At 36.6% G+C, this 64,495-nt stretch overlaps 6 protein-coding genes across 7 annotated transcripts; 1 reads left to right on the top strand and 5 right to left on the bottom strand.

Annotated features, from left to right (window-relative positions):
• Positions 1–8,045: 8,045 nt before the first annotated feature.
• Positions 8,046–11,905, bottom strand: LOC120112849 (RNA demethylase ALKBH9B-like). Its single transcript, XM_039132767.1, has 6 exons — positions 11,699–11,905; positions 11,088–11,546; positions 9,272–9,357; positions 8,869–9,179; positions 8,642–8,713; positions 8,046–8,529 (listed from the first exon to the last, which is right to left on the bottom strand). Exons 1-6 carry the CDS (start codon positions 11,739–11,741, stop codon positions 8,157–8,159), a joined length of 1,344 nt encoding a protein of 447 aa, XP_038988695.1. The 5' UTR covers positions 11,742–11,905; the 3' UTR covers positions 8,046–8,156.
• A 3,222-nt stretch (positions 11,906–15,127) lies between these two features.
• LOC120104926 (magnesium transporter MRS2-F-like) lies at positions 15,128–16,819 on the bottom strand. The gene is made up of 2 exons (XM_039116856.1): positions 16,610–16,819; positions 15,128–15,461 (listed from the first exon to the last, which is right to left on the bottom strand). The coding sequence occupies exons 1-2, from the start codon at positions 16,664–16,666 to the stop codon at positions 15,180–15,182; spliced, it is 339 nt and encodes a 112-aa protein (XP_038972784.1). The 5' UTR covers positions 16,667–16,819; the 3' UTR covers positions 15,128–15,179.
• A 6,629-nt stretch (positions 16,820–23,448) lies between these two features.
• LOC120112848 (RNA demethylase ALKBH9B-like) lies at positions 23,449–42,742 on the bottom strand. 2 transcript variants are annotated; one of them, XM_039132763.1, is made up of 6 exons: positions 42,531–42,742; positions 26,502–26,960; positions 24,686–24,771; positions 24,283–24,593; positions 24,056–24,127; positions 23,449–23,943 (listed from the first exon to the last, which is right to left on the bottom strand). In XM_039132763.1, exons 2-6 carry the CDS (start codon positions 26,671–26,673, stop codon positions 23,571–23,573), a joined length of 1,014 nt encoding a protein of 337 aa, XP_038988691.1. In that variant the 5' UTR covers positions 26,674–26,960; positions 42,531–42,742; the 3' UTR covers positions 23,449–23,570. The 2 variants fall into 2 exon arrangements, with proteins under 2 accessions (XP_038988691.1, XP_038988689.1); XM_039132761.1 differs by lacking the exon at positions 42,531–42,742 and adding an exon at positions 27,111–27,276.
• Positions 30,652–37,358, top strand: LOC120112354. The gene is made up of 5 exons (XM_039131466.1): positions 30,652–30,789; positions 30,875–30,950; positions 36,147–36,206; positions 36,300–36,391; positions 37,037–37,358. The coding sequence occupies exons 1-5, from the start codon at positions 30,652–30,654 to the stop codon at positions 37,121–37,123; spliced, it is 453 nt and encodes a 150-aa protein (XP_038987394.1). The 3' UTR covers positions 37,124–37,358.
• Positions 38,836–42,573, bottom strand: LOC120112346 (RNA demethylase ALKBH9B-like). The gene is made up of 6 exons (XM_039131424.1): positions 42,531–42,573; positions 41,921–42,355; positions 40,105–40,190; positions 39,702–40,012; positions 39,475–39,546; positions 38,836–39,362 (listed from the first exon to the last, which is right to left on the bottom strand). The coding sequence occupies exons 1-6, from the start codon at positions 42,571–42,573 to the stop codon at positions 38,990–38,992; spliced, it is 1,320 nt and encodes a 439-aa protein (XP_038987352.1). The 3' UTR covers positions 38,836–38,989.
• Positions 42,743–56,796: 14,054 nt separating the features above from the next.
• LOC120112847 (RNA demethylase ALKBH9B-like) lies at positions 56,797–60,016 on the bottom strand. The gene is made up of 5 exons (XM_039132756.1): positions 59,547–60,016; positions 57,723–57,808; positions 57,320–57,630; positions 57,092–57,164; positions 56,797–56,980 (listed from the first exon to the last, which is right to left on the bottom strand). The coding sequence occupies exons 1-4, from the start codon at positions 59,944–59,946 to the stop codon at positions 57,095–57,097; spliced, it is 867 nt and encodes a 288-aa protein (XP_038988684.1). The 5' UTR covers positions 59,947–60,016; the 3' UTR covers positions 56,797–56,980; positions 57,092–57,094.
• Positions 60,017–64,495: the final 4,479 nt, after the last annotated feature.

Here is a 64,495-nt window from a genome sequence, read left to right as displayed (position 1 = left end):
TAGCATGATGTTGATGTAATCTTCTGTATCGTCCACATACTCTTTCAACTATGTGCAGATAGGAGAGACATTAGAGTCAGAAACCCAAAAGAAAGCTATAAAAATTACTGGTAAAACCAACGTCTGCTGTGCTGGTACCGAGCCCCGGACCAGTTGCCCAGCGGCATGGGTCGGTACGGCCGTGCGCCGCCGTGCCGGCCTTGTACCGACGCAGTAAGAGGCGGGAGAGAGGGAGAACGGGAGAGAGGAAAAGAGAGAAAAAAGAGGGAGGCCAGCAGAGAGCCAACAAAGGGCCGAGGAGCCGCCGCGCGAAGGAGGTAGAGGCCGAGGAGGAGGGGCTCCGCCTCCTCCGTGCGGCAGCTCCTCGGCCTCCGCCGGCCGGCCTTTCTCTTCTTTCCACTCCCTCTCCCTCCCCCTTCGTTCTCCATCTCGGTCCACCGTCGGTACGGCTCGGGACACCCCAAACCGGATGGTTCGGGACGGTTTCGACAATCATGGGTAAAACTGTTAATTTAGTAATGGAGAATGTGATTTATTAACAAAACTACAAGAAGTTACAGTGTTACTACAATCTGGAGCATCAATGGTGTTCATAGTTGTTGTGGTCTACATGAAGAAAAACCTCAGCAGCATATCAAACTCGATGTATTAGAAGGACAAAAACATGAATCTATGAAATCTACTTGATTTTTGAGCTCAGCAAAAAATCTTCCAACTAATAATTATTTTCAGAATGAGAAATATTTTTTTAAAAGAAACTATTAAGCTGGAATGAATAGAGGCAGACAAATTATGTGCAGGATATAGCCTCTTTTACTTAGTAGATCAATGCATGGCCACGTGCAATGCACATGAGAGTATGCATAGAACATCTGATGAATGTCTGGAGTTTTGACTATATATTAGTCTAGATATAGATAACAATATTAGTTCTGTAACAACTATTCTAGCACTAGTACTTTTTCAGGGGCAAATTGGCCTTTACAGTGTCTATTTGGAACATAAAAATTTCAGGTATTTAAAATTTCAGTTATTTAGCCTAAGGTAGAATACCAATAATAGTTCTTGCAAGTTGCCTTCTATATTTCCTCTTAAAGCTCGGCAATAGTGATACTAGTTGTATCAACCACTCATAAAAGAATAAAAGTAGATCAAGGTACTGAAAGATTGCAAGAGAAAAAACAGGCTACATACATGGGATAATTTGTTTAGAGTGCCATCAATCTGCACAAAGTAAGCCTCTAGAAGCATCTCCAACTCCTGAATGTTAGGCTTAAAAGCAGCTAAGCTTCCATGGCTGCTGTCTGTCTCATCTTTAAAAACTTCATCCCTGAATACACAGATAATTTGATGCAAGAAACTTCCTTAACATGGTGAAAGGCATATATTAAGACATTAAATACAAGAACTATCATAAATAGTTAAAGAAGTCTTTATAAGAATTGGTTAAATCCATAGCCAACAATTCCAATAAAATCACACAGATCAGACTGAATTCAGGCAAAGTAGTTGTTACTATGGCTACAATTACTTGTTCTAATGATCTACTGTAGAAATGTTTGCTCACAATGAATTCGGTCAAAAGAGAAGCAAAGCTGCTATCCTTGTAGAGGAACAAAAATATCAATATGGAAAATGCAATATTCAACCGTCAGGTCATCAATATTTGTCCTATCTGCAATTCAAGTGGTCTTGTCCAGGCTTAGAGTCCTCTGGCTTGCTCCAGCAGCCAAAAAGGTGGACCCAAACGTACAGCTAGCCATATCAGGCATTACTTCCTGTTCTTTGCCAATTTTTGTCCACCCTTGTTTCATGGTTCGCCTAACAAGTTCAAAATTGTGTCGAAATGGCAAAATTGACCTAACCAATATATGTAATTATAGTAGATAAATAATAGTCACTCTTCTATGACCTACTTAGTGTGAACAGGCTCGGACAGGCTGGTGTCATCTAGGTCCTTAAAAAGCTATCATCTTTCCAAAGAGAAATGGTGTGCCAGCATATCCAGACTAATCAGATACATTAAATCCATACCCATTATGGACCCAACTCACCAACCATGTCCGCATTCTACTTTGCTCTGGCACATATAAAATAAAGCTTGAGACTTCTCTACTTAAATTTATGCTTCATAGCTTATCCAATGTGGACAAGAAGAGGCTAGGATAATGATGATGAATGGTTCGGATATTCGTTGATGTTTGTTATGCCAGTTTTACCTGTCTTGGTTCACTGTGCTTAGTTAGATTGTTACTTTGATCAGAGAAGGTGACTACATACTGAGTGAACCAAGGCTTTGGTGAAATAGAAATGGTACCCTAGTATATAGGGGGAAAAGGTGCCCGGATAATCCTCTCTGGGCGCTCTCTAAGTTCAAGTTACTGTGGCTCTAACAATGTTTGAGTTCAAGTTGTTGTCAGTGGGATTCTATTGGACAGATTTGTCCCATGAAGCACATTGCATGGAGGCACATGGAGTTCGATTTATGTTTCGATCGAGTGCTAGGGTCTGTAGGCCCAAGATAAGTTATACTAGTATGCCGACATCCACAACGCCCATTACATATAAAAAGAATAGATAAGTATTAAATGAAGAAGAGAAAATTAAAAACTAATATAGAATATGAACATCAATATAGAAGACTATATCAAGAAATTTCTTGTTAAAAGCCTTATTAGTTTTCCCCTTCTTAATATAATTTTAAATAGAAATATAAGAACACAACCAAGATATCATCAACTAAACTTTCTTAATATAGAATCAGACATGAGGTGGGAGAAGCCCATCTCAAGCATTAATTTTGGTCCTTTAAGACATTATTTCAACTTTTTTCTGTAACTTTGAGAGTAGGAAACTATTTTTGCACTTATACATGCCCTATTTATAAGTTCATTCTCTTAATTCATAATTTATTTTCTTATTTCATTTATTTTAAGAAGAAAATAGTTCTAGTACTGGTTTCATGTTTTCTTTGTCAGCTTTTATTAAAAGGAGTCAATAGAAGAGATCAAGAAATCTTGAATTTTGTTCCTTTTTCCTTCTTAATTCTTAGCATTGTTTCCATATGAACATTAAATTCTGTTATAATTTTCCATAAAAAAGGGCTAATCTGAGAGCTTTGGAAATAGTAATTTCATTCAACATTGTTTTTCTTCTAACTACTCATTACTTATTCCACCATCTTTAAGTTATTTGTAAAAAATAAGATTGGCTATGATTGTGATGATGACATGGGGTGTAAAGGAAGAAAATAAACTACATCCTAAAGCATTATCTTTCAATATTTTCTTGTTTTCTCATTAATTTGATCTTGAATTTATTTCTCGTTAGTGATTCTCCCTCCACAAATTACTGCACAAGAATAAAAACTAGTTACCGATTGACATATCGTTCAGTGTTATTCCTTTTCTTTTGACATGCATTTTGCATGCGCATATGCTAGTATCAGTGAAAGAGGATAAGTCATACAATGAACTAAAGGCAGTCGACTAAAAGCAATCCACAACTTAAACAGATAATCAGAGACAAAAGCACTACTGTTATTTGGTAAAATCAATCAACTGAAATAAGTAGATGCTAGCCAATTCATGCTACCATTTTACTTTGGATTTCTATGAATTATTAGAAAGTAACAAAAATATGGGCAGGTCCATATAACATATTCACAAGGTTGATGTGCAATTAACCTTGATGACATCACAATGGATAATGAACAAACCTTGTTTACATATGTATACATTAGAACCGTTATTTCATGACATTCTATCAACATTTATTCACATCAATATGGTCCAGATATTAGACTTCATTCAAAGAAACAATTCAAACCGTTTTGTTCATAGCAATAATTGACATTTTCTCAGTGGTGCCATGTGGGACAAGCTTATGACTTGCAGCATGTAATAGTTATTTTCAGGTTTGTTTTGATTGACTTAGCCATTGAAAAAGCATCTCAAATAATCACTTTGATTGTTGTTCATTGCTTTATCACTTTGTCTTGAACACTCCCAGCAAATGAAATGCTCATGCGACCTTTCATTGTCTGTCTATTATGCCAAATATTTTAACCACCAAATATGCAGTAGTCTGCATTTATCAGGAGGTAAGAAAAGTGGCGACATCAAAAGCATTACAAGGCATAAAGTCAAAGCATCTGATACAACGCTTGTCATTTTCTACTAAATGACTCTGCCAATGCAGTCGAATCCCCTCATTGATGAGGCACTTGAACCTCTTTTATTGCGATGTGGATTATTAGATTAACTATATTTGGAGTGTGTGCAACATTATTCTCTGGCCAACTGTGTCTGGATCTGCTGGTTGGCACCCCTCTCCTCAGCACACGCAGTGGGGAGAGGTCCCAGTTTCAAATCTGAATGGTGGCATTCTCACTGTATTTCTCCCAAAAGAAAAAAAAATCTGAAAGCTTCCATTGAACACTTTTGGAAGTTCTATGCAAACTTCAATATTCTCGTTAGCAAATGAACAACTATTACGATGTTGTCCTTTTCAAAGTTTTGTCTCTTGCAAAAGAGTAGAAAGTGTTCCATGGAAAAAGTGTTCTATAAACCCAAGGAGAAGCTTTTGGCAGAGAACGATTGGCTTTTGCTGTCTCCTTTGTTTTCATTATCAGAATTTTGCTTTTGATCCTGTAGCTTCCCTGACCTTCATTTGGAGGCACTGTTGTCTCTCTTTCAGTAAAATGGTGGCCTCTGCCCTCCTTTCCCTCAACAAAAAAAAAAAAAAGAAAAAGAAAAAATAATGGGAACACCTATAGTTCTAAATCCATTAGACTATAAAATTGCCTATTAACTTTGAAGATAAAATTCTTTTAAAGTTAAAACCTTATAGCTTAATAAACGTACCTTTTGTAAGCCCCAGAGCTCTCCGAGGACATATTTGTCTGTCCCATAATAGGACACATATCGCTCTCATCTATGTTCATCTTCTACAATTTCTTTAATCTGTTTTTTGAATTTTCATGCATCTTTGGTGATCCATGCAGTCCTCAAGTATTGAATCAAAATGACATCAGTAAAATGATATGCTTGCCTTCAAAATGAGTTGGTATTTGTCTCCCGGTCCTCTTTTCTGTAGGAGGCAGTACCTTTCTTGACAGAAATCTAGCAACAAAGTTAAGGATATTATATTGTGGTGCCTGGAATTATTATTATTATCATTATTATTTTAGCAATGCATTATCTACCATCTGATGTGTTGGTTAAGATTTCTCTCTCTCCCTGATCATTCAATAAAACTCAAGTTACATACCTTTCTTTCTATTTCAAAGTCTTATTAGTTTGGTGTATTCTGCAGAATTATTTTCCAAATATGAAGATGAAAAGGATAAACTATATGCCCGTTACGAACAAAAGCGTGAGTAACAGTGTTTGTTTCCAGTTACTTGGAATCCATCCATCCTACTTTCAGCAGATGTTCAATGTTTTATATTTCTGCTCGAGTTTTCAGGGAAGAAGGAAAAAGCTAATCTGTCGGAACTTGAGAAGGCTTGTGCTCTGAAGATTGCCAGAGCAGAAGAATCTCTAAAAAAGAAGAAGCAGGTATATGAATGAGGGATGTTTAAGTTAGCAGACTGTCATTTATGATTTTCTACTGTTCTCTAATTGTTTTATCTGCTTTTATTTGCAAAATTATCTTGATGTATTATAATTTTCATCCTAAGAGTGAGCCATGGTGCAATAGTAAGGTTGTTTTATTATGATCTGGAGTTCGTAACATAGCCTTTCTACATGTAGGAGTAAGGCTGCATACATTTGACCCTTCCAGACCCTGCAATGGCCGGAGTCTCGTGCATTGCGCCGCTGTTTTTATCATAACTTTCGCCCCAAGACCTGCATTGTTATACCACTTTTTTTATACATTATGCCTGGGTGTTTAACAATCACTTGTGCATGCTATACAAGATATATGAATGTGGTTTCTATATAAAGCTTGTGTATAAAGATATATCAATTTGAAAGAGAAAAAAAATGCGAAAAGATTTAACTGTACATTTTTAATCTAATATATTATTTTCAGAAAGAATCTGCCCAATATATTTGATTTTCTATTTTGGAAATATAGACGAATTGAAATGATTTCATATTCTTTTCCCTAGTGATGTAATTTCAAAGTTTATGCATGTATTCCACTTTCCCACGATCTACTTTCCAATGATGCTACTTTATGTCAATGTGATCCAGGATGACAAATCTTTCAGTATATTGCGCAAGTCTCTTGGCTCATTTCTGGAAGGCGCATCTGATGATGATTTTGGGCCTGATGAATGAGCCTTGATTACCGGCAACTGCTCTTGGATATGGGGAAGCATAAAATTCTGTATATAAACCTTATTCCCTTTGACATCATCTATCTTCTTTAACTGAAGATTTTGCCCAATTATTGGACAGTGAATTGGGATTAAAATTTGTCAATGGTTCCTAGGCCCTAGAATCTGTTTTGTTATAAGAAATGGGGTATCTACAGTAATCATCACATTGCCTGTTTCTAGTTTTCCAGGACCTGGACTACTGAAACACTGTTGGTAAAGCAGATGATGTTAAATCTTTTGACAAGGAGATACCGGGAATTGCACCAACCATTGACTTGTGTGAACCACAAGACATTGCACTTATCCTCAATATCTTACATGAATGATTTCATCATCTCAAGCAAAATTATTCCTGTTACCAGAAGATTATACATGTTCTCAAAGAGGTTTTCTATCATCAGTTGGCGATACATTATGGACTACTCCATTGGCTAGAACAAAGGTAATTGAATGTCAATGACTGGATAATATCTCTCATAGTTTTAAGATTTAGAGGATATGGTTTTCTCAGAACAAGGTTTTAGATTTTTAAGGAAGATTTAAGTACCAGATTAGTACTCTTTTCACTACAACTTTAATATTTTCTTTACAGAACGTGATCTTATGGTACTGTTTCTCTCTGACCAAAACATTCAAACTATGCTTCTCTTGCATTTGGCTTCTGTAATGGCAAGATTGTTTTCTTGAAAGTTATGCAGTGTACCTTTCTGTTGCTCACCACTGTGTTGGGCTGCATTAAACAGAGTTCACATGGTATCGTAGTTTCAGAATTATCTAAATTTTTATTTATGATTTGAGTAAATAAAGCAAGACACTATCAGCTTTTCAAATCAACTGAACTTCAAAGAGCTCACTGAAAGAAAAATCACTGGATTTAATCAAGCTTGAGAGGCCTAATGATCTGTAATAAGATACCGAGAGCTCAGATCCTATTGTGAATTGGGGCTGGGGCTGCCTAAGTAGTCACACCTGTCAATTTAGCTTAGAGGTTCGGGCTTCAAGTCTTGGGTGGTGCATCAGCATCTTCAAGTATTTGAACTTGGATGATCGTAATGTGTGCAGCTTTTCTTCCTTTCTCTTATAAGAAGGGCAAATTCTAATTTATCTGTCATCAGTCAGGTGAATAGTGATGCTCATAAATGACATAAATACAAATATTTGAAAAAGAAACTTTACATTCTTCCGGGATGGAGCGTCATCTAGATCGTTAGCAGTCTGAACTCCAAACCACACAGCATGGTGCACTTACATCTAAATCTAACGTGCACAACAAAATTTCAACATAATGATTTGGCTGGCTAAGAGCCCCCTAAATGACCCATTATTGATCGAGGGCTTATCAATCTGCACCATCTTTCATGCCTCACATTGCCCACATGGGAGAGGCTCAGGTTTGAAAGCTCATCGGACGAGCAGCTGGTCCGATACAGAAGGGACAGTTGGATCACCATCGTGATCCATGATCGGCGAGCTTTGAGATTGCTGATATCAGGGAGCCCCAGATACAGCTTCAAAGCGCATGCCAGTTACGTATCACGATGGTAATCCAATGGTCGATAAAAGTGCTGCATCGGACCCCCAACAGACCTAAACCACTCCCATTAATCTAAAAGCATTCCACTGACTCGCTTGTATTAGGACCATCCAGTTGCATGACATCTCAAATTTTACCAGCATGCTCCACAGAGAAACATGCACCAGTAAAACTTCATCATAAGAAACAGTAAGTGTACCTGCATTGACGATAGATTACAACCTGATCATGGCATGCAACATATTACGGAAATAACAAAACGAATGCCTGACATATAACTACAAAAATATCTTAAAGTTTCTGTTGCTCAAGTTCCTGCCGCAATGGACGGCTTGGCTTGTTTGATCGGCCATTTGCTGAACTCGAACCCAGTGGAGGAAAATCATCTGAACCCAATTTAAAGGGGCTGCTAGAAGCCAGCCCAGCAATTTCTACTTGCTCCTGGGCCTTCGAATTATGGCTCCAGTGGCAGTGCATATGTTTACCCAGAACTTGAGCTTCTGGAGTAATTTGCTGCTGATTTGGAGAAAGTGTGTTAGCTACTTGTTGCACTGGGGATTTTATTGGTGGATATGCAAGAGGATGAAGATTCTGCAGAGCCGGGTCAGGTGAGAACTTGTAAGGAAGCTTACTGTCATCCATCTTTCTGAACGTAATAGAAATCCTGTGCAATAGGTAATGTGATAGAAGCGGTTAGAAATGGCAGTAAGTTGCAGATATAATAACTCAATCACATGAATAAACTGCATGGAAGAAACTTCAAGTATAGACACTACCTTTCAGTGGGGACAGCTGGCACACAATGCTTTGCCACATCAGCACCATTGCCATTTAAGACAAGCACAGAACTGCGAAGTGAAAAAAGATATGAAAAAAAAGCAAAATCCTATTTTAAACTGTTTAGAACCTATTATAGTTAAGCTTGTCCAGAGGTATGTGTACTACCAATAGCAGTTAACATAAGTAGCATCATAGTGATAAACAAAGGAGATAATAAGCATACCCAACAGGTAGAGGTATTGCGGTAGATCCTGAGAATTCTCCTGGTCCCATTATTTTAAGTTCTCTGCCAAATAAAATATTACACTTCGATAGCAAGGAGACAGTGCAAAAAGGCCGGAGGAAGTCATGATGATCTATGTGAGGAGGAATGCAGTCATCTTTATCATATATGTTGATGATGCAACTATCAGGGACACAAGTGGGAGGAAGGACATGCCATGCAACCATTCTCTTGATCATTGTTTTTAATAAGGGCGGCATAGGATCTACTTCCTCATCCTGTATTATGCCTGGAGGATTCCCATAATTGTCCTGCAAAGTACACAACTTGTGGTAAGAATCACATCGGCCAACATAGCTATAAAGGTGGAAATGCTGCGAGTTATGGCAAGCAATACACATACCACTGCATAGTTGTAGCAGCATCCAAATTGTATCGTTACACGCCCCTTCCCACGCATCCATTTTCGTGGTTCCGAATATGTGCGTCCTAGGGCCAAAAAATCAAAGTTTAAATAAGAGAATCAAAAGTTAATTACCCATGCAATTTTACATTAAAAATATGAAAAAAATATAAGATATAGTTCGATGCATAACTTTCCATATTTTAATACTGAAACACAAGTGACAGAACAACAAATTCCATAAAATTTAGTACATAAAATCAAGTATTGAGATTCAAATAGCAGTAGCTTGTATATTTGTTACTTATGTGTAACACAGTAACCATTCATTGCAATGTAAGTCCTGAACAAAACTTATGGTAATTGCTAATGTTCTTAACAAGTTGATCTAACAGTCTGTTAACTCTTATTTTAGATAAGTCAAAATGAAATTAATGAATAAGTTTTTCATGGAGTGTGGAAGTTATCTGATGCATGTGCATCAACAGGGCACCCTGACATAGTTTCTCCACACTCAACTGACATGCAAGTAAAAAATTTGCTGCAACTCTTCTCCCTCCTGTTACCCAACATTACACAAGAGAATAAAGATTGCACAAAACAGTGAGCGTTTTGATGGATATAACATTTCCTTCTTCCATGCACCATATGTTCTGCAAGTCCGGGCAGAAGGATAGCATACTGATGATAGCATCCTTAAAAATGAAAATGAATTTCAGAAAAAGAGCTTTGATTACATTCTATATCAGTCAGAATATTTGCAAGGAATAAAGATAGCTAACACTAGAAACTGTCAATGGCAGCTCTAAAGCTACTTAAATACCAGAACCAGTCAATGTCAGTGAAGTGTTTTTTCAAGAAAGTATTGAACTCGTGATTGATAAATGAACATCAGGTGTATGTCCGTCATCCTTCATGCAGTAAATGAGCAAAGCGGGGAGAGAATATTATACTGTTTGCCATGGGATGTTAATTCCCCTCAATGATGCAGTCTAGTTAATAAACGGGGCCCCAATTTTAATCAAGGTGATCAAAAGAGTCTGACTATAAATATAGAAGGACAGGAGATCTCCCCAGACCACGAAGGATTTCTTTTACAGGCTTCAAAAAAAAAAATGTTTCATCAAATAAACCATATATCAAATCTTCAGAGAAGGTTGTATAAAAGCTTTTGGATGATCTCTTCAGAGACATCTGATAGAGAACAAAATAAAAAGGAAGACTTTGAATAAATCTCTTGTTGAATTTCTTTTTTCATCACTCCAAGTTTTATCCTATAACTAAAAAGCTTATAACATTAATATATTGAACATATTTTCTAACTGGTAGTTCACATGCAAGATAAAGGCCTTGATTACATCTCATGCTACTGTTCTCTTCGTGCCAGCAAGAAGCTTATATATTGAGAGCTCTTAACATTAAAGTTAACAAAATTCCCAAGTGGCAGTCTGCATACAGGATATTTATTTATCAAAGAGTTTATGATTGTTCTACACCATGCCATGATTTTTTCCTATAATAGCAAAATTGTGCCTCAATCTACACTTTCATGTAATTAATAAATTTTTCTATACTACAATAGCAAATTTTTGCATTGATCTATGCATATCAGAATCGTAACTAGATTTGCACGTAGCACAAAATCAAGATTATATTTTATAACGATAAAGCAAATAATATTTTCATGGCGATTCTAGTATGACACAATGCAGTGCAAGACCATAAAAAACTCTTGGCAATTGGCATAGCAGTAACCAGCGCCTGTATGTTCTTATCACCACAAATAAAAGTGCAAGAAGGGTAACCAAGATCATACTTCTGAGTTGCCGATTCCTCCCCTTCTCCTGAACATCGTAGACGCAAGCCACAATCCTCTTCTGCTCCGCTGCACTAAAAACTCCAGTATGAAGCTCGAGCCCCTCGAGCACATTGATCCACCGGCCATCGACCCTCTCCATGTGCTTGAAGTCCTTCTTCCTCCCTACCATCGAGAACCTTATCGCCTCCCTCTGATCCCTCGACAACGGAGTCCCTCCACTGGCCCTAGCCTTCTCCGCCGCCCCCGCCAAATCATCTCCATCATCTCCTTCCTCCAGCGACCTCGAACTCGAATTGTTGAATTGCCGGTTGTGCTGCCCAGGCGTCCGGGCCCAATCGGAAGCCGGCGAGCTCCCGGTCGACCTCGCCGACGAAGAGTTGGATCGATACCCGCCATTAATCGAAGCAGGGGATCTTCCTTTTCCGCCACGCCTGATCGAAACCTTATCAAGTTTTCCTGAAAGATAAAGGCAAGATTTGTGATCTTGGATCCAATAAAGAAAAAAAAAAAAAGAATCGCAAGAGGTGGAAGATTTCGCAACTGGATCAAAATAGAGATGAAAATTAGAAATTAATCCCTAACATAGGAGAGAATTTGGAACAACTAACCGTCAAGGTTGTCGACGGCGGGAGGGGATGCGCCTTCAGCCATGGCGCCGCTCGGGAAGAAGAGTAGAATCGGTTCAACAGAGAGATTGGGTTATGGAGTTTGTGAGGCTTCGGAATTAGGGTTTTGTAATTTATGCAGGAAAGGGGAGAGCGAGAGAGAGAGAGTTTCTGAGTTTCGGAATAAGGGTTTTGCACTTAATAGAAGAAAGGAGAGAGAGAGAGAGAGGGTAGATGAGCTGTTGGAATTGGACGCGGATTGGGATTAGCAGCGCTTTATGCGCTTTCCGGTTGTCCGACGTGGCAAAGGCCGCCAAAGCGGTAGCGACGGATCTCGCCTCGGGAGATGGGCTGGTGGGGGCCCACTAGATTGGTCAAGAGGAGAGCTTTTAACATGTTGGATTTATTTATTTATTAAGAACATGGAGGGAAAACCCAGTAGGATTCATGATCTTGCGGCCTTATTAAGTCTGCGTTGTTGTTGTTGTCTCATAGCTCCCTGTTTTCAGGCCAACCAATACTCCACATCAAGAGCCATGGAAAACTAGGATTCTTATATGGTGATTAACTTCACATTAGACCCCCACTCCAGGGAACTCTTTAAGATAAATCTTGGTAACAATATTAGAAAATGATTGATGTGGACGAGAAAAAAGAATCTTTACTACAAATGTTTCTATAGTCAAATTTATTGCTACATGGGATGGGCTAGTATGTGCGGTTAATTACTCATCTTTATGCAAGATATGTATGGTTCAAAGGCGATTCTGGATAGATAAACTACTTTTACCTCGATGTTTATTGAATGTGTCGCTAGTTGATTCATTTTTATGCATCTCATATTTTTGAAGAGGGGGATGGCATTGCCGACCGGTAGCACCTCATATGGCTCATAATACAATTAGCTTTTCATGGACTTTTACTGTTAATTATTATTTAGAACTTAGATTGTTTTTGGATATTGCTGGATTTATTTATATTCGATGCATTTGAGTTGTATCTCAATTTGCTATGCCAAAGAAGGTTGGAATTGAGTTAGATCTATGTTGCATATGCATCCACCAAATCCACTTGCATAGTGGAATAATAATTATCTTTAAACTGTCAGGGAACTTCACATAACCAAAAAAAAACTGTAAAAATAGAAACAAATAATTAGGTTATAATACTAGTAGTTGGAATTTAATGATCTTCAAATTTTCTTTGTTCCCTGTATTCTTCAAGGAAATAAGTCCTTTCAGTTCATGTTACAATATTGGATTCCACACTACGTCAAGTTATTTGTTGCAATTTCATGTTGTTGTTGGCTATTAAAAGGATCCAGAAGCTGAAATGGACTCTGATACTGAATCCTTTACTGCAATTCAGATGTTCTCATTATATATTTCTTACCAAGTTTACCAAATTTTTTGGTTTAGTGATACCTTTTTTTGCCCCCAACTCACACGTCAATTTTCTAAACTTAGGCTGAAATTTATGCAGGAGAAGGACTGGAGTTTTCAGTACAAGGAGATATGGAACTTCAGCCATTTTACCGGCAATGCAACAAAAACTATGTCAAGGAATTTTCCGCTTCTCCTGTCACCGCACTAAGTATATGCTACTTTGTAGTAGATAAAATCAAAGCTTAACCTTTTGTGTCAAGTTTTCAGATGCAGCTGGAAATGAAACTTGCTGCAGGATTTTCTCCAAAGAATATAACGGTAGAAGCAGCACAGACAACAACACCCGTTCCATTGAATTAGATAGGTAATTGTATTACTTATGATGTCCGAGAAAATGGTTTCGAATTGCTTATGAAATATTCATTCTCTTACAAAAGATAGAACATGAATGAATCCTCTCAAGGGAAACCTTAACCAATTCAACTCTATCTAAGATGTGCTTGATGGGCAATTCTTTTAATAACACAGTAGGAGGCCAGATCCTTATGTAGACTTGGAAATCCTAACCCACACAAATTCCTAATAGGGTTAAGTTAATGGCGGCATGCATCAAATCATATGGAGAGAAATTTAAACTTATTTTCTTATGAAAAAAAAATCATCACATCACAAAGATCTCGACGAAATATTAAAGCATTCAAGGAGAAGTTTTTAATATACTTGCTAAAAGCTCAGTCCTCATTGATCATAGTTTAGCAGTCAGTTGAAAGACAAGGAGTTGATACAAGCACAAATAGGCTGCAACAATGAAAGGAAATAAGGTTGCCACCATACTGCCGTCAGTAGCTATTGGAAAAGGAGACCTGGTTAAAAAGCACTGGCATTTATGCAGCAAGCCCAGTAGTTCAGTGTGAGAACAAAGAATATGATGATAGAGAAGCTCTCAAGGAAGCAGTGTTGCTCTTGCCGACATCACCAAATGTTTGCTCGTTCCCACTTTCATGTAGACCTGGTTTTCCTCAAAACGTTTTCCATGAAATCTAGCAGGGAATTCATCAAGGAACAGCAGTGTGAAAACCAGAGGGATTTTTTGCCACCGAAACAATCTTCTTCCTGACATGATCAGAGGGATTTTTAATAATTTCCACCACCATTTGTACAACAATGCATGTCAAGATCTCTAGGATTTTTTTATACCCAGACAACCTTGATCTTTGGATTTGCAGACCATATCTTAGTTAGGTAGGAAGAATCCTCCTTTCACCAACTGAGACCCTTTCCAAAAGAATACCCGTTCTAATCTGATCTGTTGTCTTAATCATCCAATCAGGTGGCAAAAAAAAAGTAATAGATGGGTAGATTAGATAATACTGCCTCCAAACAAAAATGTTTTTGAAGCCCAAACTAGCTAACTTTTTCTCCATTTTATCAAGTGGAGATATCGAATCACTTCTCTTAAGTATCCCCTACCGGAGGAAGACATTTTTTTCAAAGTATTTATGAAGTTTGCCTTCAAGGATAGCAGCTAGAGACTTGCTCCTCCCAATATAAACCCAAACTAGATCATATCTAAAAAAAAGGTAGCCTACCTGCCATTATAGGATCTGGAGAGGGTGGCCAAATATATGCAGCCTTGCAACTATGTTCAAAGAGGCTATTTTTGTATTTCGAATCTATAATTCTTCATGTCACAATGGAGCAACCTTATCATTGCACCAAGGCTCACCCTCTCCAAACTAGATCATAGTTTTGATTAGAATAATCAAACTTTTCAATCCACAAGCTAACTTAAAGAGGTATAAAGTTCATTTGAAAATGCACACAAGTTGTATCTTAGCATCCAAAAATAATAGAGTATCATTAGCAAATCATAAAAAGATGATCATAATTTCATTAATTTTTTAAAATTGAACCCTCAGTCATAAAGCTGAGATAAAGAGCACCATCAAAATAGGATTCAAAAAATACAGCAGAAAACATCATTATCCCGCCATGTTTTTTCACCTTAACATACTACCACAATGTCAAAAGTGGTCCAAGTTTGCAAGTGTAAAGCACCTTCCATGTCAGCTCTATATGCTTATAACTCAGAATTGTGATCATTGCAGCAGTCCACTTCTCATGCCCAATCCAATGGCTAAAACATATAGGACGATACAGCCGCCTATGGTGCCAAAAGTGGTCTCCCAGAATTGGGAAAAAGTTGGAACATCAAATAGCGAAATACCTATATTCATACCAAATATGCTCACAACCACAATGCCAGCAGTGACTACAACAGTTGCGGTGGTGAGCATGACTCCCGTCTGTAGCAGCTGATTCTCTTTCTCATCTAGCATGATGTTGATGTAATCTTCTGTATCGTCCACATACTCTTTCAACTATGTGCAGATAGGAGAGACATTAGAGTCAGAAACCCAAAAGAAAGCTATAAAAATTACTGGTAAAACCAACGTCTGCTGTGCTGGTACCGAGCCCCGGACCAGTTGCCCAGCGGCATGGGTCGGTACGGCCGTGCGCCGCGCCGTGCCGGCCTTGTACCGACGCAGTAAGAGGCGGGAGAGAGGGAGAACGGGAGAGAGGAAAAGAGAGAAAAAAGAGGGAGGCCAGCAGAGAGCCAACAAAGGGCCGAGGAGCCGCCGCGCGAAGGAGGTAGAGGCCGAGGAGGAGGGGCTCCGCCTCCTCCGTGCGGCAGCTCCTCGGCCTCCGCCGGCCGGCCTTTCTCTTCTTTCCACTCCCTCTCCCTCCCCCTTCGTTCTCCATCTCGGTCCACCGTCGGTACGGCTCGGGACACCCCAAACCGGATGGTTCGGGACGGTTTCGACAATCATGGGTAAAACTGTTAATTTAGTAATGGAGAATGTGATTTATTAACAAAACTACAAGAAGTTACAGTGTTACTACAATCTGGAGCATCAATGGTGTTCATAGTTGTTGTGGTCTACATGAAGAAAAACCTCAGCAGCATATCAAACTCGATGTATTAGAAGGGCAAAAACATGAATCTATGAAATCTACTTGATTTTTGAGCTCAGCAAAAAATCTTCCAACTAATAATTATTTTCAGAATGAGAAATATTTTTTTAAAAGAAACTATTAAGCTGGAATGAATAGAGGCAGACAAATTATGTGCAGGATATAGCCTCTTTTACTTAGTAGATCAATGCATGGCCACGTGCAATGCACATGAGAGTATGCATAGAACATCTGATGAATGTCTGGAGTTTTGATTATATATTAGTCTAGATATAGATAACAATATTAGTTCTGTAACAACTATTCTAGCACTAGTACTTTTTCAGGGGCAAATTGGCCTTTACAGTGTCTATTTGGAACATAAAAATTTCAGGTATTTAAAATTTCAGTTATTTAGCCTAAGGTAGAATACCAATAATAGTTCTTGCAAGTTGCCTTCTATATTTCCTCTTAAAGCTCGGCAATAGTGATACTAGTTGTATCAACCACTCATAAAAGAATAAAAGTAGATCAAGGTACTGAAAGATTGCAAGAGAAAAAACAGGCTACATACATGGGATAATTTGTTTAGAGTGCCATCAATCTGCACAAAGTAAGCCTCTAGAAGCATCTCCAACTCCTGAATGTTAGGCTTAAAAGCAGCTAAGCTTCCATGGCTGCTGTCTGTCTCATCTTTAAAAACTTCATCCCTGAATACACAGATAATTTGATGCAAGAAACTTCCTTAACATGGTGAAAGGCATATATTAAGACATTAAATACAAGAACTATCATAAATAGTTAAAGAAGTCTTTATAAGAATTGTTAAATCCATAGCCAACAATTCCAATAAAATCACACAGATCAGACTGAATTCAGGCAAAGTAGTTGTTACTATGGCTACAATTACTTGTTCTAATGATCTACTGTAGAAAATGTTTGCTCACAATGAATTCGGTCAAAAGAGAAGCAAAGCTGCTATCCTTGTAGAGGAACAAAAAATATCAATATGGAAAATGCAATATTCAACCGTCAGGTCATCAATATTTGTCCTATCTGCAATTCAAGTGGTCTTGTCCAGGCTTAGAGTCCTCTGGCTTGCTCCAGCAGCCAAAAAGGTGGACCCAAACGTACAGCTAGCCATATCAGGCATTACTTCCTGTTCTTTGCCAATTTTTGTCCACCCTTGTTTCATGGTTCGCCTAACAAGTTCAAAATTGTGTCGAAATGGCAAAATGACCTAACCAATATATGTAATTATAGTAGATAAATAATAGTCACTCTTCTATGACCTACTTAGTGTGAACAGGCTCGGACAGGCTGGTGGTCATCTAGGTCCTTAAAAAGCTATCATCTTTCCAAAAGAGGAAATGGTGTGCCAGCATATCCAGACTAATCAGATACATTAAATCCATACCCATTATGGACCCAACTCACCAACCATGTCCGCATTCTACTTTGCTCTGCACATATAAAATAAAGCTTGAGACTTCTCTACTTAAATTTATGCTTCATAGCTTATCCAATGTGGACAAGAAGAGGCTAGGATAATGATGATGAATGGTTCGGATATTCGTTGATGTTTGTTATGCCAGTTTTACCTGTCTTGGTTCACTGTGCTTAGTTAGATTGTTACTTTGATCAGAGAAGGTGACCTACATACTGAGTGAACCAAGGCTTAGTGAAATAGAAATGGTACCCTAGTATATAGGGGGAAAAGGTGCCGGATAATCCTCTCTGGGCGCTCTCTAAGTTTCAAGTTACTGTGGCTCTAACAATGTTTGAGTTCAAGTTGTTGTCAGTGGGATTCTATTGGACAGATTTGTCCCATGAAGCACATTGCATGGAGGCACATGGAGTTCGATTTATGTTCGATCGAGTGCTAGGGTCTGTAGGCCCAAGATAAGTTATACTAGTATGCCGACATCCACAACGCCCATTACATATAAAAAGAATAGATAAGTATTAAATGAAGAAGAGAAAATTAAAAACTAATATAGAATATGAACATCAATATAGAAGACTATATCAAGAAATTTCTTGTTAAAAGCCTTATTAGTTTTCCCCTTCTTAATATAATTTTAAATAGAAATATAAGAACAAACCAAGATATCATCAACTAACTTTCTTAATATAGAATCAGACATGAGGTGGGAGAAGCCCATCTCAAGCATTAATTTTGGTCCTTTAAGACATTATTTCAACTTTTTTCTGTAACTTTGAGAGTAGGAAACTATTTTTGCACTTATACATGCCCTATTTATAAGTTCATTCTCTTAATTCATAATTTATTTTCTTATTTCATTTATTTTAAGAAGAAAATAGTTCTAGTACTGGTTTCATGTTTTCTTTGTCAGCTTTTATTAAAAGGAGTCAATAGAAGAGATCAAAGAAATCTTGAATTTTGTTCCTTTTTCCTTCTTAATTCTTAGCATTGTTTCCATATGAACATTAAATTCTGTTATAATTTTCCATAAAAAAGGGCTAATCTGAGAGCTTTGGAAATAATAATTTCATTCAACATTGTTTTTCTTCTAACTACTCATTACTTATTCCACCATCTTTAAGTTATTTGTAAAAAATAAGATTGGCTATGATTGTGATGATGACATGGGTGTAAAGGAAGAAAATAAACTACATCCTAAAGCATTATCTTTCAATATTTTCTTGTTTTCTCATTAATTTGATCTTGAATTTATTTCTCGTCAGTGATTCTCCTCCACAAATTACTGCACAAGAATAAAAACTAGTTACCGATTGACATATCGTTCAGTGTTATTCCTTTTCTTTTGACATGCATTTTGCATGCGCATATGCTAGTATCAGTGAAAGAGGATAAGTCATACAATGAACTAAAGGCAGTCGACTAAAAGCAATCCACAACTTAACAGATAATCAGAGACAAAAGCACTACTGTTATTTGGTAAAATCAATCAACTGAAATAAGTAGATGCTACCCAATCATGCTACCATTTTACTTTGGATTTCTATGAATTATTAGAAAGTAACAAAAATATGGGCAGGTCATATAACATATTCACAAGGTTGATGTGCAATTAACCTTGATGACATCACAATGGATAATGAACAAACCTTGTTTACATATGTATACATTAGAACCGTTATTTCATGACATTCTATCAACATTTATTCACATCAATATGGTCCAGATATTAGACTTCATTCAAAGAAACAATTCAAACCGTTTTGTTCATAGCAATAATTGACATTTTCTCAGTGGTGCCATGTGGGACAAGCTTATGACTTGCAGCATGTAATAGTTATTTTCAGGTTTGTTTTGATTGACTTAGCCATTGAAAAAGCATCTCAAATAATCACTTTGATTGTTGTTCATTGCTTTATCACTTTGTCTTGAACACTCCCAGCAAATGAAATGCTCATGCGACCTTTCATTGTCTGTCTATTATGCCAAATATTTTAACCACCAAATATGCAGTAGTCTGCATTTATCAGGAGGTAAGAAAAGTGGCGACATCAAAAGCATTACAAGGCATAAAGTCAAAGCATCTGATACAACGCTTGTCATTTTCTACTAAATGACTCTGCCAATGCAGTCGAATCCCCTCATTGATGAGGCACTTGAACCTCTTTTATTGCGATGTGGATTATTAGATTAACTATATTTGGAGTGTGTGCAACATTATTCTCTGGCCAACTGTGTCTGGATCTGCTGGTTGGCACCCCTCTCCTCAGCACACGCAGTGGGGAGAGGTCCCAGTTTCAAATCTGAATGGTGGCATTCTCACTGTATTTCTCCCAAAAAGAAAAAAAAAATCTGAAAGCTTCCATTGAACACTTTTGGAAGTTCTATGCAAACTTCAATATTCTCGTTAGCAAATGAACAACTATTACGATGTTGTCCTTTTCAAAGTTTTGTCTCTTGCAAAAGAGTAGAAAGTGTTCCATGGAAAAAGTGTTCTATAAACCCAAGGAGAAGCTTTTGGCAGAGAACGATTGGCTTTTGCTGTCTCCTTTGTTTTCATTATCAGAATTTTGCTTTTGATCCTGTAGCTTCCCTGACCTTCATTTGGAGGCACTGTTGTCTCTCTTTCAGTAAATGGTGGCCTCTGCCCTCCTTTCCCTCAACAAAAAAGAAAAAGAAAAAGAAAAAATAATGGGAACACCTATAGTTCTAAATCCATTAGACTATAAAATTGCCTATTAACTTTGAAGATAAAATTCTTTTAAAGTTAAAACCTTATAGCTTAATAAATGTACCTTTTGTAAGCCCCAGAGCTCTCCGAGGACATATTTGTCTGTCCCATAATAGGACACATATCGCTCTCATCTATGTTCATCTTCTACAATTTCTTTAATCTGTTTTTTGAATTTTCATGCATCTTTGGGGATCCATGCAGTCCTCAAGTATTGAATCAAAATGACATCAGTAAAATGATATGCTTGCCTTCAAAATGAGTTGGTATTTGTCTCCCGGTCCTCTTTTCTGTAGGAGGCAGTATCTTTCTTGACAGAAATCTAGCAACAAAGTTAAGGATATTATATTGTGGTTCCTGGAATTATTATTATTATCATTATTATTTTAGCAATGCATTATCTACTATCTGATGTGTTGGTTAAGATTTCTCTCTCTCCCTGATCATTCAATAAAACTCAAGTTACATACCTTTCTTTCTATTTCAAAGTCTTATTAGTTTGGTGTATTCTGCAGAATTATTTTCCAAATATGAAGATGAAAAGGATAAACTATATGCCCGTTACGAACAACAGCGTGAGTAACAGTGTTTGTTTCCAGTTACTTGGAATCCATCCATCCTACTTTCAGCAGATGTTCAATGTTTTATATTTCTTCTCGAGTTTTCAGGGAAGAAGGAAAAAGCTAATCCGTCGGAACTTGAGAAGGCTTGTGCTCTGAAGATTGCCAGAGCAGAAGAATCTCTAAAAAAGAAGAAGCAGGTATATGAATGAGGGATGTTTAAGTTAGCAGACTGTCATTTATGATTTTCTACTATTCTCTAATTGTTTTATCTGCTTTTATTTGCAAAATTATCTTGATGTATTATAATTTTCATCCTAAGAGCGAGCCATGGTGCAATAGTAAGCTTGTTTTATTATGATCTGGAGTTCGTAACATAGCCTTTCTACATGTAGGAGTAAGGCTCAATACATTTGACCCCTCCCAAACCCTGCAATGGCCGGAGTCTCGTGCATTGCGCCGCTATTTTTATCATAACTTTCGCCCCAAGATCTGCATTGTTATACCACTTTTTTTATACATTATGCCTAGGTGTTTAACAATCACTTGTGCATGCTATACAAGATATATGAATGTGGTTTCTATATAAAGCTTGTGTATAAAGATATATCAATTTGAAAGAGAAAAAAAAATGCGAAAAGATTTAACTGTACATTTTTAATCTAATATATTATTTTCAGAAAGAATCTGCCCAATATATTTGATTTTCTATTTTGGAAATATAGACGAATTGAAATGATTTCATATTCTTTTCCCTAGTGATGTAATTTCAAAGTTTATGCATGTATTCCACTTTCCAACAATCTACTTTCCAATGATGCTACTTTATGTCAATGTGATCCAGTATGACAAATCTTTCAGCATATTGCGCAAGTCTCTTGGCTCATTTCTGGAAGGCGCATCTGATGATGATTTTGGGCCTGATGAATGAGCCTTGATTACCGGTAACTGCTCTTGGATATGGGGAAGCATAAAATTCTGTATATAAACCTTATTCCCTTTGACATCATCTATCTTCTTTAACTGAAGATTTTGCCCAATTATTGGACAGTGAATTGGGATTAAAATTTGTCAATGGTTCCTAGGCCCTAGAATCTGTTTTGTTAATATAAGAAATGGGGTATCTACAGTAATCATCACATTGTCTGTTTCTAGTTTTCCAGGACCTTGACTTCTGAAACACTGTTGGTAAAGCAGATGATGTTAAATCTTTTGACAAGGAGATACCGGGAATTGCACCAACCATTGACTTGTGTGAACCACAAGACATTGCACTTATATTCAATATCTTACATGAATGATTTCATCATCTCAAGCAAAATTATTCCTGTTACCAGAAGATTATACATGTTCTCAAAGAGGTTTTCTATCATCAGTTGGCGATACATTATGGACTACTCCATTGGCTAGAACAAAGGTAATTGAATGTCAATGACTGGATAATATCTCTCATAGTTTTAAGATTTAGAGGATATGGTTTTCTCAGAACAAGGTTTTAGATTTTTAAGGAAGATTTAAGTACCAAATTAGTACTCTTTTCACTACAACTTTAATATTTTCTTTACAGAACGTGATCTTATGGTAGTGTTTCTCTCTGACCAAAACATTCAACTATGCTTCTCTTGCATTTGGCTTCTGTAATGGCATGATTGTTTTCTTGAAAGTTATGCAGTGTACCTTTCTGTTGCTCACCACTGTGTTGGGCTGCATTAAACAGAGTTCACATGGTATCGTAGTTTCAGAATTATCTAAATTTTATTTATGATTTGAGTAAATAAAAGCAAGACACTATCAGCTTTTCAAATCAACTGAACTTCAAAGAGCTCACTGAAGAAAAATCACTGGATTTAATCAAGCTTGAGAGGCCTAATGATCTGTAATAAGATACCGAGAGCTCAGATCCTATTGTGAATTGGGGCTGGGGCTGCCTAAGTAGTCACACCTGTCAATTTAGCTTAGAGGTTCGGGCTTCAAGTCTTGGGTGGTGCATCAGCATCTTCAAGTATTTGAACTTGGATGATCGTAATGTGTGCAGCTTTTCTTCCTTTCTCTTATAAGAAGGGCAAATTCTAATTTATCTGTCATCAGTCAGGTGAATAGTGATGCTCATAAATGACATAAATACAAATATTTGAAAAAGAAACTTTACATTCTTCCGGGATGGAGCGTCATCTAGATCGTTAGCAGTCTGAACTCCAAACCACACAGCATGGTGCACTTACATCTAAATCTAACGTGCACAACAAAATTTCAACATAATGATTTGGCTGGCTAAGAGCCCCCTAAATGACCCATTATTGATCGAGGGCTTATCAATCTGCACCATCTTTCATGCCTCACATTGCCCACATGGGAGAGGCTCAGGTTTGAAAGCTCATCGGACGAGCAGCTGGTCCGATACAGAAGGGACAGTTGGATCACCATCGTGATCCATGATCGGCGAGCTTTGAGATTGCTGATATCAGGGAGCCCCAGATACAGCTTCAAAGCGCATGCCAGTTACGTATCACGATGGTAATCCAATGGTCGATAAAAGTGCTGCATCGGACCCCAACAGACCTAAACCACTCCCATTAATCTAAAAGCATTCCACTGACTCGCTTGTATTAGGACCATCCAGTTGCATGACATCTCAAATTTTACCAGCATGCTCCACAGAGAACATGCACCAGTAAAACTTCATCATAAGAAACAGTAAGTGTACCTGCATTGACGATAGATAGATTACAACCTGATCATGGCATGCAACATATTACGGAAATAACAAAACGAATGCCTGACATATAACTACAAAAATATCTTAAAGTTTCTGTTGCTCAAGTTCCTGCCGCAATGGACGGCTTGGCTTGTTTGATCGGCCATTTGCTGAACTCGAACCCAGTGGAGGAAAATCATCTGAACCCAATTTAAAGGGGCTGCTAGAAGCCAGCCCAGCAATTTCTACTTGCTCCTGGGCCTTCGAATTATGGCTCCAGTGGCAGTGCATATGTTTACCCAGAACTTGAGCTTCTGGAGTAATTTGCTGCTGATTTGGAGAAAGTGTGTTAGCTACTTGTTGCACTGGGGATTTTATTGGTGGATATGCAAGAGGATGAAGATTCTGCAGAGCCGGGTCAGGTGAGAACTTGTAAGGAAGCTTACTGTCATCCATCTTTCTGAACGTAATAGAAATCCTGTGCAATAGGTAATGTGATAGAAGCGGTTAGAAATGGCAGTAAGTTGCAGATATAATAACTCAAACACATGAATAAACTGCATGGAAGAAACTTCAAGTATAGACACTACCTTTCAGTGGGGACAGCTGGCACACAATGCTTTGCCACATCAGCACCATTGCCATTTAAGACAAGCACAGAACTGCGAAGTGAAAAAAGATATGAAAAAAAAGCAAAATCCTATTTTAAACTGTTTAGAACCTATTATAGTTAAGCTTGTCCAGAGGTATGTGTACTACCAATAGCAGTTAACATAAGTAGCATCATAGTGATAAACAAAGGAGATAATAAGCATACCCAACAGGTAGAGGTATTGCGGTAGATCCTGAGAATTCTCCTGGTCCCATTATTTTAAGTTCTCTGCCAAATAAAATATTACACTTCGATAGCAAGGAGACAGTGCAAAAAGGCCGGAGGAAGTCATGATGATCTATGTGAGGAGGAATGCAGTCATCTTTATCATATATGTTGACGATGCAACTATCAGGGACACAAGTGGGAGGAAGGACATGCCATGCAACCATTCTCTTGATCATTGTTTTCAATAAGGGCGGCATAGGATCTACTTCCTCATCCTGTATTATGCCTGGAGGATTCCCATAATTGTCCTGCAAAGTACATAACTTGTGGTAAGAATCACATCGGCCAACATAGCTATAAAGGTGGAAATGCTGCGAGTTATGGCAAGCAATACACATACCACTGCATAGTTGTAGCAGCATCCAAATTGTATCGTTACACGCCCCTTCCCACGCATCCATTTTCGTGGTTCCGAATATGTGCGTCCTAGGGCCAAAAAATCAAAGTTTAAATAAGAGAATCAAAAGTTAATTACCCATGCAATTTTACATTAAAAATATGAAAAAAATATAAGATATAGTTCGATGCATAACTTTCCATATTTTAATACTGAAATACAAGTGACAGAACAACAAATTCCATAAAATTTAGTACATAAAATCAAGTATTGAGATTCAAATAGCAGTAGCTTGTATATTTGTTACTTATGTGTAACACAGTAACCATTCATTGCAATGTAAGTCCTGAACAAAACTTATGGTAATTGCTAATGTTCTTAACAAGTTGATCTAACAGTCTGTTAACTCTTATTTTAGATAAGTCAAAATGAAATTAATGAATAAGTTTTCCATGGAGTGTGGAAGTTATCTGATGCATGTGCATCAACAGGGCACCCTGACATAGTTTCTCCACACTCAACTGACATGCAAGTAAAAAATTTGCTGCAACTCTTCTCCCTCCTGTTACCCAACATTACACAAGAGAATAAAGATTGCACAAAACAGCGAGCGTTTTGATGGATATAACATTTCCTTCTTCCATGCACCATATGTTCTGCAAGTCTGGGCAGAAGGATAACATATTGATGATAGCATCCTTAAAAATGAAAATGAATTTCAGAAAAAGAGCTTTGATTACATTCTATATCAGTCAGAATATTTGCAAGGAATAAAGATAGCTAACACTAGAAACTGTCAATGGCAGCTCTAAAGCTACTTAAATACCAGAACCAGTCAATGTCAGTGAAGTGTTTTTTCAAGAAAGTATTGAACTCGTGATTGATAAATGAACATCAGGTGTATGTCCGTCATCCTTCATGCAGTAAATGAGCAAAGCGGGGAGAGAATATTATACTGTTTACCATGGGATGTTAATTCCCCTCAATGGTGGCAGTCTAGTTAATAAACAGGGCCACAATTTTAATCAAGGTGATCAAAAGAGTCTGACTATAAATATAGAAGGACAGGAGATCTCCCCAGACCACGAAGGATTTCTTTTACAGGCTTCAAAAAAAAAAATGTTTCATCAAATAAACCATATATCAAATCTTCAGAGAAGGTTGTATAAAAGCTTTTGAATGATCTCTTCAGAGACATCTGATAGAGAACAAAAAAAAAGGAAGACTTTGAATAAATCTCTTGTTGAATTTCTTTTTTCATCACTCCAAGTTTTATCCTATAACTAAAAAGCTTATAACATTAATATATTGAACATATTTTCTAACTGGTAGTTCACATGCAAGATAAAGGCCTTGATTACATCTCATGCTACTGTTCTCTTCGTGCCAGCAAGAAGCTTATATATTGACAGCTCGTAACATTAAAGTTAACAAAATTCCCAAGTGGCAGTCGGCATACAGGATATTTATTTATCAAAGAGTTTATGATTGTTCTACACCATGCCATGATTTTTTCCTATAATAGCAAAATTGTGCCTCAATCTACACTTTCATGTAATTAATAAATTTTTCTATACTACAATAGCAAATTTTTGCATTGATCTATGCATATCAGAATCGTAACTAGATTTGCACGTAGCACAAAATCAAGATTATATTTTATAACGATAAAGCAAATAATATTTTCATGGCGATTCTAGTATGACACAATGCAGTGCAAGACCATAAAAAACTCTTGGCAATTGGCATAGCAGTAACCAGCGCCTGTATGTTCTTATCACCACAAATAAAAGTGCAAGAAGGGTAACCAAGATCATACTTCTGAGTTGCCGATTCCTCCCCTTCTCCTGAACATCGTAGACGCAAGCCACAATCCTCTTCTGCTCCGCTGCACTAAAAACTCCAGTATGAAGCTCGAGCCCCTCGAGCACATTGATCCACCGGCCATCGACCCTCTCCATGTGCTTGAAGTCCTTCTTCCTCCCTACCATCGAGAACCTTATCGCCTCCCTCTGATCCCTCGACAACGGAGTCCCTCCACTGGCCCTAGCCTTCTCCGCCGCCCCGCCAAATCATCTCCATCATCTCCTTCCTCCAGCGACCTCGAACTCGAATTGTTGAATTGCCGGTTGTGCTGCCCAGGCGTCCGGGCCCAATCGGAAGCCGGCGAGCTCCCGGTCGACCTCGCCGGACGAAGAGTTGGATCGATACCCGCCATTAATCGAAGCAGGGGATCTTCCTTTTCCGCCACGCCTGATCGAAACCTTATCAAGTTTTCCTGAAAGATAAAGGCAAGATTTGTGATCTTGGATCCAACAAAGAAAAAAAAAAAGAATCGCAAGAGGTGGAAGATTTCGCAACTGGATCAAAATAGACATGAAAATTAGAAATTAATCCCTAACATGGGAGAGAATTTTGAACAACTAACCGTCAAGGTTGTCGACGGCGGAGGGGATGCGCCTTCAGCCATGGCGCCGCTCGGGAAGAAGAGTAGAATCGGTTCAACAGAGAGATTGGGTTATGGAGTTTGTGAGGCTTCGGAATTAGGGTTTTGTAATTTATGCAGGAAAGGGGAGAGCGAGAGAGAGGAGAGTTTCTGAGTTTCGGAATAAGGGTTTGCACTTTATAGAAGAAAGGAGAGAGAGAGAGAGTAGATTAGCTGTTGGAGTTGGACGCGGATTGGGATTAGCAGCGCTTTATGCGCTTTCCGGTTGTCCGACGTGGCAAAGGCCGCCAAAGCGGTAGCGACGGATCTCGCCTCGGGAGATGGGCTGGTGGGGCCCACTAGATTGGTCAAGAGGAGAGCTTTTAACATGTTGGATTTATTTATTTATTAAGAACATGGAGGGAAAACCCAGTAGGATTCATGATCTTGCGGCCTTATAAAGTCTGCGTTGTTGTTGTTGTCTCATACCTCCCTGTTTTCAGGCCAACCAATACTCCACATCAAGAGCCATGGAAAACTAGGATTCTTATATGGTGATTAGCTTCACATTAGACCCCCACTCCAGGGAACTCTTTAAGATAAATTTTGGTAACAATATTAGAAAACGATTGATGTGAGGAGGGAAAAGAATCTTTACTACAAATGTTTCTATTGCCAAATTTATTGCTACTTTGGGATGGGCTAGTATGTGCAGTTAATTACTCATCTTTATGCAAGATATGTATGGTTCGAGGGCGATTCTGGATAGATAAACTACTTTTACCTCGATGTTTACTGAATGTGTCGCTAGTTGATTCATTTTTATGCATCTCATATTTTTGAAGAGGGGGATGGCATTGCCGGCCGGTAGCACCTCATATGGCTCATAATACAATTAGCTTTTCATGGACTTTTACTGTTAATTATTATTTAGAACTTAGATTGTTTTTGGATATTGCCGGATGTATTTATATTCGATGCATTTGAGTTGTATCTCAATTTGCTATGCCAAAGAAGGTTGGAATTGAGTTAGATCTATGTTGCATATGCATCCACCAAATCTACTTGCATAGTGGAATAATAATTATCTTTAAACTGTCAGGGAACTTCACATAACCAAAAAAAAACTGTAAAAATAGAAACAAATAATTAGGTTATAATACTAGTAGTTGGAATTTAATGATCTTCAAATTTTCTTTGTTCCCTGTATTCTTCAAGGAAATAAGTCCTTTCAGTTCATGTTACAATATTGGATTCCACACTACGTCAAGTTATTTGTTGCAATTTCATGTTGTTGTTGGCTATTAAAAGGATCCAGAAGCTGAAATGGACTCTGATACTGAATCCTTTACTGCAATTCAGATGTTCTCATTATATATTTCTTACCAAGTTTACCAAATTTTTTGGTTTAGTGATACCTTTTTTTGCCCCCAACTCACACGTTCAATATTCTAAACTTAGGCTGAAATTTATGCAGGAGAAGGACTGGAGTTTTCAGTACAAGGAGATATGGAACTTCAGCCATTTTACCGGCAATGCAACAAAAACTATGTCAGGAATTTTCCGCTTCTCCTGTCACCGCACTAAGTATATGCTACTTTGTAGTAGATAAAATCAAAGCTCAACCTTTTGTGTCAAGTTTTCAGATGCAGCTGGAAATGAACTTGCTGCAGGATTTTCTCCAAAGAATATAACGGTAGAAGCAGCACAGACAACAACACCCGTTCCATTGAATTAGATAGGTAATTGTATTACTTATGATGTCCGAGAAAATGGTTTCGAATTGCTTATGAAATATTCATTCTCTTACAAAAGATAGAACATGAATGAATCCTCTCAAGGGAAACCTTAACCAATTCAACTCTATCTAAGATGTGCTTGACGGGCAATTCTTTTAATAACACAGTACGAGGCCAGATCCTTATGTAGACTTGGAAATCCTAACCCACACAAATTCCTAATAGGGTTAAGTTAATGGCGGCATGCATCAAATCATATGGAGAGAAATTTAAACTTATTTTCTTATGAAAAAAAAATCATCACATCACAAAGATCTCGACGAAATATTAAAGCATTCAAGGAGAAGTTTTTAATATTACTTGCTAAAGGCTCAGTCCTCATTGATCATAGTTTAGCAGTCAGTTGAAAGACAAGGAGTTGATACAAGCACAAATAGGCCGCAACAATGAAGGAAATAAGGTTGCCACCATACTGCCGTCAGTAGCTATTGGAAAAGGAGACCTGGTTAAAAAAGCACTGGCATTTATGCACAAAGCCCAGTAGTTCAGTGTGAGAACAAAGAATATGATGATAGAGAAGCTCTCAAGGAAGCAGTGTTGCTCTTGCCGACAATCACCAAATGTTTGCTCGTTCCACTTCATGTAGACCTGGTTTTCTCAAAACGTTTTCCATGAAATCTAGCAGGGAATTCATCAAGGGAACAGCAGTGTTGAAAACCAGAGGGATTTTTTGCCACCGAAACAATCTTCTTCCTGACATGATCAAGAGGGATTTTAAATAATTTCCACCACCATTTGTACAACAAATGCATGTCAAGATCTCTAGGATTTTTTATACCCAGACAACCTTGATCTTTGGATTTGCAGACCATATCTTAGTTAGGTTGGAAGAATCCTCCTTTCACCAACTGAGACCCTTCCAAAAGAATACCCGTTCTAATCTGATCTGTTGTCTTAATCATCCAATCAGGTGCCAAAAAAAGTAATAGATGGGTAGAGTAGATAATACTGCCTCCAAACAAAATGTTTTTGAAGCCCAAACTAGCTAACTTTTTCCATTTTATCAGTGGGAGATATCGAATCACTTCTCTTAATTATTCCCCTACGGAGGAAGACATTTTTTTTCAAAGTATTTATGAAGTTTGCCTTCAAGGATAGGCAGCTAGAGACTTGCTCCTCCCAATATAAACCCAAACTAGTTCATATCTAAAAAAAGGTAGGCCTACCTGCCATTATAGGATCTGGAGAGGGCGGTCAAATATATGCAGCCTTGCAACTATGTTCAAAGAGGCATTTTTGTATTTCGAATCTATAATTCTTCATGTCCCAATGGAGCAACCTTATCATTGCACCAAGGCTCACCCTCTCCAAACTAGATCATAGTTTTGATTAGAATAATCAAACTTTTCAATCCACAAGCTAACTTAAAGAGTATAAAGTTCATTTTTGAAAATTGCACACAAGTTGTATCTTAGCATCCAAAATAATAGAGTATCATTAGCAAATCATAAAAAGATGATCATAATTTCATTAATTTTTTGAAATTGAACCCTCAGTCATAAAGCTGAGATAAAGAGCACCATCAAAATGGATTCAAAAAATACAGCAGAAAACATCATTATCCCGCCATGTTTTTTCACTTTAACATACTACCACAATGTCAAAAGTGGTCTCAAGTTTGCAAGTGTAAAGCACCTTCCATGTCAGCTCTATATGCTTATAACTCAGAATTGTGATCATTGCAGGCAGTCCACTTCTCATGCCCAATCCAATGGCTAAAACATATAGGACGATACAGGCCGCCTATGGTGCCAAAAGTGGTCTCCCAGAATTGGGAAAAATTTGGAACATCAAATAGCGAAATACCTATATTCATACCAAATATGCTCACAACCACAATGTCAGCAGTGACTACAACAGTTGCGGTGGTGATCATGACTCCCGTCTGTAGCAGCTGATTCTGTTCTCATCTAGCATGATGTTGATGTAATCTTCTGTATGTCCACATACTCTTTCAACTATGTGCAGATAGGAGAGACATTAGAGTCAGAAACCCAAAAGAAAGCTATAAAAATTACTGGTAAAACCAACGTCTGCTGTGCTGGTACCGAGCCCCGGGACCGGTTGCCCAGCGCACGGGGTCGGTACGGCCCTGCGCCGTGCCGTGCCGGCCTTGTACCGACGTAGTAAGAGGCGAGAGAGAGGGAGAACGGGAGAGAGGAAAAGAGAGAAAAAAGAGGGGAGGCCAGCAGAGAGCCAACAAGGGCCGAGGAGCCGCCGCGCGAAGGAGGTAGGAGGCGAGGAGGAGGGGCTCCGCGTCCTCCGTGCGGCAGCTCCTCGGCCTCCGCCGGCCGGCCTTTCTCTTCTTTCCTCTCCCTCTCCCTCCCTCCTTCGTTCTCCGTCCCGGTCCACCGTCGGTACGGCTCGGGACACCCCAAATCGGGTGGTTCGGGACGGTTTCGACGACCATGGGTAAAAACTGTTAATTTAGTAATGGAGAATGTGATTTATTAACAAAACTACAAGAAGTTACAGTGTTACTGCAATCTGGAGCATCAATGGTGTTCATAGTTGTTGTGGTCTACATGAAGAAAAACCTCAGCAGTATATCAAACTCGATATATTAGAAGGACAAAAACACGAATCTATGAAATCTACTTGATTTTTGAGCTCAGCAAAAAATCTTCCAAATAATAATTATTTTCAGAATGAGAAATATTTTTTTCAAAGAAACTATTAAGCTGGAATGAATAGAGGCAGACAAATTATGTGCAGGATATAGCCTCTTTTACTTAGTAGATCGATTGCATGGCCACGTGGCAATGCACATGAGAGTATGCATAGAAACATCTGATGAATGTCTGGAGTTTTGACTATATATTAGTCTAGATATAGATAACAATATTAGTTCTGTAAACAACTATTTTAGCACTAGTACTGTTTTCAGGGGCAAATTGGCCTTTACAGTGTCTATTTGGAACATAAAAAATTTTAGGTATTTAAAATTTCAGTTATTTAGCCTAAGGTAGAATACCAATAATAGTTCTTGCAAGTTGCCTTCTATATTTCCTCTTAAAGCTCGGCAATAGTGATACTAGTTGTATCAACCACTCATAAAGAATAAAAGTAGATCAAGGTACTGAAAGATTGCAAGAGAAAAAACAGGCTTACATACATGGGATAATTTGTTTAGAGTGCCATCAATCTGCACAAAGTAAGCCTCTAGAAGCATCTCCAACTCCTGAACGTTAGGCTTAAAGCAGCTAAGCTTCCATGGCTGCTGTCTGTCTCATCTTTAAAAACTTCATCCCTGAATACACAGATAATTTGACGCAAGAAACTTCCTTAACATGGTGAAAGGCATATATTAAGACATTAAATACAAGAACTATCATAAATAGTTAAAGAAGTCTTTATAAGAATTGTTAAATCCATTGCCAACAATTCCAATAAAATCACACAGATCAGACTGAATTCAGGCAAAGTAGTTGTTACTATGGCTACAATTACTAGTTCTAATGATCTACTGTAGAAAATGTTTGCTCACAATGAATTCGGTCAAAAAGAGAAGCAAAGCTGCTATCCTTGTAGAGGAACAAAAAATATCAATATGGAAAATGCAATATTCAACCGTCAGGTCATCAATATTTGTCCTATCTGCAATTCAAGTGGTCTTGTCCAGGCTTAGAGTCCTCTGGCTTGCTCCAGCAGCCAAAAAGGTGGACCCAAACGTACAGCTAGCCATATCAGGCATTACTTCCTGTTCTTTGCCAATTTTTGTCCACCCTTGTTTCATGGTTCGCCTAACAAGTTCAAAATTGTGTCGAAATGGCAAAATGACCTAACCAATATATGTAATTATAGTAGATAAATAATAGGTCACTCTTCTATTGACCTACTTTAGTGTGAACAGGCTCGGCCAGGGCTGGTGGTCATCTAGGTCCTTAAAAAGCTATCATATTTCCAAAAGAGGAAATGGTGTGCCAGCATATCCAGACTAATCAGATACATAATCCATACCCATTATGGACCCAACTCACCAACCATGTCTGCCATTCTACTTTGCTCTGCACATATAAAATAAAGCTTGAGGACTTCTCTACTTAAAATTTATGCTTCATAGCTTATCCCAATGTGGACAAGAAGAGGCTAGGGATAATGATGATGAATGGTTCGGATATTTCGTTGATGTTTGTTATGCCAGTTTTACCTGTCTTGGTTCACTGTGTTTAGTTAGATTGTTACTTTGATCAGAGAAGGTGACTTACATATGAGTGAACCAAGGCTTAGTGAAATAGAAATGGTACCCTAGTATATAGGGAAAAGGTGCCGGATAATCCTCTCTGGGCGCTCTCTAAGTTTCAAGTTACTGTGGCTCTAACAATGTTTGAGTTCAAGTTGTTGTCAGTGGGATTCTATTGGACAGATTGTCCCATGAAGCACATTGCATGGAGGCACATGGAGTTCGATTTATGTTCGATCGAGTGCTAGGGTCTGTAGGCCCAAGATAAGTTATACTAGTATGCCGACATCCACAACGCCCATTACATATAAAAAGAATAGATAAGTATTAAATGAAGAAGAGAAAATTAAAAACTAATATAGAATATGAACATCAATATAGAAGACTATATCAAGAAATTTCTTGTTAAAAGCCTTATTAGTTTTCCCCTTCTTAATATAATTTTAAATAGAAATATAAGAACAAACCAAGATATCATCAACTAACTTTCTTAATATAGAATCAGACATGAGGTGGGAGAAGCCGATCTCAAGCATTAATTTTGGTCCTTTAAGACATTATTTCAACTTTTTTCTGTAACTTTGAGAGTAGGAACTATTTTTTGCACTTATACATGCCCTATTTATAAGTTCATTCTCTTAATTCATAATTTATTTTCTTATTTCATTTATTTTAAGAAGAAAATAGTTCTAGTATTGGTTTCATGTTTTCTTTGTCAGCTTTTATTAAAAGGAGTCAATAGAAGAGATCAAAGAAATCTTGAATTTTGTTCCTTTTTCCTTCTTAATTCTTAGCATTGTTTCCATATGAACATTAAATTCTGTTATAATTTTCCATAAAAAAGGGCTAATCTGAGAGCTTTGGAAATAGTAATTTCATTCAACATTGTTTTTCTTCTAACTACTCATTACTTATTCTACCATCTTTAAGTTATTTGTAAAAAATAAGATTGGCTATGATTGTGATGATGACATGGGTGTAAAGGAAGAAAATAAACTACATCCTAAAGCATTATCTTTCAATATTTTCTTGTTTTCTCATTAATTTGATCTTGAATTTATTTCTCGTCAGTGATTCTCCTCCACAAATTACTGCACAAGAATAAAAACTAGTTACCGATTGACATATCGTTCAGTGTTATTCCTTTTCTTTTGACATGGCATTTTGCATGCGCATATGCTAGTATCAGTGAAAGAGGATAAGTCATACAATGAACTAAAGGCAGTCGACTAAAAGCAATCCACAACTTAACAGATAATCAGAGACAAAAGCACTACTGTTATTTGGTAAAATCAATCAACTGAAATAAGTAGATGCTAACCAATCATGCTACCATTTTACTTTGGATTTCTATGAATTATTAGAAAGTAACAAAAATATGGACAGGTCATATAACATATTCACAAGGTTGATGTGCAATTAACCTTGATGACATCACAATGGATAATGAACAAACCTTGTTTACATATGTATACATTAGAACAGTTATTTCATGACATTCTATCAACATTTATTCACATCAATATGGTCCAGATATTAGACTTCATTCAAAGAAACAATTCAAACCGTTTTGTTCATAGCAATAATTGACATTTTCTCAGTGGTGCCATGTGGGACAAGCTTATGACTTGCAGCATGTAATAGTTATTTTCAGGTTTGTTTTGATTGACTTAGTCATTGAAAAAGCATCTCAAATAATCACTTTGATTGTTGTTCATTGCTTTATCACTTTGTCTTGAACACTCCCAGCAAATGAAATGCTCATGCGACCTTTCATTGTCTGTCTATTATGCCAAATATTTTAACCACCAAATATGCAGTAGTCTGCATTTATCAGGAGGTAAGAAAAGTGGCGACATCAAAAGCATTACAAGGCATAAAGTCAAAGCATCTGATACAACGCTTGTCATTTTCTACTAAATGACTCTGCCAATGCAGTCGAATCCCCTCATTGATGAGGCACTTGAACCTCTTTTATTGCGATGTGGATTATTAGATTAACTATATTTGGAGTGTGTGCAACATTATTCTCTGGCCAACTGTGTCTGGATCTGCTGGTTGGCACCCTCTCCTCAGCACACGCAGTGGGGAGAGGTCCCAGTTTCAAATCTGAATGGTGGCATTCTCACTGTATTTCTCCCAAAAAGAAAAAAAAAAATCTGAAAGCTTCCATTGAACACTTTTGGAAGTTCTATGCAAACTTCAATATTCTCGTTAGCAAATGAACAACTATTACGATGTTGTCCTTTTCAAAGTTTTGTCTCTTGCAAAAGAGTAGAAGTGTTCCATGGAAAAAGTGTTCTGTAAACCCAAGGAGAAGCTTTTGGCAGAGAACGATTGGCTTTTGCTGTCTCCTTTGTTTTCATTATCAGAAATTTGCTTTTGATCCTGTAGCTTCCCTGACCTTCATTTGGAGGCACTGTTGTCTCTTTTTCAGTAAATGGTGGCCTCTGCCCTCCTTTCCCTCAACAAAAAAAAAAAAAAGAAAAAGAAAAAATAATGGGAACACCTATAGTTCTAAATCCATTAGACTATAAAATTGCCTATTAACTTTGAAGATAAAATTCTTTTAAAGTTAAAACCTTATAGCTTAATAAACGTACCTTTTGTAAGCCCCAGAGCTCTCCGAGGACATATTTGTCTGTCCCATAATATGACACATATCGCTCTCATCTATGTTCATCTTCTACAATTTCTTTAATCTGTTTTTTGAATTTTCATGCATCTTTGGTGATCCATGCGGTCCTCAAGTATTGAATAAAAATGACATCAATAAAATGATATGCTTGCCTTCAAAATGAGTTGGTATTTGTCTCCCGGTCCTCTTTCCTGTAGGAGGCAGTACCTTTCTTGACAGAAATCTGGCAACAAAGTTAAGGATATTATATTGTGGTGCCTGGAATTATTATTATTATTATCATTATTATTTTAGCAATGTATTATCTACTATCTGATGTGTTGGTTAAGATTTCTCTCTCTCCCTGATCATTCAATAAAACTCAAGTTACATACCTTTCTTTCTATTTCAAAGTCTTATTAGTTTGGTGTATTCTGCAGAATTATTTTCCAAATATGAAGATGAAAAGGATAAACTATATGTCCGTTACGAACAACAGCGTGAGTAACAGTGTTTGTTTCCAGTTACTTGGAATCCATCCAGCCTACTTTCAGCAGATGTTCAATGTTTTATATTTCTTCTCAAGTTTTCAGGGAAGAAGGAAAAAGCTAATCCGTCGGAACTTGAGAAGGCTTGTGTTCTGAAGATTGCCAGAGCAGAAGAATCTCTAAAAAAGAAGAAGCAGGTATATGAATGAGGGATGTTTAAGTTAGCAGACTGTCATTTATGATTTTCTACTGTTCTCTAATTGTTTTATCTGCTTTTATTTACAAAATTATCTTGATGTATTATAATTTTCATCCTAAGAGTGAGCCATGGGGCAATAGTAAGGTTGTTTTATTATGATCTGGAGTTCGTAACATAGCCTTTCTACATGTAGGAGTAAGGCTCAATACATTTGACCCCTCCCAGACCCTGCAATGGCCGGAGTCTCGTGCATTGCGCCGCTGTTTTTTATCATAACTTTCGCCCCAAGATCTGCATTGTTATACCACTTTTTTTATACATTATGCCTAGGTGTTTAACAATCACTTGTGCATGCTATACAAGATATATGAATGTGGTTTCTATATAAAGCTTGTGTATAAAGATATATCAATTTGAAAGAGAAAAAAAAATGCGAAAAGATTTAACTGTACATTTTTAATCTAATATATTATTTTCAGAAAGAATCTGCCCAATATATTTGATTTTCTATTTTGGAAATATAGACGAATTGAAATGATTTCATATTCTTTTCCCTAGTGATGTAATTTCAAAGTTTATGCATGTATTCCACTTTCCCACAATCTACTTTCCAATGATGCTACTTTATGTCAATGTGATCCAGGATGACAAATCTTTCAGCATATTGCGCAAGTCTCTTGGCTCATTTCTGGAAGGCGCATCTGATGATGATTTTGGGCCTGATGAATGAGCCTTGATTACCAGTAACTGCTCTTGGATATGGGGAAGCATAAAATTCTGTATATAAACCTTATTCCCTTTGACATCATCTATCTTCTTTAACTGAAGATTTTGCCCAATTATTGGACAGTGAATTGGGATTAAAATTTGTCAATGGTTCCTAGGCCCTAGAATCTGTTTTGTTAATATAAGAAATGGGGTATCTACAGTAATCATCACATTGCCTGTTTCTAGTTTTCCAGGACCTTGACTACTGAAACACTGTTGGTAAGCAGATGATGTTAAATCTTTTGACAAGGAGATACCGGGAATTGCACCAACCATTGACTTGTGTGAACCACAAGACATTGCACTTATATTCAATATCTTACATGAATGATTTCATCATCTCAAGCAAAATTATTCCTGGTACCAGAAGATTATACATGTTCTCAAAGAAGGTTTTCTATCATCAGTTGGCGATACATTATGGACTACTCCATTGGCTAGAACAAAGGTAATTGAATGTCAATGACTGGATAATATCTCTCATAGTTTTAAGATTTAGAGGATATGGTTTTCTCAGAACAAGGTTTTATATTTTTAAGGAAGATTTAAGTGCCAAATTAGTACTCTTTTCACTACAACTTTAATATTTTCTTTACAGAACGTGATCTTATGGTACTGTTTCTCTCTGACCAAAACATTCAACTATGCTTCTCTTGCATTTGGCTTCTGTAATGGCATGATTGTTTTCTTGAAAGTTATGCAGTGTACCTTTCTGTTGCTCACCACTGTGTTGGGCTGCATTAAACAGAGTTCACATGGTATCGTAGTTTCAGAATTATCTAAATTTTTATTTATGATTTGAGTAAATAAAAGCAAGACACTATCAGCTTTTCAAATCAACTGAACTTCAAAGAGCTCACTGAAGAAAAATCACTGGATTTAATCAAGCTTGAGAGGCCTAATGATCTGTAATAAGATACCAAGAGCTCAGATCCTATTGTGAATTGGGGTTGCCTAAGTAGTCACACCTGTCAATTTAGCTTAGAGGTTCGGGCTTCAAGTCTTGGGTGGTGCATCAGCATCTTCAAGTATTTGAACTTGGATGATCGTAATGTGTGCAGCCTTTCTTCCTTTCTCTTATAAGAAGGGCAAATTCTAATTTATCTGTCATCAGTCAGGTGAATAGTGATGCTCATAAATGACATAAATACAAATATTTGAAAAAAGAAACTTTGCATTCTTCCGGGATGGAGCGTCATCTAGATCGTTAGCAGTCTGAACTCCAAACCACACAGCATGGTGCACTTACATCTAAATCTAACGTGCACAACAAAATTTCAACATAATGATTTGGCTGGCTAAGAGCCCCCTAAATGACCCATTATTGATCGAGGGCTTATCAATCTGCACCATCTTTCATGCCTCACATTGCCCACATGGGAGAGGCTCAGGTTTGAAAGCTCATCGGACGAGCAGCTGGTCCGATACAGAAGGGACAGTTGGATCACCATCGTGATCCATGATCGGCGAGCTTTGAGATTGCTGATATCAGGGAGCCCCAGATACAGCTTCAAAGCGCATGCCAGTTACGTATCACGATGGTAATCCAATGGTCGATAAAAGTGCTGCATCGGACCCCCAACAGACCTAAACCACTCCCATTAATCTAAAAGCATTCCACTGACTCGCTTGTATTAGGACCATCCAGTTGCATGACATCTCAAATTTTACCAGCATGCTCCACAGAGAACATGCACCAGTAAAACTTCATCATAAGAAACAGTAAGTGTACCTGTATTGACGATAGATAGATTACAACCTGATCATGGCATGCAACATATTACGGAAATAACAAAACGAATGCCTGACATATAACTACAAAAATATCTTAAAGTTTCTGTTGCTCAAGTTCCTGCCGCAATGGACTGCTTGGCTTGTTTGATCGGCCATTTGCTGAACTCGAACCCAGTGGAGGAAAATCATCTGAACCCAATTTAAAGGGGCTGCTAGAAGCCAGCCCAGCAATTTCTACTTGCTCCTGGGCCTTCGAATTATGGCTCCAGTGGCAGTGCATATGTTTACCCAGAACTTGAGCTTCTGGAGTAATTTGCTGCTGATTTGGAGAAAGTGTGTTAGCTACTTGTTGCACTGGGGATTTTATTGGTGGATATGCAAGAGGATGAAGATTCTGCAGAGCCGGGTCAGGTGAGAACTTGTAAGGAAGCTTACTGTCATCCATCTTTCTGAACGTAATAGAAATCCTGTGCAATAGGTAATGTGATAGAAGCGGTTAGAAATGGCAGTAAGTTGCAGATATAATAACTCAATCACATGAATAAACTGCATGGAAGAAACTTCAAGTATAGACACTACCTTTCAGTGGGGACAGCTGGCACACAATGCTTTGCCACATCAGCACCATTGCCATTTAAGACAAGCACAGAACTGCGAAGTGAAAAAAGATATGAAAAAAAAGCAAAATCCTATTTTAAACTGTTTAGAACCTATTATAGTTAAGCTTGTCCAGAGGTATGTGTACTACCAATAGCAGTTAACATAAGTAGCATCATAGTGATAAACAAAGGAGATAATAAGCATACCCAACAGGTAGAGGTATTGCGGTAGATCCTGAGAATTCTCCTGGTCCCATTATTTTAAGTTCTCTGCCAAATAAAATATTACACTTCGATAGCAAGGAGACAGTGCAAAAAGGCCGGAGGAAGTCATGATGATCTATGTGAGGAGGAATGCAGTCATCTTTATCATATATGTTGATGATGCAACTATCAGGGACACAAGTGGGAGGAAGGACATGCCATGCAACCATTCTCTTGATCATTGTTTTTAATAAGGGCGGCATAGGATCTACTTCCTCATCCTGTATTATGCCTGGAGGATTCCCATAATTGTCCTGCAAAGTACACAACTTGTGGTAAGAATCACATCGGCCAACATAGCTATAAAGGTGGAAATGCTGCGAGTTATGGCAAGCAATACACATACCACTGCATAGTTGTAGCAGCATCCAAATTGTATCGTTACACGCCCCTTCCCACGCATCCATTTTCGTGGTTCCGAATATGTGCGTCCTAGGGCCAAAAAATCAAAGTTTAAATAAGAGAATCAAAAGTTAATTACCCATGCAATTTTACATTAAAAATATGAAAAAAATATAAGATATAGTTCGATGCATAACTTTCCATATTTTAATACTGAAACACAAGTGACAGAACAACAAATTCCATAAAATTTAGTACATAAAATCAAGTATTGAGATTCAAATAGCAGTAGCTTGTATATTTGTTACTTATGTGTAACACAGTAACCATTCATTGCAATGTAAGTCCTGAACAAAACTTATGGTAATTGCTAATGTTCTTAACAAGTTGATCTAACAGTCTGTTAACTCTTATTTTAGATAAGTCAAAATGAAATTAATGAATAAGTTTTTCATGGAGTGTGGAAGTTATCTGATGCATGTGCATCAACAGGGCACCCTGACATAGTTTCTCCACACTCAACTGACATGCAAGTAAAAAATTTTGCTGCAACTCTTCTCCCTCCTGTTACCCAACATTACACAAGAGAATAAAGATTGCACAAAACAGTGAGCGTTTTGATGGATATAACATTTCCTTCTTCCATGCACCATATGTTCTGCAAGTCCGGGCAGAAGGATAGCATATTGATGATAGCATCCTTAAAAATGAAAATGAATTTCAGAAAAAGAGCTTTGATTACATTCTATATCAGTCAGCATATTTGCAAGGAATAAAGATAGCTAACACTAGAAACTGTCAATGGCAGCTCTAAAGCTACTTAAATACCAGAACCAGTCAATGTCAGTGAAGTGTTTTTTCAAGAAAGTATTGAACTCGTGATTGATAAATGAACATCAGGTGTATGTCCGTCATCCTTCATGCAGTAAATGAGCAAAGCGGGGAGAGAATATTATACTGTTTGCCATGGGATGTTAATTCCCCTCAATGATGCAGTCTAGTTAATAAACGGGGCCCCAATTTTAATCAAGGTGATCAAAAGAGTCTGACTATAAATATAGAAGGACAGGAGATCTCCCCAGACCACGAAGGATTTCTTTTACAGGCTTCAAAAAAAAAATGTTTCATCAAATAAACCATATATCAAATCTTCAGAGAAGGTTGTATAAAAGCTTTTGGATGATCTCTTCAGAGACATCTGATAGAGAACAAAATAAAAAGGAAGACTTTGAATAAATCTCTTGTTGAATTTCTTTTTTCATCACTCCAAGTTTTATCCTATAACTAAAAAGCTTATAACATTAATATATTGAACATATTTTCTAACTGGTAGTTCACATGCAAGATAAAGGCCTTGATTACATCTCATGCTACTGTTCTCTTCGTGCCAGCAAGAAGCTTATATATTGAGAGCTCTTAACATTAAAGTTAACAAAATTCCCAAGTGGCAGTCTGCATACAGGATATTTATTTATCAAAGAGTTTATGATTGTTCTACACCATGCCATGATTTTTTCCTATAATAGCAAAATTGTGCCTCAATCTACACTTTCATGTAATTAATAAATTTTTCTATACTACAATAGCAAATTTTTGCATTGATCTATGCATATCAGAATCGTAACTAGATTTGCACGTAGCACAAAATCAAGATTATATTTTATAACGATAAAGCAAATAACATTTTCATGGCGATTCTAGTATGACACAATGCAGTGCAAGACCATAAAAAACTCTTGGCAATTGGCATAGCAGTAACCAGCGCCTGTATGTTCTTATCACCACAAATAAAAGTGCAAGAAGGGTAACCAAGATCATACTTCTGAGTTGCCGATTCCTCCCCTTCTCCTGAACATCGTAGACGCAAGCCACAATCCTCTTCTGCTCCGCTGCACTAAAAACTCCAGTATGAAGCTCGAGCCCCTCGAGCACATTGATCCACCGGCCATCGACCCTCTCCATGTGCTTGAAGTCCTTCTTCCTCCCTACCATCGAGAACCTTATCGCCTCCCTCTGATCCCTCGACAACGGAGTCCCTCCACTGGCCCTAGCCTTCTCCGCCGCCCCCGCCAAATCATCTCCATCATCTCCTTCCTCCAGCGACCTCGAACTCGAATTGTTGAATTGCCGGTTGTGCTGCCCAGGCGTCCGGGCCCAATCGGAAGCCGGCGAGCTCCCGGTCGACCTCGCCGACGAAGAGTTGGATCGATACCCGCCATTAATCGAAGCAGGGGATCTTCCTTTTCCGCCCACGCCTGATCGAAACCTTATCAAGTTTTCCTGAAAGATAAAGGCAAGATTTGTGATCTTGGATCCAATAAAGAAAAAAAAAAAGAATCGCAAGAGGTGGAAGATTTCGCAACTGGATCAAAATAGAGATGAAAATTAGAAATTAATCCCTAACATGGGAGAGAATTTGGAACAACTAACCGTCAAGGTTGTCGACGGCGGGAGGGGAAGCGCCTTCAGCCATGGCGCCGCTCGGGAAGAAGAGTAGAATCGGTTCAACAGAGAGATTGGGTTATGGAGTTTGTGAGGCTTCGGAATTAGGGTTTTGTAATTTATGCAGGAAAGGGGAGAGCGAGAGAGAGAGAGTTTCTGAGTTTCGGAATAAGGGTTTTGCACTTTATAGAAGAAAGGAGAGAGAGAGAGAGAGAGTAGATGAGCTGTTGGAATTGGACGCGGATTGGGATTAGCAGCGCTTTATGCGCTTTCCGGTTGTCCGACGTGGCAAAGGCCGCCAAAGCGGTAGCGACGGATCTCGCCTCGGGAGATGGGCTGGTGGGGGCCCACTAGATTGGTCAAGAGGAGAGCTTTTAACATGTTGGATTTATTTATTTATTAAGAACATGGAGGGAAAACCCAGTAGGATTCATGATCTTGCGGCCTTATTAAGGCCCTGTTTGGGGGAGCTTTTGGAGGGCCAGAAAGCACTTTCTGGCCCTCCAAAAGTACTTTTAGATGAAAAACTGTGTTTGGTAAATTTTTCAAAAAGCTGTTTCAGCTTTTGCGGGAAGCTGAAAACAGCTTTTGGGAGGAAGCTCCAATTTGGAGCTTTTGGGAGGAAGCTGTTTCAGCTTTTTCGGAAAGCTATATTTTTGACAAAAATGCCCATATTAAAATAACATAATTACGTAGTTTATCCCTGTATAAACCTAAAAATCTGCTAGAGCCAAGAACCCAAGCCGTCAGACTCCCTTCCGTAAGAAAAGGTATTTTTCTTTTCAATTTTTGTATGCATCTCTTGAACCACATTTTAGAAGAAAAAATTTTTAATTCTTTTCCATACCTTCCAAAATCAATCTATTGTTTTTTTTTTATCATCAACCTCGCGGCCCACGCTGAGGTCCTCCTCGAGCATGAACCATGAAGAAGAGCCCCTGGACCGCGGAAAATTATTTATGAAAATTATGGAAAATTATTATGAAAAATTATTTTATACTAATAATTATAATATTTATACCTTATTTTTGTATTATACTATAAATATAATATCATATTATATTATATCATAATACATTAATATGTTATGTTAAATAATTAATATTATGTTATATTATGGAAAATTAATTTATACTAATAATTATAATATTTTATATCTTTATTTTTGTATTAAACTATAAATATAATATCATATTATATTATATCATAATACATTAATATGTTATGTTAAATAATTTAATATTATGTTATATTATGGAAAATTAATTTATACTAATAATTATAATATTTTATACCTTTATTATTGTATTATACTATAAATATTGTATTATATTACATTACATTATAATACATTAATATGTTATTTTAAATAATTTAATATTATGGTATATTATGGAAAATTAATTTATAATATTAATTATAATATTTTATACCTTTATTTTTGTATTAAACTATAAATATAATATCATATTATATTATATCATAATACATTAATATGTTATGTTAAATAATTTAATATTATGTTATATTATGAAAATTAATTTATACTAATAATTATAATATTTTATACCTTTATTATTGTATTATACTATAAATATTGTATTATATTACATTACATTATAATACATTAATATGTTATTTTAAATAATTTAATATTATGGTATATTATGAAAAATTAATTTATAATATTAATTATAATATTTTATACCTTTATTTTTGTATTAAACTATAAATATAATATCATATTATATTATATCATAATACATTAATATGTTATGTTAAATAATTTAATATTATGTTATATTATGGAAAATTAATTTATACTAATAATTATAATATTTATACCTTTATTTTTGTATTATACTATAAATATAATATCATATTATATTATATCATAATACATTAATATGGTATGTTAAATAATTTAATATTATGTTATATTATGGAAAATTAATTTATACTAATAATTATAATATTTTATACCTTTATTATTGTATTATACTATAAATATTGTATTATATTACATTACATTATAATACATTAATATGTTATTTTAAATAATTTAATATTATGTTATATTATGAGAAATTAATTTATACTAATAATTATAATATTTTATACTATTATTATTGTATTATATTATAAATATAATATATATTACATTATATCATAATACATTAATATGTTATGTTAAATAATTTAATATTATGTTATATTACCAAATATTAATTTACTCTAATAATTATATTACTATTATGCTATATTAACATAATATTATTTTATATTACAATAATATTATACTATATCGTATATTTATGTATTAATTTATGTTATGTTTTATTATGTTGTGTTGTATAATACTACTGCAATGTCCTTTATGGTAATTTTGTCATATAAAAGTACTTTCTCAGTTTGTTTACCAAACACAAAACAAAGTACCACAGCACTTTACGAATGTAGTTACCAAACAGCAAACAGCTTTTTATAACAGCTCTACTTCAGACAGCTCTACTTCCAACAGCTCTACTTCCAACAGCTCTATTGCCAACAGCTCCCCCAAACAGGGCCTAAGTCTGCGTTGTTGTTGTTGTCTCATGGCTCCCTGTTTTCAGGCCAACCAATACTCCACATCCAAGAGCCATGGAAAACTAGGATTCTTATATGGTGATTAGCTTCACATTAGACCCCCACTCCAGGGAACTCTTTAAGATAAATCTTGGTAACAATATTAGAAAACGATTGATGAGGACGAGAAAAAAGAATCTTTACTACAAATGTTTTCTATAGTCAAATTTATTGCTACATGGGATGGGCTAGTATGTGCGGTTAATTACTCATCTTTATGCAAGATATGTATGGTTCAAAGGCGATTCTGGATAGATAAACTACTTTTACCTCGATGTTTATTGAATGTGTCGCTAGTTGATTCATTTTTATGCATCTCATATTTTTGAAGAGGGGATGGCATTGCCGACCGGTAGCACCTCATATGGCTCATAATACAACTAGCTTTCCATGGACTTTTACTGTTAATTATTATTTAGAAACTTAGATTGTTATTGGATATTGCCGGATGTATCATATTCGATGCATTTGAGTTGTATCTCAATTTGCTATGCCAAAGAAGGTTGGAATTGAGTTAGATCTATGTTGCATATGCATCCACCAAATCCACTTGCATAGTGGAATAATAATTATCTTTAAACTGTCGGGGAACTTCACATAACCAAAAAAAACTGTAAAAATAGAAACAAATAATTAGGTTATAATACTAGTAGTTGGAATTTAATGATCTTTCAAATTTTCTTTGTTCCCTGTATTCTTCAAGGAAATAAGTCCTTTCAGTTCATGTTACAATATTGGATTCCACACTACGTCAAGTTATTTGTTGCAATTTCATGTTGTTGTTGGCTATTAAAAGGATCCAGAAGCTGAAATGGACTCTGATACTGAATCCTTTACTGCAATTCAGATGTTCTCATTATATATTTCTTACCAAGTTTACCAAATTTTTTGGTTTAGTGATACCTTTTTTTGCCCCCAACTCACACGTCACGATTCTAAACTAATGCTGAAATTTATGCAGGAGAAGGACTGGAGTTTTCAGTACAAGGAGATATGGAACTTCAGCCATTTTACCGGCAATGGCAACAAAAAACTATGTCAGGAATTTCCGCTTCTCCTGTCACCGCACTAAGTATATGCTACTTTGTAGTAGATAAAATCAAAGCTCAACCTTTTGTGTCAAGTTTCAGATGCAGCTGGAAATGAACTTGCTGCAGGATTTTCTCCAAAAGAATATAACGGTAGAAGCAGCACAGACAACAACACCCGTTCCATTGAATTAGATAGGTAATGTATTACTTATGATGTCCGAGAAAATGGTTTTCGATTGCTTATCGAAATATTCATTCTCTTACAAAAGATAAGACATGAATGAATCCTCTCAAGGGAAACCTTAACCAATTCAACTCTATCTAAGATGTGCTGACGGCGCAATTCTTTTAATAACACAGTACGAGGGCCAGACCTTATGTAGACTTGGAAATCCTAACCACACAAATTCCTAATAGGGTTAAGTTAATGGCAGCCATGCATCAAATCATATGGAGAGAAATTTAAACTTTATTTCTTATGGAAAAAAAAATCATCACATCACAAAGATCTCGACGAAATATTAAAGCATTCAAGGAGAAGTTTTTAATATACCTTGCTAAAAGGCTCAGTCCTCATTGAATCATTAGTTGTTAGCAGTCAGTTGAAAGAAACAAGGAGTTGATACAAGCACAAATAGGCTGCAACAATGAAAGGGAATAAGGTTGCCACCATACTGCCGTCAAGTAACTATTGGAAAAAGGGAGACCTGGTTTAAAAAAGCACTGGCATTTATGCAAACAAAGCCCAGTAGTTCAGTGTGAGAACAAAGAATATGGATGATAGAGAAGCTCTCAAGGGAAGCAGTGTTGCTCGTTGCCGACATCACCAAATGTTTGCTCGTTCCACTTTCATGTAGACCTGGTTTTCCTCAAAACGTTTTCCATGAAATCTAGCAGGGAATTCATCAAGGGAACAGCAGTGTGAAAACCAGAGGGATTTTTTTGGCCACCGAAACAATCTTCTTCCTGACACTGATCAGAGGGGATTTTAAATAATTTCCACCACCATTTGGTACAACAATGCATGTCAAGATCTCTAGGATTTTTTTATACCCAGACAACCTTGATCTTTGGATTTGCAGACCATATCTTAGTTAGTTGGAAGAATCCTCCTTTCACCAACTGAGACCCTTTCCAAAAGAATACCCGTTCTAATCTGATCTGTGTCTTAATCATCCAATCAGGTGCCAAAAAAAAGTAATAGATGGGTAGAGTAGATAATACTGCTCCAAACAAAAATGTTTTGAAGCCCAAACTAGCTAACTTTTCTCCATTTATCAAGTGGAGATATCGAATCACTTCTCTAATTATCCCCTACCGGAGGAAGACATTTTTTTCAAAGTATTTATGAAGTTTGCCTTCAAGGATAGCAGCTAGAGACTTGCTCCTCCCAATATAAACCCAAACTAGTTCATATCTAAAAAAAAGGTTAGCCTACCTGCCATTATAGGATCTGGAGAGGGCGGTCAAATATATGCAGCCTTGCAACTATGTTCAAAGAGGCTATTTTTGTATTTCGAATCTATAATTCTTCATGTCCCAATGGAGCAACCTTATCATTGCACCAAGGCTTCACCCTCTCCAAACTAGATCATAGTTTTATTAGAATAATCAAAACTTTTCAAATCCACAAGCTAACTTAAAGAGGTATAAAGTTCATTTGAAAATGCACACAAGTTGTATCTTAGCATCCAAAAATAATAGAGTAATCATTAGCAAATCATAAAAAGATGATCATAATTTCATTTAATTTTTTTGAAATTGAACCCTCAGTCATAAAGCTGAGATAAAGAGCACCATCAAAATGGGATTCAAAAAAATACAGCAGAAAACATCATTATCCCGCCATGTTTTTTTTCACTTTAACATACTACCACAATGTCAAAAGTGGTCTCAAGTTTGCAAGTGTAAAGCACCTTCCATGTCAGCTCTATATGCTTATAAACTCAGAATTGTGATCATTGCAGCAGGTCCACTTCTCATGCCCAATCCAATGGCTAAAACATATAGGGACGATACAGCTGCCTATGGTGCCAAAAGTGGTCTCCCAGAATTGGAAAAAGTTGGGAACATCAAATAGCGAAAATAGAACCTATTATTCATCACCAAAATGCTCACAACCACAATTGCCAGCAGTGACGTACAACAGTTGCCGGTGGTTGATCCATGGATCCCGTGTGTTACCCAGCAGCTGATTCTGTTTCTCATCTAGCATGGATGATTGATTGTCAATCTTCTTGTATTGGTCACACCATACTCTTTTACACTATGTGTAGATAGGACGACCGACATTAGGCAGTCAGAAACCCAAAAGAAGCTATAAAAATTACTGGTAAAAACCAACGTCTGCTGTGCTGGTACCAAGAGCCCCGGACCCGGTTGCCCAGCGGCACTGGGTCGGTACGGCCGCCTGCCGCGTGCCGTGCCGGCCTTGTACCGACGCAGTAGAGGCAGAGAGAGGGAGAACGGGAGAGAGGAAAAGAGAGAAAAAAGAGGGAGGCCAGCAGAGAGCCAACAAAGGGCCGAGGAGCCCGCCGCGCGAAAGGAGGTAGGGCCGAGGAGGAGGGGCTCCGCGTCCTCCGTGCGGCACGCTTCCTCGGCTCCGCCGGCCGGCCTTTCTCTTCTTTCCTCTCCCTCTCCCTCCCTCCTTCGTTCTCCATCCGGTCCACCGTCGGTACGGCTCGGGACACCCCAAACCGGGTGGTTCGGGACGGTTTCGACAACCATGGGTAAAACTGTTAATTTAGTAATAGAGAATGTGATTTATTAACAAAACTACAAGAAGTTACAGTGGTTACTACAATCTGGAGCATCAATGGTGTTCATAGTTGTTGTGTCTACATGATGAAAAAACCTCAGCAGTATATCAAACTCGATGTATTAGAAGGACAAAAAACATGAATCTATGAAATCTACTTGATTTTTGAGCTCAGCAAAAAATCTTCCAACTAATAATTATTTTCAGAATGAGAAATATTTTTTAAAGAAACTATTAAGCTGGAATGAATAGAGGCAGACAAATTATGTGCAGGATATAGCCTCTTTTACTTAGTAGATCAATGCATGGCCACGTGCAATGCACATGAGAGTATGCATAGAACATCTGATGAATGTCTGGAGTTTTGACTATATATTAGTCTAGATATAGATAACAATAATTAGTTCTGTAACAACTATTCTAGCACTAGTACTTTTTCAGGGGCAAATTGGCCTTACAATGTCTATTTGGAACATAAAAATTTTCAGGTATTTAAAATTTCAGTTATTTAGCCTAAGGTAGAATACCAATAATAGTTCTTGCAAGTTGCCTTCTATATTTCCTCTTAAACTCGGCAATAGTGATACTAGTTGTATCAACCACTCATAAAAGAATAAAGTAGATCAAGGTACTGAAAGATTGCAAGAGAAAAAACAGGCTACATACATGGGATAATTTGTTTAGAGTGCCATCAATCTGCACAAAGTAAGCCTCTAGAAGCATCTCCAACTCCTGAAGTTAGGCTTAAAAGCAGCTAAGCTTCCATGGCTGCTGTCTGTCTCATCTTTTAAAAACTTCATCCCTGAATACACAGATAATTTGATGCCAAGAAACTTCCTTAACATGGTGAAAGGCATATATTAAGACATTAAATACAAGAACTATCATAAATAGTTAAAGAAGTCTTTATAAGAATTGTTAATCCATGCCAACAATTCCAATAAAATCACACAGATCAGACTGAATTCAGCAAAGTAGTTGTTACTATGGCTACAATTACTAGTTCTAATGATCTACTGTAGAAAGGTTGCTCACAATGAATTCGGTCAAAGAGAAGCAAAGCTGCTATCCTTGTAGAGGAACAAAAAATATCAATATGGAAAATGCAATATTCAACCGTCAGGTCATCAATATTTGTCCTATCTGCAATTCAAGTGGTCTTGTCCAGGCTTAGAGTCCTCTGGCTTGCTCCAGCAGCCAAAAGGTGGACCCAAACGTACAGCTAGCCATATCAGGCATTACTTCCTGTTCTTTGCCAATTTTTGTCCACCCTTGTTTCATGGTTCGCCTAACAAGTTCAAAATTGTGTCGAAATGGCAAAATGACCTAACCAATATATGTAATTATAGATAAATAATAGTCACTCTTCTATGACCTACTTAGTGTGAACAGGCTCGGACAGGCTGGTGGTCATCTAGGTCCTTAAAAAGCTATCATATTTTCAAAAGAGGAAATGGTGTGCCAGCATATCCAGACTAATCAGATACATTAAATCCATACCCATTATGGACCCAACTCACCAACCATGTCCGCATTCTACTTTGCTCTGCACATATAAAATAAAGCTTGAGACTTCTCTACTTAAATTTATGCTTCATAGCTTATCCAATGTGGACAAGAAGAGGCTAGGATAATGATGATGAATGGTTCGGATATTCGTTGATGTTTGTTATGCCAGTTTTACCTGTCTTGGTTCACTGTGCTTAGTTAGATTGTTACTTTGATCAGAGAAGGTGACTACATACTGAGTGAACCAAGGCTTAGTGAAATAGAAATGGTACCCTAGTATATAGGGGGAAAAGGTGCCGGATAATCCTCTCTGGGCGCTCTCTAAGTTTCAAGTTACTGTGGCTCTAACAATGTTTGAGTTCAAGTTGTTGTCAGTGGGATTCTATTGGGACAGATTTGTCCCATGAAGCACATTGCATGGAGGCACATGGAGTTCGATTTATGTTCGATCGAGTGCTAGGTCTGTAGGCCCAAGATAAGTTATACTAGTATGCCGACATCCACAACGCCCATTACATATAAAAAGAATAGATAAGTATTAAATGAAGAAGAGAAAATTAAAAAACTAATATAGAATATGAACATCAATATAGAAGACTATATCAAGAAAATTTCTTGTTAAAAGCCTTATTAGTTTTCCCCTTCTTAATATAATTTTAAATAGAAATATAGAACAAACCAAGATATCATCAACTAAACTTTCTTAATATAGAATCAGACATGAGGTGGGAGAAGCCGATCTCAAGCATTAATTTTGGTCCTTTAAGACATTATTTCAACTTTTTTCTGTAACTTTGAGAGTAGGAAACTATTTTTGCACTTATACATGCCCTATTATAAGTTCATTCTCTTAATTCATAATTTATTTTCTTATTTCATTTATTTTAAGAAGGAAAATAGTTCTAGTATTGGTTTCATGTTTTCTTTGTCAGCTTTTATTAAAGGAGTCAATAGAAGAGATCAAAGAAATCTTGAATTTTGTTCCTTTTTTCTTCTTAATTCTTTAGCATTGTTTCCATATGAACATTAAATCTGTTATAATTTTCCATAAAAAAGGGCTAATCTGAGAGCTTTGGAAATAGTAATTTCATTCAACATTGTTTTTCCTCTAACTACTCATTACTTATTCTACCATCTTTAAGTTATTTGTAAAAAATAAGATTGGCTATGTTGTGATGATGACATGGGTGTAAAGGAAGAAATAAACTACATCCTAAAGCATTATCTTTCAATATTTTCTTGTTTTCTCATTAATTTGATCTTGAATTTATTTCTCGTCAGTGATCTCCCTCCACAAATTACTGCACAAGAATAAAACTAGTTACCGAATTGACATATCGTTCAGTGTTATTCCTTTTCTTTTGACATGCATTTTGCCATGCGCATATGCTAGTATCAGTGAAAGAGGATAAGTCATACAATGAAACTAAAGGCAGTCGACTAAAAGCAATCCACAACTTAACAGATAATCAGAGGACAAAAGCACTACTGTTATTTGGTAAAATCAATCAACTGAAATAAAGTAGATGCTAACCAATCATGCTACCATTTTACTTTGGATTTCTATGAATTATTAGAAAGTAACAAAAATATGGGACAGGTCATATAAACATATTCACAAGGTTGATGTGCAATTAAACCTTGATGACATCACAATGGATAATGAACAAACCTTGTTACATATGTATACATTAGAAACAGTTATTTCATGACATTCTATCAACATTTATTCACATCAATATGGCCAGATATTAGACTTCATTCAAAGAAACAATTCAAACCGTTTTGTTCATAGCAATAATTGACATTTTCTCAGTGGTGCCATGTGGGACAAGCCTTATGACTTGCAGCATGTAATAGTTATTTTCAAGGTTTTGGTTTTGATTGACTTAGTCATTGAAAAAGCATCTCAAATAATCACTTTGATTGTTGTTCATTGCTTTATCACTTTGTCTTGAACACTCCCAGCAAATGAAATGCTCCATGCGACCTTCATTGTCTGTCTATTATGCCAAATATTTTAACCACAAATATGCAGTAGTCTGCATTTATCAGGAGGTAAGAAAAGTGGCGACATCAAAAGCATTACAAGGCATAAAGTCAAAGCATCTGATACAACGCTTGTCATTTTCTACTAAATGACTCTGCCAATGCAGTCGAATCCCCTCATTGATGAGGCACTTGAACCTCTTTATTGCGATGTGGATTATTAGATTAACTATATTTGGAGTGTGTGCACATTATTCTCTGGCCAACTGTGTCTGGATCTGCTGGTTGGCACCCTCTCCTCAGCACACGCAGTGGGGAGAGGTCCCAGTTTCAAATCTGAATGGTGGCATTCTCACTGTATTTCTCCCAAAAAGAAAAAAAAAAAATCTGAAAGCTTCCATTGAACACTTTTGGAAGTTCTATGCAAACTTCAATATTCTCGTTAGCAAATGAACAACTATTACGATGTTGTCCTTTCAAAGTTTTGTCTCTTGCAAAAGAGTAGAAAGTGTTTCCATGGAAAAAGTGTTCTGTAAACCCAAGGAGAAGCTTTTGGCAGAGAACGATTGGCTTTTGCTGTCTCCTTTGTTTTCATTATCAGAAATTTGCTTTTGATCCTGTAGCTTCCCTGACCTTCATTTGGAGGCACTGTTGTCTCTTTTTCAGTAAATGGTGGCCTCTGCCCTCCTTTCCCTCAACAAAAAAAAAAAAAAAGAAAAAGAAAAAATAATGGGAACACCTATAGTTCTAAATCCATTAGACTATAAAATTGCCTATTAACTTTGAAGATAAATTCTTTTAAAGTTAAAAACCTTATAAGCTTAATAAACGTACCTTTTTGTAAGCCCCAGAGCTCTCCGAGGACATATTTGTCTGTCCCATAATATGACACATATCGCTCTCATCTATGTTCATCTTCTACAATTTCTTTAATCTGTTTTTTGAATTTCATGCATCTTTGGTGATCCATGCGGTCCTCAAGTATTGAATAAAAAATGACATCAATAAAATGATATGCTTGCCTTCAAAATGAGTTGGTATTTGTCTCCCGGTCCTCTTTCCTGTAGGAGGCAGTACCTTTCTTGACAGAAATCTGGCAACAAAGTTAAGGATATTATATTGTGGTGCCTGGAATTATTATTATTATTATCATTATTATTTTAGCAATGTATTATCTACTATCTGATGTGTTGGTTAAGATTTCTCTCTCTCCCTGATCATTCAATAAAACTCAAGTTACATACCTTTCTTTCTATTTCAAAGTCTTATTAGTTTGGTGTATTCTGCAGAATTATTTTCCAAATATGAAGATGAAAAGGATAAACTATATGTCCGTTACGAACAACAGCGTGAGTAACAGTGTTTGTTTCCAGTTACTTTGGAATCCATCCCAGCCTACTTTCAGCAGATGTTCAATGTTTTATATTTCTTCTCCAAGTTTCAGGGAAGAAGGAAAAAGCTAATCCGTCGGAACTTGAGAAGGCTTGTGTTCTGAAGATTGCCAGAGCAGAAGAATCTCTAAAAAAGAAGAAGCAGGTATATGAATGAGGGAATGTTTAAGTTAGCAGACTGTCAATTTATGATTTTCTACTGTTCTCTAATTGTTTTATCTGCTTTTATTTACAAAATTATCTTGATGTATTATAATTTTCAATCCTAAGAGTGAGCCATGGGGCAATAGTAAGGTTGTTTTATTATGATCTGGAGTTCGTAACATAGCCTTTCTACATGTAGGAGTAAGGCTCAATACAATTTGACCCCTCCCAGACCCCTGCAATGGCCGGAGTCTCGTGCATTGCGCCGCTGTTTTCATCATAACTTTCGCCCCAAGATCTGCATTGTTATACCACTTTTTTATACATTAATGCCTAGGTGTTTAACAATCACTTGTGCATGCTAACAAGATATATGAATGTGGTTTCTATATAAAGCTTGTGTATAAAGATATATCAATTTGAAAGAGAAAAAAAAATGCGAAAAGATTTAACTGTACATTTTTAATCTAATATATTATTTTCAGAAAGAATCTGCCCAATATATTTGATTTTCTATTTTGGAAATATAGACGAATTGAAATGATTTCATATTCTTTTCCCTAGTGATGTAATTTCAAAGTTTATGCATGTATTCCACTTTCCCACAATCTACTTTCCAATGATGCTACTTTATGTCAATGTGATCCAGGATGACAAATCTTTCAGCATATTGCGCAAGTCTCTTGGCTCATTTCTGGAAGGCGCATCTGATGATGATTTTGGGCCTGATGAATGAGCCTTGATTACCAGTAACTGCTCTTGGATATGGGGAAGCATAAAATTCTGTATATAAACCTATTCCCTTTGACATCATCTATCTTCTTTAACTGAAGATTTTGCCCAATTATTGGACAGTGAATTGGGATTAAAATTTGTCAATGGTTCCTAGGCCCTAGAATCTGTTTTGTTAATATAAGAAATGGGGTATCTAACAGTAATCATCAACATTGCCTGTTTTCTAGTTTTCCAGGACCTTGACTACTGAAACAACTGTTGGTAAAAGCAGATGATGTTAAATCTTTTGACAAGGAGATACCGGGAATTGCACCAACCATTGACTTGTGTGAACCACAAGACATTGCACTTAATATCAATATCTTACATGAATGATTTCATCATCCTCAAGCAAAATTATTCCTGGTACCCAGAAGATTATACATGTTCTCAAAGAAGGTTTTCTATCATCAGTTGGCGATACATTATGGACTACTCCATTGGCTAGAACAAAGGTAATTGAATGTCAATGACTGGATAATATCTTCCATAGTTTTTAAAGATTTAGAGGATATGGTTTTCCTCAGAACAAAGGTTTTATATTTTTAAGGAAGATTTAAGTGCCAAATTAGTACTCTTTTCACTACAACTTTAATATTTTCTTTACAGAACGTGATCTTATGGTACTGTTTCTCTCTGACCAAAACATTCAACTATGCTTCTCTTGCATTTGGCTTCTGTAATGGCATGATTGTTTTCTTGAAAGTTATGCAGTGTACCTTTCTGTTGCTCACCACTGTGTTGGGCTGCATTAAACAGAGTTCACATGGTATCGTAGTTTCAGAATTATCTAAATTTTTATTTATGATTTGAGTAAATAAAAGCAAGACACTATCAGCTTTTCAAATCAACTGAACTTCAAAGAGCTCCACTGAAGAAAAATACTGGATTTAATCAAGCTTGAGAGGCCCTAATGATCTGTAATAAGATACCAAGAGCCTCAGATCCTATTGTGAATTGGGGTTGCCTAAGTAGTCACACCTGTCAATTTAGCTTAGAGGGTTCGGGCTTCAAGTCTTGGGTGGTGCATCAGCATCTTCAAGTATTTGAACTTGGATGATCGTAATGTGTGCAGCCTTTCTTCCTTTCTCTTATAAGAAGGGCAAATTCTAATTTATCTGTCATCAGTCAGGTGAATAGTGAATGCTCATAAATGACATAAATACAAATATTTGAAAAAGAAACTTTGCATTCTTCCGGGATGGAGCGTCATCTAGATCGTTAGCAGTCTGAACTCCAAACCACACAGCATGGTGCACTTACATCTAAATCTAACGTGCACAACAAAATTTCAACATAATGATTTGGCTGGCTAAGAGCCCCCTAAATGACCCATTATTGATCGAGGGCTTATCAATCTGCACCATCTTTCATGCCTCACATTGCCCACATGGGAGAGGCTCAGGTTTGAAAGCTCATCGGACGAGCAGCTGGTCCGATACAGAAGGGACAGTTGGATCACCATCGTGATCCATGATCGGCGAGCTTTGAGATTGCTGATATCAGGGAGCCCCAGATACAGCTTCAAAGCGCATGCCAGTTACGTATCACGATGGTAATCCAATGGTCGATAAAAGTGCTGCATCGGACCCCCAACAGACCTAAACCACTCCCATTAATCTAAAAGCATTCCACTGACTCGCTTGTATTAGGACCATCCAGTTGCATGACATCTCAAATTTTACCAGCATGCTCCACAGAGAACATGCACCAGTAAACTTCATCATAAGAAACAGTAAGTGTACCTGTATTGACGATAGATAGATTACAACCTGATCATGGCATGCAACATATTACGGAAATAACAAAACGAATGCCTGACATATAACTACAAAAATATCTTAAAAGTTTCTGTTGCTCAAGTTCCTGCCGCAATGGACTGCTTGGCTTGTTTGATCGGCCATTTGCTGAACTCGAACCCAGTGGAGGAAAATCATTCTGAACCCAATTTAAAGGGGCTGCTAGAAGCCAGCCCAGCAATTTCTACTTGCTCCTGGGCCTTCGAATTATGGCTCCAGTGGCAGTGCATATGTTTTACCCAGAACTTGAGCTTCTGGAGTAATTTGCTGCTGATTTGGAGAAAGTGTGTTAGCTACTTGTTGCACTGGGGATTTTATTGGTGGATATGCAAGAGGATGAAGATTCTGCAGAGCCGGGTCAGGTGAGAACTTGTAAGGAAGCTTACTGTCATCCATCTTTCTGAACGTAATAGAAATCCTGTGCAATAGGTAATGTGATAGAAGCGGTTAGAAATGGCAGTAAGTTGCAGATATAATAACTCAATCACATGATAAACTGCATGGAAGAAACTTCAAGTATAGACACTACCTTTCAGTGGGGGACAGCTGGCACACAATGCTTTGCCACATCAGCACCATTGCCATTTAAGACAAGCACAGAACTGCGAAGTGAAAAAAGATATGAAAAAAAAGCAAAATCCTATTTTAAACTGTTTAGAACCTATTATAGTTAAGCTTGTCCAGAGGTATGTGTACTACCAATAGCAGTTAACATAAGTAGCATCATAGTGATAAACAAAGGAGATAATAAGCATACCCAACAGGTAGAGGTATTGCGGTAGATCCTGAGAATTCTCCTGGTCCCATTATTTTAAGTTCTCTGCCAAATAAAATATTACACTTCGATAGCAAGGAGACAGTGCAAAAAGGCCGGAGGAAGTCATGATGATCTATGTGAGGAGGAATGCAGTCATCTTTATCATATATGTTGATGATGCAACTATCAGGGACACAAGTGGGAGGAAGGACATGCCATGCAACCATTCTCTTGATCATTGTTTTTAATAAGGGCGGCATAGGATCTACTTCCTCATCCTGTATTATGCCTGGAGGATTCCCATAATTGTCCTGCAAAGTACACAACTTGTGGTAAGAATCACATCGGCCAACATAGCTATAAAGGTGGAAATGCTGCGAGTTATGGCAAGCAATACACATACCACTGCATAGTTGTAGCAGCATCCAAATTGTATCGTTACACGCCCCTTCCCACGCATCCATTTTCGTGGTTCCGAATATGTGCGTCCTAGGGCCAAAAAAATCAAAGTTTAAATAAGAGAATCAAAAGTTAATTACCCATGCAATTTTACATTAAAAAATATGAAAAAAATATAAGATATAGTTCGATGCATAACTTTCCATATTTTAATACTGAAAACACAAGTGACAGAACAACAAATTCCATAAAATTTAGTACATAAAATCAAGTATTGAGATTCAAATAGCAGTAGCTTGTATATTTGTTACTTATGTGTAACACAGTAACCATTCATTGCAATGTAAGTCCTGAACAAAACTTATGTAATTGCTAATGTTCTTAACAAGTTGATCTAACAGTCTGTTAACTCTTATTTTAGATAAGTCAAAATGAAATTAATGAATAAGGTTTTTCATGGAGTGTGGAAGTTATCTGATGCATGTGCATCAACAGGGCACCCTGACATAGTTTCTCCACACTCAACTGACATGCAAGTAAAAAATTTTGCTGCAACCTCTTCTCCCTCCTGTTACCCAACATTACACAAGAGAATAAAGATTGCACAAAACAGTGAGCGTTTTGATGGATATAACATTTCCTTCTTCCATGCACCATATGTTCTGCAAGTCCGGGCAGAAGGATAGCATATTGATGATAGCCATCCTTAAAAATGAAAATGAATTTCAGAAAAAGAGCTTTGATTACATTCTATATCAGTCAGCATATTTGCAAGGAATAAAGATAAGCTAACACTAGAAACTGTCAATGGCAGCTCTAAAGCTACTTAAATACCAGAACCAGTCAATGTCAGTGAAGTGTTTTTTCAAGAAAGTATTGAACTCGTGATTGATAAATGAACATCAGGTGTATGTCCGTCATCCTTCATGCAGTAAATGAGCAAAGCGGGGAGAGAATATTATACTGTTTGCCATGGGATGTTAATTCCCCTCAATGATGCAGTCTAGTTAATAAACGGGGCCCCAATTTTAATCAAGGTGATCAAAAGAGTCTGACTATAAATATAGAAGGACAGGAGATCTCCCCAGACCACGAAGGATTTCTTTTACAGGCTTCAAAAAAAAAAAATGTTTCAATCAAATAAACCATATATCAAATCTTCAGAGAAGGTTGTATAAAAGCTTTTGGATGATCTCTTCAGAGACATCTGATAGAGAACAAAATAAAAAGGAAGACTTTGAATAAATCTCTTGTTGAATTTCTTTTTCATCACTCCAAGTTTTATCCTATAACTAAAAAGCTTATAACATTAATATAATTGAACATATTTCTAACTGTAGTTCACATGCAAGATAAAGGCCTTGATTACATCTCATGCTACTGTTCTCTTCGTGCCAGCAAGAAGCTTATATATTGAGAGCTCTTAACATTAAAGTTAACAAAATTCCCAAGTGGCAGTCTGCATACAGGATATTTATTTATCAAAGAGTTTATGATTGTTCTACACCATGCCATGATTTTTTCCTATAATAGCAAAATTGTGCCTCAATCTACACTTTCATGTAATTAATAAAATTTTTCTATACTACAATAGCAAATTTTTGCATTGATCTATGCATATCAGAATCGTAACTAGATTTGCACGTAGCACAAAATCAAGATTATATTTTATAACGATAAAGCAAATAACATTTTCATGGCGATTCTAGTATGACACAATGCAGTGCAAGACCATAAAAAACTCTTGGCAATTGGCATAGCAGTAACCAGCGCCTGTATGTTCTTATCACCACAAATAAAAGTGCAAGAAGGGTAACCAAGATCATACTTCTGAGTTGCCGATTCCTCCCCTTCTCCTGAACATCGTAGACGCAAGCCACAATCCTCTTCTGCTCCGCTGCACTAAAAACTCCAGTATGAAGCTCGAGCCCCTCGAGCACATTGATCCACCGGCCATCGACCCTCTCCATGTGCTTGAAGTCCTTCTTCCTCCCTACCATCGAGAACCTTATCGCCTCCCTCTGATCCCCTCGACAACGGAGTCCCTCCACTGGCCCTAGCCTTCTCCGCCGCCCCCGCCAAATCATCTCCATCATCTCCTTCCTCCAGCGACCTCGAACTCGAATTGTTGAATTGCCGGTTGTGCTGCCCAGGCGTCCGGGCCCAATCGGAAGCCGGCGAGCTCCCGGTCGACCTCGCCGACGAAGAGTTGGATCGATACCCGCCATTAATCGAAGCAGGGGATCTTCCTTTTCCGCCACGCCTGATCGAAACCTTATCAAGTTTCCTGAAAGATAAAGGCAAGATTTGTGATCTTGGATCCAATAAAGAAAAAAAAAAGAATCGCAAGAGGTGGAAGATTTCGCAACTGGATCAAAATAGAGATGAAAATTAGAAATTAATCCCTAACATGGGAGAGAATTTGGAACAACTAACCGTCAAGGTTGTCGACGGCGGGAGGGGAAGCGCCTTCAGCCATGGCGCCGCTCGGGAAGAAGAGTAGAATCGGTTCAACAGAGAGATTGGGTTATGGAGTTTGTGAGGCTTCGGAATTAGGGTTTTGTAATTTATGCAGGAAAGGGGAGAGCGAGAGAGAGAGAGTTTCTGAGTTTCGGAATAAGGGTTTTGCACTTTATAGAAGAAAGGAGAGAGAGAGAGAGAGAGTAGATGAGCTGTTGGAATTGGACGCGGATTGGGATTAGCAGCGCTTTATGCGCTTTCCGGTTGTCCGACGTGGCAAAGGCCGCCAAAGCGGTAGCGACGGATCTCGCCTCGGGAGATGGGCTGGTGGGGGCCCACTAGATTGGTCAAGAGGAGAGCTTTTAACATGTTGGATTTATTTATTTATTAAGAACATGGAGGGAAAACCCAGTAGGATTCATGATCTTGCGGCCTTATTAAGGCCCTGTTTGGGGGAGCTTTTGGAGGGCCAGAAAGCACTTTCTGGCCCTCCAAAAGTACTTTTAGATGAAAAACTGTGTTTGGTAAATTTTTCAAAAAGCTGTTTCAGCTTTTGCGGGAAGCTGAAAACAGCTTTTGGGAGGAAGCTCCAATTTGGAGCTTTTGGGAGGAAGCTGTTTCAGCTTTTCGGAAAGCTATATTTTGACAAAAATGCCATATTAAAATAACATAATTACGTAGTTTATCCCTGTATAAACCTAAAATCTGCTAGAGCCAAGAACCCAAGCCGTCAGACTCCCTTCCGTAAGAAAAGGTATTTTTCTTTTCAATTTTGTATGCATCTCTTGAACCACATTTTAGAAGAAAAAATTTTAATTCTTTTCCATACCTTCCAAAATCAATCTATTGTTTTTTTTTTATCATCAACCTCGCGGCCCACGCTGAGGTCCTCCTCGAGCATGAACCATGAGAAGAGCCCCTGGACCGCGGAAAATTATTTTATGAAAAATTATGGAAAATTATTATGAAAAATTATTTTATACTAATAATTATAATATTTTATACCTTTATTTTTGTATTATACTATAAATATAATATCATATTATATTATATCATAATACATTAATATGTTATGTTAAATAATTTAATATTATGTTATATTATGGAAAATTAATTTATACTAATAATTATAATATTTTATATCTTTATTTTTGTATTAAACTATAAATATAATATCATATTATATTATATCATAATACATTAATATGTTATGTTAAATAATTTAATATTATGTTATATTATGGAAAATTAATTTATACTAATAATTATAATATTTTATACCTTTATTATTGTATTATACTATAAATATTGTATTATATTACATTACATTATAATACATTAATATGTTATTTTAAATAATTTAATATTATGGTATATTATGGAAAATTAATTTATAATATTAATTATAATATTTTATACCTTTATTTTGTATTAAACTATAAATATAATATCATATTATATTATATCATAATACATTAATATGTTATGTTAAATAATTTAATATTATGTTATATTATGAAAAATTAATTTATACTAATAATTATAATATTTTATACCTTTATTATTGTATTATACTATAAATATTGTATTATATTACATTACATTATAATACATTAATATGTTATTTTAAATAATTTAATATTATGGTATATTATGAAAATTAATTTATAATATTAATTATAATATTTTATACCTTTATTTTTGTATTAAACTATAAATATAATATCATATTATATTATATCATAATACATTAATATGTTATGTTAAATAATTTAATATTATGTTATATTATGGAAAATTAATTTATACTAATAATTATAATATTTTATACCTTTATTTTTGTATTATACTATAAATATAATATCATATTATATTATATCATAATACATTAATATGGTATGTTAAATAATTTAATATTATGTTATATTATGGAAAATTAATTATACTAATAATTATAATATTTTATACCTTTATTATTGTATTATACTATAAATATTGTATTATATTACATTACATTATAATACATTAATATGTTATTTTAAATAATTTAATATTATGTTATATTATGAGAAATTAATTTATACTAATAATTATAATATTTATACTATTATTATTGTATTATATTATAAATATAATATATATTACATTATATCATAATACATTAATATGTTATGTTAAATAATTTAATATTATGTTATATTACCAAATATTAATTTACTCTAATAATTATATTACTATTATGCTATATTAACATAATATTATTTTATATTACAATAATATTATACTATATCGTATATTTATGTATTAATTTATGTTATGTTTTATTATGTTGTGTTGTATAATACTATGCAATGTCCTTTATGGTAATTTTGTCATATAAAAGTACTTTCTCAGTTTGTTTACCAAACACAAAACAAAGTACCACAGCACTTTACGAATGTAGTTACCAAACAGCAAACAGCTTTTTATAACAGCTCTACTTCAGACAGCTCTACTTCCAACAGCTCTACTTCCAACAGCTCTATTGCCAACAGCTCCCCCAAACAGGGCCTAAGTCTGCGTTGTTGTTGTTGTCTCATGGCTCCCTGTTTTCAGGCCAACCAATACTCCACATCAAGAGCCATGGAAAACTAGGATTCTTATATGGTGATTAGCTTCACATTAGACCCCCACTCCAGGGAACTCTTTAAGATAAATCTTGGTAACAATATTAGAAAACGATTGATGAGGACGAGAAAAAAGAATCTTTACTACAAATGTTTCTATAGTCAAATTTATTGCTACATGGGATGGGCTAGTATGTGCGGTTAATTACTCATCTTTATGCAAGATATGTATGGTTCAAAGGCGATTCTGGATAGATAAACTACTTTTACCTCGATGTTTATTGAATGTGTCGCTAGTTGATTCATTTTTATGCATCTCATATTTTTGAAGAGGGGGATGGCATTGCCGACCGGTAGCACCTCATATGGCTCATAATACAACTAGCTTTCCATGGACTTTTACTGTTAATTATTATTTAGAACTTAGATTGTTATTGGATATTGCCGGATGTATTCATATTCGATGCATTTGAGTTGTATCTCAATTTGCTATGCCAAAGAAGGTTGGAATTGAGTTAGATCTATGTTGCATATGCATCCACCAAATCCACTTGCATAGTGGAATAATAATTATCTTTAAACTGTCGGGGAACTTCACATAACCAAAAAAAACTGTAAAAATAGAAACAAATAATTAGGTTATAATACTAGTAGTTGGAATTTAATGATCTTCAAATTTTCTTTGTTCCCTGTATTCTTCAAGGAAATAAGTCCTTTCAGTTCATGTTACAATATTGGATTCCACACTACGTCAAGTTATTTGTTGCAATTTCATGTTGTTGTTGGCTATTAAAAGGATCCAGAAGCTGAAATGGACTCTGATACTGAATCCTTTACTGCAATTCAGATGTTCTCATTATATATTTCTTACCAAGTTTACCAAATTTTTTGGTTTAGTGATACCTTTTTTTGCCCCCAACTCACACGTCAATATTCTAAACTAATGCTGAAATTTATGCAGGAGAAGGACTGGAGTTTTCAGTACAAGGAGATATGGAACTTCAGCCATTTTACCGGCAATGCAACAAAAACTATGTCAGGAATTTTCCGCTTCTCCTGTCACCGCACTAAGTATATGCTACTTTGTAGTAGATAAAATCAAAGCTCAACCTTTTGTGTCAAGTTTTCAGATGCAGCTGGAAATGAAACTTGCTGCAGGATTTTCTCCAAAGAATATAACGGTAGAAGCAGCACAGACAACAACACCCGTTCCATTGAATTAGATAGGTAATTGTATTACTTATGATGTCCGAGAAAATGGTTTCGAATTGCTTATGAAATATTCATTCTCTTACAAAAGATAGAACATGAATGAATCCTCTCAAGGGAAACCTTAACCAATTCAACTCTATCTAAGATGTGCTTGACGGGCAATTCTTTTAATAACACAGTACGAGGCCAGATCCTTATGTAGACTTGGAAATCCTAACCCACACAAATTCCTAATAGGGTTAAGTTAATGGCAGCATGCATCAAATCATATGGAGAGAAATTTAAACTTATTTTCTTATGAAAAAAAAATCATCACATCACAAAGATCTCGACGAAATATTAAAGCATTCAAGGAGAAGTTTTTAATATACTTGCTAAAGGCTCAGTCCTCATTGATCATAGTTTAGCAGTCAGTTGAAAGACAAGGAGTTGATACAAGCACAAATAGGCTGCAACAATGAAAGGAAATAAGGTTGCCACCATACTGCCGTCAGTAACT

Source organism: Phoenix dactylifera, chromosome 1 (assembly GCF_009389715.1).
Source record: "Phoenix dactylifera cultivar Barhee BC4 chromosome 1, palm_55x_up_171113_PBpolish2nd_filt_p, whole genome shotgun sequence".
NCBI classification, from domain to species: Eukaryota; Viridiplantae; Streptophyta; class Magnoliopsida; order Arecales; family Arecaceae; genus Phoenix; species Phoenix dactylifera.
Note: the sequence above shows the minus strand (reverse complement) of the source record. Positions and strands in the feature narration are given on the sequence as shown.

Excerpts from the sequence above, each read along its gene's own strand:
- LOC120104926 (XM_039116856.1), bottom strand. The coding sequence starts at position 16,666 with ATGCTTCTAGAGGCTTACTTTGTGCAGATTGATGGCACTCTAAACAAA. Across the intron at positions 15,462-16,609 it reads CTCTAAACAAATTATCCCAT|TTGAAAGAGTATGTGGACGA; the intron begins GTATGTAGCCTG and ends ATCTGCACATAG.
- LOC120112849 (XM_039132767.1), bottom strand. The coding sequence starts at position 11,741 with ATGGCTGAAGGCGCATCCCCTCCCGCCGTCGACAACCTTGACG. Across the intron at positions 8,714-8,868 it reads GCAATACCTCTACCTGTTGG|TTCTGTGCTTGTCTTAAATG; the intron begins GTATGCTTATTA and ends TTCACTTCGCAG. Across the intron at positions 8,530-8,641 it reads CCAGCTGTCCCCACTGAAAG|GATTTCTATTACGTTCAGAA; the intron begins GTAGTGTCTATA and ends CCTATTGCACAG.
- LOC120112847 (XM_039132756.1), bottom strand. The coding sequence starts at position 59,946 with ATGGCGGGTATCGATCCAACTCTTCGTCGGCGAGGTCGACCGGGAGCT. Across the intron at positions 57,631-57,722 it reads GCTGCTACAACTATGCAGTG|GACAATTATGGGAATCCTCC; the intron begins GTATGTGTATTG and ends TGTACTTTGCAG. Across the intron at positions 57,165-57,319 it reads GCAATACCTCTACCTGTTGG|TTCTGTGCTTGTCTTAAATG; the intron begins GTATGCTTATTA and ends TTCACTTCGCAG.
- LOC120112354 (XM_039131466.1), top strand. The coding sequence starts at position 30,652 with ATGGTGCCAAAAGTGGTCTCCCAGAATTGGGAAAAATTTGGAACATCA. Across the intron at positions 30,790-30,874 it reads CGGTGGTGATCATGACTCCC|ATAGGAGAGACATTAGAGTC; the intron begins GTCTGTAGCAGC and ends AACTATGTGCAG. Across the intron at positions 36,207-36,299 it reads TGTCCGTTACGAACAACAGC|GGAAGAAGGAAAAAGCTAAT; the intron begins GTGAGTAACAGT and ends TCAAGTTTTCAG.
- LOC120112848 (XM_039132763.1), bottom strand. The coding sequence starts at position 26,673 with ATGGTAGGGAGGAAGAAGGACTTCAAGCACATGGAGAGGGTCGATGGC. Across the intron at positions 24,772-26,501 it reads GAGGAATCGGCAACTCAGAA|GACGCACATATTCGGAACCA; the intron begins GTATGATCTTGG and ends TTTTGGCCCTAG. Across the intron at positions 23,944-24,055 it reads CCAGCTGTCCCCACTGAAAG|GATTTCTATTACGTTCAGAA; the intron begins GTAGTGTCTATA and ends CCTATTGCACAG.
- LOC120112346 (XM_039131424.1), bottom strand. The coding sequence starts at position 42,573 with ATGGCTGAAGGCGCTTCCCCTCCCGCCGTCGACAACCTTGACG. Across the intron at positions 39,547-39,701 it reads GCAATACCTCTACCTGTTGG|TTCTGTGCTTGTCTTAAATG; the intron begins GTATGCTTATTA and ends TTCACTTCGCAG. Across the intron at positions 39,363-39,474 it reads CCAGCTGTCCCCACTGAAAG|GATTTCTATTACGTTCAGAA; the intron begins GTAGTGTCTATA and ends CCTATTGCACAG.